General features: G+C 44.0%; 1 long non-coding RNA gene and 2 other non-coding genes across 3 annotated transcripts; 1 reads left to right on the top strand and 2 right to left on the bottom strand.

Annotated features, from left to right (window-relative positions):
- Window positions 1-15,562: 15,562 nt before the first annotated feature.
- Window positions 15,563-39,162, bottom strand: LOC114813718. Its single transcript, XR_003761447.2, has 2 exons — window positions 39,011-39,162; window positions 15,563-15,767 (listed from the first exon to the last, which is right to left on the bottom strand). It is a non-coding gene; the product is annotated as an uncharacterized LOC114813718 (long non-coding RNA).
- LOC114814030 lies at window positions 29,439-29,576 on the top strand. Its single transcript, XR_003761773.1, has one exon. It is a non-coding gene; the product is annotated as a small nucleolar RNA SNORA7 (small nucleolar RNA).
- A 4,029-nt stretch (window positions 39,163-43,191) lies between the features above and the next one.
- Window positions 43,192-43,329, bottom strand: LOC114813970. Its single transcript, XR_003761714.1, has one exon. It is a non-coding gene; the product is annotated as a small nucleolar RNA SNORA7 (small nucleolar RNA).
- Between the last annotated feature and the right edge of the window lie 28,760 nt (window positions 43,330-72,089).

The following is a 72,089-nucleotide window of genomic DNA, read 5'->3' as shown; positions in this document are numbered from 1 at the left end:
TGGGAATAAGAGTCACTGAAAAATGAATACCTTTCACTTAGGTTTGGGATGTGCAGGCTATGATTTTCTCCAAGGGGATAATGTATGGTAATGACTCATAGAAACCACTTTTGACATGTTTACTCGTAGCGTTAGAAAATGTTTGAGTAAAACTGCCCATAAAAATGATAATAATCTGTTTTTTTTTAGGGATTTTATTCAGATCAACCAAATCAGTGGTATTTATTGAACTCTTTTTCCAAAAAGAGAGCATCGTACCAAGTGTTTGGGAAAGTACAAAAGTCAACAGTGTTGGAAAACACGTTCCCAGCCCACAACGAGTTTACAATCTAGAGGACTACTCCACTCTCCCAATGTAGCAATTTCATTCATCTTGGAATTTAAACTATTCTCCTTCCCCATCTCCAAATCAAATCTTCAGGCAATTGATCTCAGAACTTCCTATCTGCCCTCAAGAATTTTAAAGTGGATGCAAGGGTAAGATTATGCACCCTAAAGCTATCTTGCCCATTTCAATGCCGTCCCCTCTGATGGGTAAGATTATACAACCTAAAGCGACCTTGCCTATTTCAACGCCACCTCCTCCGATGAATTGGAGGATCTAATTCAGGACATCTCTACTTGGACGGCCTTAGGTTTCCGGAGGCTGTGGTTCTAATCCTCTCTACCACTTGTCTGCTTTGTGACCTTGACAAGTCGCTGGACTTCTGCGACTCCGTTTCCTCAACTTTAAATATCTGTTCCCTCTCCTCTTTAGACTGCAAGCCTCATATGAGACAGGGACTATGTCTGATGTGATTATAGTGTATCTATTCCAGGGCTTGGCACCTGCTAAAGCTTTTAACAAGCACTACAATTAATAAGAGTAGAACAAAGGGACCCCATAGACTTTTTTTTTGTCAACATATTACTCAGATACTGCAGGGCAAACACAGGAGGTCTGAAGGTTGAGAAACAGGGTGCCATTTAAAGAGAGGGGTTTTTTTCCCCTTAACCTCATGGCAAAATTGAGATCATTAGGCAGAGAAAAGGGAAGTCAAATTATTTAATCATTAAATGGTGTAAAAATCCCCTGGGCCACTTGAAAGCAGGACAAATATACTGAAATTTCAATTAAACTCCTAGATTTATAGAACATCTAAGCTTATGTCAACGTTGATTCATTAACTCGCCCTGAAATGAGGGTAGTGCCTTTTATTGGGGACAAAAGAAGCACGTTGTGTTCTACTCATCGGAAACATGAAGCAATGCTAGAATTCACAGTTTTTAACAACGCTGGCTTGGGTGACACAGTAAGAAAAGTGCTGGGGCCGTGCTAGGAGGAAGGATTTGTAAAAATCTGAATTTAATCAACAGTATTGACTCACTGCTTGCTTTGTGCCCAACTCTAAACTTGCAGAAATACAATAGACAGGGTCCCTGACCTAAGGGTTTAACAATCCAGTTGAGGGAGAAGGATATAATGGGAAGTGAGATTATCTATAAGTGCCCAGGTGATGTGGAAGCGCTGAAGTGACGGTGGGAAAGCAGCATGGCCTAGTGGATAGATCATCAGCCTAGGAGTCGGAAGGACCTGGGTTCTAATACTGGCTCTGCCACTTATCTGCTGTGTGACCTTGAGCAAGGCACTTCACTTCTCTGTGCCTTCACTACCTTATCTGGAAAAGGGGATTTAGATTGTGAGCCCTGTGTGGGACAGGGACTGTGTCCAACCTGATTTACGTGTAATAATGTTGGTATTTGTTAAGCGCTTACTATGTGCAGAGCACTGTTCTAAGCGCTGGGGTAGACACAGGGGAATCAGGTTGTCCCACGTGGGGCTCACAGTCTCAATCCCCATTTTACAGATGAGGGAACTGAGGCACAGAGAAGTTAAGTGACTTGCCCACAGTCACACAGCTGACAAATGGCAGAGCTGGGATTCGAACTCATGAGCCCTGACTCCAAAGCCCGTTCTCTTTCCATTGTGGTATCCACCCCAGCACTTAATAGAGTGCCTGGCATGTAGTAAGGACTTAATAAATACCATGGAAAAAAAATAGAGAGGTGAAGATCAATCAGCCAATCGATGGCATTTATCGAGAACTTAGTGTGTGTAGAGCACTATACTTAAGTCCTTGTGAGAGTATAGTACAATGGGGACATATTCCCTGCCCAAAATGAAAGCGTAAACAGAGCAGACCGCCTGGAGGAGATTGCTAAGCACACAGTAAGAACTTAATAAATACAACAAAGACTATGATGGTATTTTTTAAGCACTTACTATGTGCCAAGCACTGTTCTAAGTGCTGAGGTAGATACAAGGTTATCAGGTTGTCCCATGTGGGGCTCACAGTCTTAGTCTCCATTTTACAGATGAGGTAACTGAGGCATAGAGAAGCCAAGTGACTTACCCAAAGTCACACAGCTGACAAGTGGTGGAGCCGGGATTCAAACCCATGACCTCTGACTCCCAAACCAGGCCTCTTCCCACCACTGAGGTTGATGATGTGATTACAGAAGAGCCTTAAAGATGGACGTCACGGGGCTGTGGAAGAGTTCCAGGCAGAAATCTCCTTGAGGGCAGGGACCGCGTCTAGTCAGTCAATTGTATTTATTGAGCTCTTACTGTGTGAAGAGCACTGTACTAAGTGCATGAGAAAGGAGAATATAACAATATAGCAGACACATACCCTGCGCATAGTGAGCTTACATTCTAGAGGAGGACACTCTACCATACTCTCCCAAGCACTTAGTTCAATTGTAGGGCTCAATAAATAACTCCGATTGAAAGTTGGACACAGCAATGAGGTCGTATACATAAGGGCCTGCCGCATGAATGAATTCGGACAGACACAGGTTCCCGAGGACAATAGACAAGCATTTCAATTCCACTTTCTTCGAGAGCTTTCCAAGTAAACCACCAAAAGGTCCCAGGAGTTGACACCTGCTTTAATGAATCACTTTCACACTCTCTGGCCGATGGCATGAGGTCTACATGTCCGCAATCTCTAAAATCAGGCACAGGGGAATAAGAGGAATTGGACTCGAGAGATGGGGGAGATGAAAATGCGGCACAATGAGTAAGTCGGCTTGCGAAGAAAGAAGCGTGCACACCGAGTAGCTGTGGGATGAGTGGATAAGTAGGAGGCAGAGAACTGATGGAGTTTCTTGAAGTAAATGATCAGGAGTTTCTGCTGTGATCTTCCTTTATGTGATTAAGTTTGAGAGAATTAATTCACCTCCTCATGTCACAAGTGTATCTTGGATTTGTAGAGGGATTTTTGTTCTTCCACCTGCTAAATTACTCATTCTCTCATGTAATAGACACCCCCAAACCACCTCACCTTCCTCCTAACAGTGGACTTATTCTCACAGAGACTTTCAGAGTAGTAGATCGTCAGCTCCTTGTGGGCAGGGACCATCAACCATATTTCCTGTTTACTGTGTGCGCTGTACTACCCATGTGGGAGAGTACAATAGAACGGAGTTGGTAGATACATTCCCTGCCCAAAACGAGTTTAAAGTCTAGAAAGGGAGACAGAAGTTAATATAGACCATCTCTACCAACTCTGTTGTATTATATTCTCCCAAAGGCTTAGTATAGCGTTCTGCACCCAGAGTTGCTCAGTAAATACCACTGGGATTTACAGCTTCAGTTGGACCATCAGAAACCACCCCCCAGAAGCCCCCTGGAACCAGGTTTTTTCTCCATCAAGGGAGATCAGGCATTGGGCTGGGGGCGAGACAATTTGGGAAGCACTGTGGTCTACAGGAAAGAACCTGGGCCTGGAAGTTAGAGGACCTGGGTTCTAATCTCAGCTCCACCACTTGCCTGCTCTGTGAGCTTGGACAAGTCATTTCACTTCTCTGGGCCTCAGTTTCTTCAACTGCAAAATGGGGGGATTCAATATCTGTTCTCCTTCTTACTAAGACTGTGAAGCCTCATTTGGGACAGAGACTGTGTCTGACCTGATTAACTTGTAATGATAATAATAACAATTTTGGTATTTGTTAGGTATTTACTATGTGTCAGGCACTGTACTATTGTGCTGGGGTGGATACAAGCGTAACGGGGTGGACACGGTCCCTGTCCCAAATAGAGCTCAGTCTTAATTCCTATTTTACAGATGAGGTAACTGAGCAGAGAAGTAAAGTGACTTACCCAAGGCCACACAGCAAAGTCGTACTGCAGGGCTCAGAACTCGTGACCTTCTGACTCCCAGGCCTATGTTCTATCCAATGTGCCATGCTGCTCTTGTAGCTACCCCAGTGCTTAGAACAGTACTTGCCACATAGTAAGTACTTAATAAATACTTAAAAATGACAAAAACAAAAATGTACTATAGCCAGCTCCTTGCACCCACCCAATCTGGTACAGAGCATGGCATCTAACAGGGAAAGCAGCATGGCCTAGTGGATGGAACGTGGGCCTGGGAGTCAGAAGGACCTGGGTTCCCATCTTGGCTTTGCCACTTGTCCGCTGCGTGACCTTGGGCAAGTCACTTCCCTTCTCTGGGCCTCATTTACCTCACCTGTAAAATGGGCATTAAGTCTGTGAGCCCCATGTGCGACAGGGAGTGTGTCCAACCTGATTAGCCTGTATCTATCCCAGTGCTTAGAACAGTGTTTGACTTATACTAAGTGTTGAACAAATGCCATCGTTATTATCATCACTATTATTATTACTGGAGCCCCAAAAGGAAAAGAGGGCTGGAGGCTCTAATTGCCCTCACTCTGAGGATTGCAGTGGAGTGAACTTGGAGTCGCCACCAAAGCCTGTGTACCCCCCCATCATGGTGTCATCTAGCTGTGGGTGCCAACGACTATTTCTGGGAGTATTGTTGGCATGGGAATCTCCTGCAGAGACTTCCCCCAGAGGTAAGTGTTCTCAGAACAATCAATGGAATTTATTGAGTGCTTAGTGTGTGTGGAGAACTGTACTAAGTGCTTGGGTAGATATGGTCCCTGCCCACAGAGTGCTTCCAGTCTAAAGGACAATGCCTGCTTCATACAGCCTTGGGGAGGCAGAAAAATTCATGAGACTTTGAGCAGACCCGTTTAAAGATGCTTCAATCAACTCTTTGGAGAAGGTTATGTTTTTCTTGCCAAACCTAATTACCTGAGTATGGTTTGGCTCAGGTAAAGACTTGAACATTTTACAACTACAAAAGAACATCATCAAACCCAATCTAGGGATTAAGCTTAGATCCCCATTAAGGATGATTCTCTTTGAATTGACTTCTGTCCTCTGTTCTCAGCTGAACAAAATTCCCTGCTCTTGAACAAAGACTAAACAATGCCTTTTAAAAAGGTTTTTGTTCTGTGAACAGTGGATTTCACTTTTCCAGGCCTCAGTGGAACATCCAGGCACTTTGAAAATGTCATCTCGCTGGAGACAGTATTAAGCCAATAAATGTGAGAAGTTCTTTATTTGTTGATTCTTTTTTCCCTTAGATTCAGGAATTCAGATCATTTAAATTCCTGTTTCAATAAAACAGAAGAACTTTGTCTGGTAGAGTCTGACCAAAGTTTATTTCTTACAGAAACATGTTTATATAGGTCTTGGGACAGCTGATTAATGATCCCTAAATATCTCTCAGTGATCATCACCATTTAAACCTAGTACTACATTTCTCCCTCCCTTCAGGGTTTAATGTTTATAATTAAAAGAGTGCATGCTTTTTTCCCCCCCTCCCCCCGATTTGTTTTTGAAACCTCCAATTCTAGGGCAGCAGCGAGGCCAGGTCGTTTTGTCCTAGTCCAGGGCAGGTTCCAGTCTTGGCTCCGTTCGGGGCTCTCTGTGTGGCCTCGAACGCAAAGGTCCAGGCCCAGTTCAAATTCCCTTAACGGTTTAGGAAGGAGGAAGAATTTCAACCCGGAGGTACTTTGTGGGTGGGGAAGAAGTGCTCAGGGAGGTAGTGTTACCAGGCAATTTATGCCCAGGATTTTTCTACTGTGGGCAGGGGAGTTAATCAATCAATAGTGCTTATTAAGCCCCACCTGCATGCACTGTATATGTACTGGATATTTGGGAGAGTACAGTAGAGTGTGTCGACCCAAGCTCAGCTTTCAAGGAATTTCAATCTAGTGGAGGAGGCTGAGACTAAGCATATTATTCATTCAATCGTATTGATTGAGCGTTTACTGTTTGCAGAGTGCTGTATATCTGTAGTGATGATGATGCTACTCTGTTAAGCATTTAGTACCTGCACTGTAGTAGATACTGGAGCAGATACAAGATAATTAGGATGGACACAGACCCTGTCCCAAATGGGGCTCAAAACCTAAGGGGGAAGAACTGGTTTTGAATTATCGTTTTATAGATGAGGAAACTGAGGCACAGAGCAATCAAGTGACGTGCTCAGCTGGCAAATGGCAAAGCCAGGATGAAATCCCAGGTATTCTGAGTCCCAGGAACAGGATTTTCCCAATAATATTAATAATAATACATGCCAAGGCACTGTAGAGAAGCAGCGTGGTTCAGTGGAAAGTGCCCGGGCTTGGGAGTCAGAGGTCATGGGTTCGAAACCCGGCTCTGCCACTTATCAGCTCTGTGACTCTGGGCAAGACACTTGACTTCTCTGTGCCTCAGTGACCTCATCTGTAAAATGGGGATTAACTGGGACCCTCACGTGGGACAACCTGATTACCCTGTATCTCCCCCAGTGCTTAGAACAGTGGTCTGCACACAGTAAGCGCATAACAAATATCAACATTATTACTATTATTACTAAGCACTGGGGTAGATAGAAGGTAATTGTAACACAGTTCCTGTCCCACGTAGGGCTCACAGTCTTAATTTCTATTTACAGATGAGGTAACTGAGGCCCAGAGAAGTTAAGTGACTTACCCAAGCAGATGTGACAGAGCCAGAATTAGAACCCAGGACTTTCTGATTCCCAGGCTTGTGCTTGATCCGTTAGGCCTCGTTGCTTCTGTAACATCTGTAACATCTGTAACACAATGGGGTGGTGGGGGTTGGTGGGGGTCGTTGTGCAAACTTAAGTGCTCAGGTGGTGCTAAGGGGCTGAAAGGGGAGGGTGAGATTGGGACCATTTGTCTCAAGCTCTGAGACCTTTTAGATTAATTCAATCATATTTACTGAGCATTTACTGGGTGCAGAACACTGTATTAACTTCTTGGGAAGTGCAATTCAGCAAAAAATAGAAACAATCCCTGCCCACAATGGGCAGATTTCGAGCTCCCCCCTGAGGGACAGGGACCATGTCTAATTCCTACCTGTGTAGTCTCTCCCAGCACTTAGTACTGTGCTCGCACACAATAAGTGCTGAACAACTACTTTGACTATTATTACTGAGGGTTCAGCTCTGGTATCCTGCCGCAGTGGTGATTTATAAGGCTCGGACTCTGCTAGGGTGTGCCCGGGGCACCCTGCGGACATAAAGGATGTTTTAACAATAATTGCAACCTGCTTCTACGTTATTCACCCCCAGACATTTGTGTGCAGCACCTCATGGTATCGTGGTGGGCTCTGAACAAAGCAAGTAAAAACAGACGCAGACCTCAGGCCTCAAACAATCCGAGGGCATGGACACAAATAAAGAAATCAAATACATAAGGGACTAAGGTGTTTCTGCGGGCAAATTACATATAGCAAAGGCTAAGGGTATTCTCAGAAGCAGCAGCACGGAGGAGTGGATAGGGCACGGGCCTGAGAATCAGAAAGTCTTGGGTTCTGGCTCTGCCACTTGTCTGCTGTGTGACCTTGGGCCAGTCACTTAATTAGGCCTCAGTTACCTCATCTGTAAAATGGGGATTGAGACTGTGAGCCTCATGTGGGACGGGGACTGTGTCCAACGTGATTAGCCTGTATCTACCCCAGCGCTGAGAACTGTTCTTGAGACATAGTAAGTGCTTAACAAACACCATCATTATTATTATTATTACTATTCAAAGAAGGATTCATGGAAGGTTGGTTGGTTGATGGGAGAAGAGTCCCTCTCACAGGTGGTCAGCATCACTACGAACATCTGAAAGAATAATTAGTAATAACTGTGGTACTTGTTAAGCATTTACTATTTGCCAGGCACTATACTAAGCTCCGAGGGAGCCACCAGATATGCAGATTCAATCTCATCCCTAGCCCATATAGGGCTCACAATCTAAGTAGGAGGAGAACGGATGTTCAATTCCCATTTTCCAAATGAGGAAACTGAGGCACAGAGAAGTTAACTGACTTGCCCAAGGTCACCTAGCAGTGGCTGAGCCTCTGACGCTCAGGCCTGAACTCTTTCCATTAGGCTATGCTGCTTCCCAAAAGACTTTTAGTCCCTTCATACCAGGAATCAATTCATCAATAAATCACTGCACTAAGTACTTGGAAGAGTACAATAAAACAGAATGAGTAGAGACATTCTCTGCCTACAGGAGCTTACAGTCTAGAACAAGAGTTTCATTTTTAAGATTTGCAAAAATGTTCCTCGGTTATCCAGAAAAAATACTTTAGGGGTTAAAGTTTCTTAACTGTGATTACCTACACACACACACATACTCAGACACTCTCTCTCACTCCTTCCTCTAATGCTATAAGCCACATTGGTAAGAATGGATTCCTACTCAGAAAAAACAAACAAACAGTTACTGCTGTTTCCTCTAGATGCCTATTTCACAAAGTAATTTACCTCCTCAGATAGTTTTTTGGTTTTTTTTTTTTTTCCTACTGACCAACTCATATTTCCATCGCCCAATTTCACTTGATTACTTTTGGTTTATCATCGCTTAGTCTGCTCAAAAATTTCCCCTTCTTCATAATGTTTACATTTTTTGATATTTGTAAGAGGATGTCATATCCTCCCTCAGTCTTCTTGGCCAGTGGATGCATGGTGAGGTCTCTTACCATTCCCATAACCATAAATCTTCCCTTAATTATTTTGATTGCCCTTTTCCAGATTCCCCTCATGTTCCTCATCTTTGAAACTCTAAAAAGCCAAAAACAGAAACTGGAATAGTGAAAGTAGCATTTTGGGAGCTGTTCCCTTCCCAGCGAAAGAATCACTCCCTGGAATCCAGTAAGAGCTTAGTGGGAGCTCCATTAACTCTTTCAAGATCCTACACTGTGATTCAACTCCCGCTGACAACGTCCACCGGATTCATCGAGAACAACTACAGTCTCTGGCTGCAGGTGAGAGTTAAGTGACTTCCCCAGGATCACACAGCAGATAGGTGGTGGAGCCGGGATTAGAACCCACCTCCTCTGATTCCCAGGCCTGGGCTCTATCCATTAGGAAACACTATTTTTGTGTTTATAGCATATTAACTTCCATTATGTGTCTATCCCCAATCCCCTCCCCTCCCTCTTTTTAGATTGTGAACTCCTGGAGGGGCAGGGACTGTGTCCAATTCTCACCTGTCTGCTTGTTTGGTTTCATTGTCTGTCTCCCCCCTTCTAGACTGTGACCCCGTGGTTGGGTAGGGATCGTCTCTATTTGTTGCCGAATTGTACTTTCCAAGTGCTTAGTACGGTGCTGTGCACACAGTAAGCACTCAATAAATACAACTGAATGAACGAACCTGTATATTTCTTCCTGGCCCTTAGACGTGTTCTGCACCTAAGCTCTCTGTGGGCTGGGAATGTGTCTAATAGCTCTGTTGTACTGTACTCTCCCAAGTGCTTAGTAGAGTGGTCTGCACATAGTAAGTTTTTAATACATGTCACTGATGATGATAAAGATTTAAATAGCTTCTACTTCTACAAGGCTCTAGTTCCAGACAATGGAGACTCAGCTTCAGAGTCCCATCTTCAGTCTCACTTCTGTGACCCAAACTCCTCTTCTTGAACTTCAGCCCATCCTCAGAAGCTCTCATCCACAATAAAACTAGATTCAGCTGAGAACATCTTTCCCAGACACAGAGCTCTTGCCCATTTCAAGAGGGAACATTTCTCTCCCACCACTCTGGGCACAGGCCGGACAGTCAGGACACCCAGGTTCTTATCCTGGCTCTACCGCTTGCCTGCTGGGTGTCCTGGGGTACGTCACTTAACTTCTCTTGACCTCCGTTTCTTCATTTATAGAATGGGGATTCAGTACCTGTTCTCCCTCCCTTTTAGGCTGTGAGCCACATGTTGGATATGGACTGATCCCAACCTGATTATCTGGCATCTACCCCAGCGCTTAGTATAATGCTTGTGGTATAGTAAGCACTTAGAGAATTCCACAATTAACTGGATTTGTTTAGGGGGTGATTATGATCTTAAAGCAGTTCTTTTTGGCAAGATAAATATGTTGACTAGATCCTGACAGAATCCTAAGTAGATGCGGGCTCAACTAGAACAAAGTCTTAGAGACGCATCGTGTGTTTTGAAAGCTCAGGAAGCAAGACATGGTTTTGGAAATAAGACAAGTCTCAGGTCTAGGAGCTTTCAAAGGTAATTGAATTAGTCTCTGGTCACACTCCGTACTGATGGACATTCTATTGAGTTCAGTGGGAGCAAAGGGAACAGACCATAATTATGGCTACTCATGCAACTAAAATAATTTATAGTTACGTCTCAAGTTTCAAAAGAAACGTACACTTGGTGGGATCCAGATTTATAGATCATCCTCTCTTACTCATTAGGAAATATGAGTTATTTTAATCTAATAAATTGAGATGAAGAGCAGTATCAGACACCCTTAAAAAAAACATTGTTCTGCAGGCACTGAAGTCTTCATCTGAGAAGAGAATGCTGGCCTTTCATTTCCAGATCTGTCCATTTTTTGCTGTTAGCTGAGCCATTCCCATTTGAAACTGTTTAGGACAGAATTTTTTTTTTTTTTGGTTCCTCAAAAAGACTCTTCATTGCCAAGTGTTGTGGTGAAAATGCAAAGAAAAAAGGGAAAGAGAAAGATCACATTGCAGCCCTGGAAGCCAGATGTCACAGCCTTGGCTCCAAGCTGGCCTGATATCCTGGAAACACAGTTAACATATTGTATGAGGTGAGAAATGAGACTGAGGAACTCATCTGAACCGAACAGTGAAAGCTGCTGCTGTGCTGAGCTCTGTGGTTTCCTTTTAGGCATTCCCCAAAATATCAAATGCCACTTCAGTGGGCCAAAGCCAATTGGTATTGACACTGGCCTTTGTATTTCTCAGTTCAAAGGACCATCCCAAGAAGGGGTTACAGAAGGAGCCTTGTAAGACTATCACAATGAGAGCATGTTCATTTCTTGTAAATAAGCTAAATATGTTTAATAAATTAAAAATGACAACGAATTCACACTCCCAAGGAACTGGATAACATTTTAATCAGTCAGGGCTGTGGCTATGTTCCTGCTATTTAGATGCTTTTGTTGCTGAATGCCGTACGTATTCCTAATTACGCAGTTTTCAAGTTGTTTCTTTGTAGGGGCAGATTGGCTCCTTCCCCATTTTCAAATAGATATTCATCACTACCTTTTGGTTCCGCAGTAGTAGACCATTGCAAGACATGTGGGTATGGTTGTGGGATTGTTTTCAAGAACATGTTGTCCCCAATAATATAAGAGATACCTCAAAACCGTGGTTAAGGTTGGAGGGAAAATGATAAAAGTAATAATTGTGATATTTGTTAAGTGCTTACTATGTGCCAAGCATTGTAGTAAGCGCTGGGGTAGATACAGGCTAATTAGGTTGGACACCATCCCTGTCCCACACAGGAATCACAGTTTAAATCAGAGGGAGAGCAGGTATTGAATCCACATTTTACAGACGATGAAACTGAGGCGCACAGAAGTCAAATGACTTGCCCAAGGTCGTACAATACTTAAGAGGTGGAGCAGGAATTAGAATCCAGCTCCTCTAGCTCTGGGCCCTGTGTTTTTTTCGCTAGGCCCCGCTGCTTCTCAAAATAAATTAGGGGAACCTTACTGTCATACGTGTTGACAGGATTTTCAAATTCATCTAATGAACTTTTTTTACCACCTGATGTGATGTCAAATTGTGTGAGTTTACCACAATTAATTGATTTCTCATTTCTAAACATTTGAAATGAAAATGCAAAAATTTCATCCATACTTATGACATGCTCTTTTCTCTCTCTTTGCACCTGGTGCTCTGAAAACTGAATGGTCATTTTCCATAGAGCTAGATTACCTTAATTTTAGGAAAGGAGTTTACAGTGAGATGATAGCCAAAGCCAAGGGATGGAACTCCCCAAAGAGTGGAAAATGGGGCTCACATTCGAAGGAGGCGGCAGACCAGGTATCGAATCCCCAGTATACAGATGAGGAAACTGACGTACAGGAGAGTTAAAATGTCTTGCCCGTGGTCACACAGTAGACAAGAGGTAGGGCAAAAATTAGAACCCAGGTCCTCTGACACACAGGCCTCTGCTCTTCCCACTCGGCTATGCTGCTTGTCTCAATACCATTTATTAATAGCTAATAATCTTGAATTTATATTGCTTTTACTTCTCTGGTGTGTTTCATATCATTTGTCTTGGCATTATCCTTGACTCCTCTCTCTCATTCAACCCATCACTAAATCCTGTCGTTTCGACCTTCATAGCACTGCTAATTCTGCCCATCCAAATAGTCACCTCATGAATCCGAGCACTTATCCCAACCCACCTCGACTACTGTATCGGCCTCCTCGCTGACCTCTCTACTTCCTTTCTGTCCCCACTCCAATCCATACTTCACTCTTCTGTCCCGATCATTTTTCTACAAAAACATTCAGGCCATGTTTCCCCACTCCTCCAAAATCTCCAAGGGTTGTATATCCACCTCTGCATCAAATAGAACCTCCTCACTATTAGCTTTAAAGCACTCGATCACCTTGCCCCCCTCCTACCTCAGCTTGGTTACTCTCCTACAACCCAGCCCACACACTTTGCTCCTCTAATGCCAATCTTCTCACTGTACCTCGATCTCATCTATCTAGCCTCTGATCTCTTGCCCTCTTCCTGCCTCTGGCCAGGAACATCTTCCCTCTTCATATCTGACAATTACTTTCCCCCGCTTCAAAGCCTTATTGAAGGCACATCTCCTCCAAGAGACCTTCCCTAACTAAGCCTTCTTTTCCTCTCTCACTCTCTTCTGTGTCACCCTGACTCGATCCCTGTATTCATCCCCTCTCTCAGCCCCACAGCACTTATGTACTCATCTGTAATTTTATTTATACCGTCTTTCTCCCCCTCTAGATTCTAAGCTCACTGTGGGCAGGGAACGTGTCTGTTATATTGTACTCTTCCAAGTGCTTAGTACAGTGCTCTGCACTCAGTAAGTGCTCAAATACAAATGTCTGACATCTCATTTTACCTTCACAACAGAACTGTGAGGTAGAGTTTTATTTTTATTTTTATTAGAGTTTTATTGCCATTGTTCTCGTCTGTCCGTCTCCCCCGATTAGACCGTAAGCCCGTCAAACGGCAGGGACTGTCTCTATCTGTTGCCGACTTGTTCATCCCAAGCGCTTAATACAGTGCTCTGCACATAGTAAGCTCTCAATCAATACTATTGAATGAATGAATAGAGGCAGGCATTTCACCATTTACTAGATGAGAAATAGGGGAACAGAGAGGGTAAATGACTTGCCTAGGTCACACAGCAGGTCAGGTGCAGAGCGGGGACTAGAAGCCAGGTCTATCAAATCCCAGACCCGTGTTCTTCCCACTAGACCACACTGTCACTCAGCTCACAGTGCATCCGCACTTCTCCGTGTTCCTTGGCAGGCGAATGAATGTGTAATGATTTGGGTGGTACCAGACTCTTCCCCTCATCATCCTTAATCTACCACCATCTTAATGGGCCTCTGTTTCCAGGAAGCAATATCCTCAAGTGCTTTATGGTTTCAATTTTCTCTGCAAATTCTCTGAAACACTGCCAAAAGAATACTTTCTCGCCAACTTTTGTCACAGATTCTGATGTCGGTTCAATAACTGGTTTTCCTGCCACTGCATTAAGTGAAGGAAACAGTTACATTAGGTAATAGACTGATGATGAAATCTTCTATCCGCATAATTGAAGAATCCGGCCTTCTCACCTTGTACCATATCAAGTAGAATTTTTGGAGACAATCTTCTACATCTATGTAGAAATTATGTGCTTCACTGATTTACCAAGCAATAGGCTCAGAATGCTAATGCCAATTAATCGATAGCCTTTATTGAGCATCTGTGCATACAGCGCAGTACTCTTATGAGAGGGCAACAAAATCAGTAAACAGATATGATCCCTGTCCCCAAGGAGTTTGTAACCTAGCGGGGAAAATGAAGAAATGAAGAAGAATCTATTGAGACCTAGATGTGGCATTGACTTTGGAGATGCATCACTCCTTGGTCCAAAAACTCCTAACCTACTGTGCAGGATTCTCTTCCAGGCACCGTATACTCTTGTCCAACACATTTACTTGACAATAATAATAATAATTATGGTATTTGTTAAGCACTTACTATGTGTCAAACACTGTTCTAAGCGCTGGGGGTAGATACAAGGTAGGCAGCTTGTCCCACTTCGGGCTCACAGCTTTATTCCTCATTTTACAGATAAGGCAACTGAGGCCCAGAAAAGTGGAAGCGACGTGCCCAAGGTCACACAGCAGACAAGTGGTAGACTCAGGATTAGAACCTACATCTTCTGACTCCCAAGCCCATCCTCTTTCCACTAAGCCACGCTGCTTCTCTTCTAAAGATCTCAGATTGGCTTGAAAATGGCTTCCAGTCGGGAATGATCTTTGGGGACTGAAATAATATTACCTCAGGCTTGGAGGTGTACAGACAGACACACCGACACACGACACTCTCAGTTCTGAGGCTGTGGAAAGAAGAGATTGATGACTGATTCTGGAGAGGTGAGCCTGGAGCTCAAAAAGTTGGTGTCTCTGTGCTTTCTCTCCGAAACCATTTCTGACAGAATGCTCCTCACAGTAGTTCCCCGACAATACTCCAGGCCTTAATCCCGAAAGATTCTAGCACATCCCACTTCTATATCCCTCTCTTCGAGGCTCTGGCCCGTCCCATAATTCACTGCAAAGTAATGGTGCTGGCGTCTTGACATTGAGAAGCAGCGTGGCTCAGTGGAAAGAGCGAGGGCTTGGGAGTCAGAGGTCATGGGTTCGAATCCCCGCTCTGCCACCTGTCAACTGTGTGACTGTGGGCAAATCACTTGATAATAATAATGATGTTGGTATTTGTTAAACGCTTACTATGTGCAGAGCACTGTTCTAAGCGCTGGGGTAGATACAGGGTCATCAGGTTGTCCCACGTGGGGCTCACAGTCCTCATCCCCATTTTACAGATGAGGTAACTGAGGCACAGAGAAGTGAAGTGACTTGCCCAGTCACACAGCTGACAACTGGCAGAGCCGGGATTTGAACCCATGACCTCTGACTCCCAAGCCCGTGCTCTTTCCACTGAGCCACGCTGCTTCTCTAACTTCTCTGGGCCTCAGTTCCCTCATCTGTAAAATGGGGATGAAGACTGTAAGCCTCACGAGGGACAATCTGATTACCCTGTATCTACCCCAGTGCTTAGAACAGTGCTCCGCACATAGTAAGCGCTTAACAAATACCAACATTATTATTCCCTTAAAATGCAAATGTGAAACATCTACAAGTTCACCCAAATACAATTAGCCTCGTAGCAGTTATAAAATCAGATCGCTTTCTCCTTGAAAGTTGCATTTAATGGTAATGTTTTGCCTTTACCGGTTCCAAAGCATCTCATCTGCTCATTATTGAAGCCAGGCCCTGCTGCATCATCTGAAGAAGATGGTCAGAGAATTGACACTGTTCTGACATCCCCTCTGGTTGAGTGATTCACGTTTCTTCCGGAAGCAACGGTTCAATCACAGCCTCTGACTGACATCCTGAGGACCGAAGGAAAATATTAGGCACTGCTCGTTACAGCAAGGTCCATGTGAGCCAGCGTGACTTAGAGGAAAGATCAAAGGCTTGGGAGTCAGAGGACTTGGGTTCTATCTAATTCCAGTTCCCCCTGCTGTGTGACCTGGGGCGCGTTGCTTCTCTTCTCTGTGCTTCAATTCCCTCATCTGCAAAACGGGGGTTCAATTTAAGAGTGTGGGACAGGGACCTTGTCTAACCTGATTAACTTGGACCTACCCCAGCACTTAGAACAGTGCTTGGCACGTAATAAGCAGTGAATGAGTACCACAGATATTATTTCCTGTTCTCCCTCCTACTTTAGACTGTGAGCCCCACGAAGGACCTGATTATCTCGTATCTACACCAGTGCTTAAGTTCTTAAGAAAAACCACAGAGTGAAGAATTCTCCCAAGGATCCCTCACACAGATTTGATTTTAAGACTATAACCTCCAGGATAATGCACAAGATGTGATCTTCAGTCCTCTTTTCCATGACTTTAATCTGCTGGATATAGTCTTTTCAATCTTTTAAACTGGACGCTTTGTAATTCTATCTAACTTTCTCAAAGATGGTTTAATTTGAATTCTAGTACTGTATATGCAGATCCTTCTGTTCTCAATAAAGTACATCCTACAACCAAATAGAAAACAGCTTCTCCTGATTCAGAGTAGATAGGAGAAAATAAGAAGTGCAAAGGCATAATATTAGGGCCACAAATCCAAGAAGCGGAGCTCAGTTAACACCATTTTTTGCTGATATCAATAGAGAAGGGAGGTCGTAGCACACAGCGTGTGTGTGTGTCCTGGTCTGGCCAAAGATTTCCCCAAATCCTAACAGATCTGGATATCGAGCCCAGCCACCATTTAAAAATCAGGTGGGCTGGATGTTGAAGAGCAACTATGGCTTGTCCTGGCACTGATCTCTGAGTACCGGCTGAAGTTGTCAATTTAGGAAAAAAAAAAGTGGGTAAGAAGAAAAAATTGCTTCTCTCCTCTCGACTCTCAACAGAGGGTGAGAGGGCTCCGTTTCATCCAGTGGAATCCCTTCAAGGGCTCTTTCATGTCCATAAGTGTAAGGCAATAGGCCAAGTGGGGTTTCTGACTACAATCGTGACTCTGGGATGTTAAGATCAACTTGAACTTGGAATAACATCCACCTACAACTACACTCACTCCCTCGGTGAACTCATTCGGTCTCACGGCTTCAACTATCATCTCTATGCAGATGACACACAGATCTACTTCTCTGCCCCTGTCCTCTCCCCCTCCCTTCAGGCTCGTATCTCCTCCTGCCTCCGGGACATCTCCACCTAGATGTCTGCCCGCCACCTAAAACTCAACATGTCCAAAACTGAGCTTCTCATCTTCCCACCCAAGGCCTGTCCTCTCCCTGACTTCCCTATCACTGTGGACGGTACGACCCTCCTTCCCGTCTCTCAGGCCCGCAACCTCGGTGTCGTCCTTGACTCGGCTCACTCGTTCACCCCACACATCCGATCCATCACCGAGACCTGCCGGTCTTACCTTTATAATATTGCCAAGATCCGCACTTTCCCCTCCACTCAAACGGCTAGCTGACTGGTACAGGCTCTCATAATATCCCAGCTGGATTATTGTGTCAGCCGTCTCTCTGATCTCCCTTCCTCCCGTCTCTCCCCGCTCCAGTCTATTCTTTATTCTGCTGCCCAGCTCATCTTCCTGCACAAAGCTCTGGGCATGTCACTCCCCTTCTTAAAAACCTCCAGTGGTTGCCTATCGACCTCCGCACGAAACAAAAACTTCTCACTCTAGGCTTTGAGGTTCTCCATCACCTTGGTCCCTCCTACCACTCCTTCCTTCTCTCTTTCTACTGCCCACCCCATAGGCTCCGCTCCTCTGCCGCCCACCTCCTCACCATCCCCCGTTCCCGCCTATCCCGCCGTCGACCCCTAGCCCACGTCCTCCCGCTGTCCTGGAATGCCCTCCCTCCTTACCTCCGCCAAACTCTCTTCCCCTCTTCAAAGCCCTACTGAGAGCTCACCTCCTCCAAGAGGCCTTCCCAGAATGAGTTTCCCCTTTTCCCTCTGCTCCCTCTCTGCCCCCAACTTGACCTCCCCTCAGCTAAGCCCCCTTCCCCCCTTTTTCCCTCTGCTCCTCCCCCTCTCCCTTCCCCTCCCCTCAGCACTGTGCTTATCAGCTCATTTGTATATATTTTTATTACCCTATTCATTTTGTTAATGAGATGTACTTCCCCTTGATTCTATTTATTGCTATTGCTTTTGTCTGTCTCCCCCGATTAGACTGTAAACCCATCAATGGGCAGGGATTGTCTCTATCTGTTGCCAAATTGTACATTCCAAGTACTTAGTACAGTGCGCTGTACAAAGTAAGCGCTCAATAAATACTATTGAATGAATGAATAACGTTGTGCGGATCTTCAATTTTACATTGCCCAGCTTCACCAGATGTGATAATTAATAATAATATTAAACTGCATCAGAACCTGGTATTTTTCTCAACCTGGGATTACTGCACGGGAGAGCTGCTGGTGTGAAGCCAATGTCTTTTTGGTCAACTTCTCGCACATTCCCTGGATGGCACGTTTAACAAGTCCTACTGCCTACTAATCCAACTTCCAGAACCCATTGCACAACGGGCAGATGAGCTGGAGTTCCAGGAACTGGCTACCTTTTCTTCCTAAATGGTGACTGCTAAGCACTTACTATATGTCACGTACTGTACTAAGCACTGGGGTAGATAAAAGGTTGGACACAGTCCATGTCCCATGTGAGGTTCACAGTTGTAATCTCCATTTTACAAAGAGGCAGTTGAGGCCCAGCAAAGTTTAGTGATTTGCCCACGGTCATACAGCAGACAAGGGGCAGAATTGGGATTAGAACCCAGGTCCTCTAACTTCTAAGGCCTATGTTTTTTCCACTAAGCCATGGTATTTCCTTAAAGTCAATCTTGGTGTGGACAAAAGAGTAAGAATTCAAGATACACTGACTAGGCCACTTGAAAATCCTTTGGACTGGTGAATTAAAATCAAACTATCCATCTCTATTTTGTTTCTATATCTAATGACCTCTGCATTTGAGGACAAGCATCCGTAAGTGTTATAAAGCTGAAAACTATTGAAGGAGATCATTCTGCCATTTGCAAATATGAGCTTCATAAAGTTTTTATTGCAAACTTATGCCCAAGATATTTAATTCAACCAGCCAAAAATAAGAGATTTCTGGTTTAGCAGAATGCAGTTTATTAAAAGATGCAACATCACAGCCTGTCCCTCATGGACATTCTGGAAAGACTAAGCCTCTTTGAAATGAATCAGAATCTTGAAATGGAGTTATTTTGCTCTGTTTCTAAATTAGCAATTGAAAGCTCACAGGCTTAAAAATACCATTCGATAATGAGAAACAGGGGGCCAAGATTCTGTTACCCACAATGGGTAAATTCCCAGAAAGTTAAACAGAATTGTATGCTAGTGACCTTTAAAGATATAACTAGTAAATAGTTTTGAAAGAACAAATATGTGGGATCTCACTTTTTTTTTTGCTTTGAATCGGTGAAGGGGAAGATCAACCCTGGTAAGCATTTTCAGTACGTTTGATTGCATAGGATTACAGCTGCCTGGACAGTCAAATCGGAAGCCAAAGTCCTCGGGAAAATCGGGACGTTAAAATCCACACTAAAGGGATTCCTACTCCTCTTTCTCTAAACCAGGCAAGTTTGAGATGAGAAATTACAATCCCTGTCCGAAGGAAGGGACTTTTACCTAGAACAGCCTCCCAGAGATCATCAGGAAGTTCTACCAACTGTTAGGAAATCAGAAGGGCTCTTTGCTCAAGCAATTCCACACCATCTCCACTAATGAGAAGCAGTGTGGCTCTATCCACTGGTCTAGGAGTGAGAAGGACATGGATTCTAATCCTGGCTCTGCCACTTGCCTGCTGTGTGGCCTTGGGAGAGTCACTTCACTTCCCTGGGCCTCAGTTACCTCATCTGCAAAATGGGGATTAAGACTGTGAGCCCCAGGTGGGACACGGACTGTGTTCAATCTGACTGCTCTGTATCTACCCCAGAGCTTAGAACGGTGCCTGTCACAAGTGCTTAACAAATCGATTATTGACTCTAGGTTTCCACCCAACCCCTGGAACTAGAGAGCTGGGAGAAAGGGCAATGACATTGGCTTTCAATCAGTGGAACTTATTGAGCATTTACTATGTGCAGAACCCTGTATTAAGCACTTGGAAGAGTACAATACAATAGAATGAGCAGATACGTCTCCTGACCATAACAAGTTTAGACTACAGCTGGGGATGGGGGGATGATCACCGAGATAGAAAAGTTAAACAGTTATTCAGACCTCTGTATTTTTGCCAGAACCCTGACCTCCAGAAGGACAGAGTTTGCAGCATGGTCTAGTGGACAGACCATGGGCCTGGGATTCAGAAGGTCCTGGGTTCTAATCCCGGCTCCACCACTTATAATAATAATATTGTTGGTATTTGTTTAGCACTATGTGCAGAGCACCGTTCTAAGCGCTGGGGTAGATACAGGGTAATCAAGTTGTCCCACGTGAGGCTCACAGTCTTAATCCCCATTTTACATATGAGGTAACTGAGGCAAAGAGAAGTGAAGTGACTTGCCCACAGTCACTCAGCTGACAAGTGCCGGAGCCGGGATTCAAACCCATGACCTTTGAGTCCCAAGCCCAGGTTCTTTCCACTGAGACACGCTGCTTATCTGCTATGTGACCTTGGGCAAGTCACTTTACTTCTCTGGGCCTCATTTCCCCCATCTGTAAAATGCGGATTAAGTCTGTGAGCCCTATGTGGGCCAGGGACCTGATTAGCTCATTTTTGCCCCAGCATTTAGAACATAGCTTGACACACAGTAAGTGCTTAACATAAACTATGATTATTAGTAATATCATTATTAATAAGGGGCAGGGTTCTGAAGGAGGCCAGGCCAAAGGCAGCCTAGGGGAGAAACCTTGGACTGAGAGTCAAGAGATCAGGGTTTTCATCCCAAACCCTGCCACTGGCCTACTGTGTCACCCACCTTGGGCAAGTCATTAAATTTATTTAACTGTGCCTCACTTCCCTTGACTGTAAAAGAGGGGAGATCACCTTCTCTCCCTACCTCTAGACGGCGAGCCCCAAATGGGACAGGGACTGTGTCCAATCTGATCATCATGCATCTAACCCCAGTGCTTAGCAACACAGTATGTGCTTAGGTGGCTCAGTGGAAAGAGCCCGGGCTTGGGAGTCAGAGGTCATGGGTTCAAATCCCAGCTCTGCCCCTTGTCAGCTGTGTGACTGTGGGCAAGTCACTTCACTTCTCTGTCCTCAGTGACCTCATCTGTCAAATCGGGATGAAGACTGTGAGCCTCACGTGGGACAACCTGATGACAGTGTATCTATCCCAGCACTTAGAACAGTGCTCTGCACGTAGTAAGCACTTAACAAATACCAACATTATTATTATTTAAAAATACCGCTGTAATTATCATCCCAGTTAAAAAAAAAAATACTGAAGACATTTTGAAATCTTATTCTCAGATGATTTCAATTTTCACACTTACATGCTGTGTCCACTAGAATTATCTCAGACAACAGTACTTTAAGGGTAGGTTGAACAGAAGTGTAAAGAACTCCCATTTTACTTAATATCCACTCGTTACCCAGAAAATAACAGATTGGACACCCCTTTAGAATGTAAACTTTCTGTGGGCAGGGAATGTGTCTACCAATTCTTATACTGTACTTTCCCAAGCACTTAGTACACCGTTCTGCACAGAGCAAACAATAAATACGATCAATCGATTGGTAGTATCTCTGTTGCAATACAGAGAGGTAGGCCTTAAGGATGTCGACTGGGGGCTGTGCACACAGGGTACCTATGCCATGATCTTTTATTCTCACGTGCTTAAGATGACCCAACCTTACCTAATTGTCAAATACCAACTTGACTATGAACTGCCTTTAACATCGTCGCCGTCCCCCGAAGGGCATCAACAGGGTGGAGGCTGGCAACGAGGATAGTAGTATAGCATTCATCTCCAAAAATGAACCTAAAATGCACAGCAACCTCCACTACCATCACTTGGAAATCAAATGTTATTTTGCCTCAGGTTGGAGCCAAGAAAAAAAAGTTATTTTCATACACTATGTCTGCCCTGCGCTGACTTGGCCGTTGAGTGAAAGGTACTTAATGCAGTAGCCGTTCCAAAGAAAATTGAAAACAGTCAGTTATGTTTACTGAGCGCTTACTGTGTGCAGAGCACTGTACTAAGTGCATAGGAGAGTACAATACAACAGTATAACAGAGATAATCCCTGCCCCCAAGAATTTATCATCTAGTAGGGATAATAGTGTTTACTAGTCACTTACCGTGTGCAGACCACTGTACTAAGCACTGGGAGAAAATGTGTAGCGTCTACTGGGAAAGACACCTATACAAATCCGGCAAAAAATTATAGCGATGTAGGTATGTGAGAAAATGACAATTTTTTTTTAAATGGCAACACTAACAAATTCTATATATCTAAGGAATAACATAAATAGTGTGGTTTGATGAAGGCATATAGTCCAGCATCATCCAAATAAATCTCTGGCTGAGATTTCAAATATTCTCCCTATATCTTAAGGGCAAACTGCATTTCGATTGTTATCATTCCCACACAAAATTAAAAGTTTTCAACAACAAGAAAAGACTATTCCTCCAAGGGAGCGATTGATTCTATTTAGTTGTCATTGTTTTTACGAGATGTTCTTCCCCTTGATTCTATTTATTGCCATCGTTCTCGTCTGTCCGTCTCCCCCGATTAGACGTAAGCCCGTCAAACGGCAGGGACTGTCTCTATCTGTTGCCGACTTGTTCATCCCAAGCGCTTAGTACAGTGCTCTGCACATAGTAAGCACTCAATAAATACTATTGAATGAATGAATGAATGGGAAGAGCCAGCTTCATAAGTAGATATCACAAGCACTTCTTGTTTTCTAGTCACATCATCAGGAAAGATAGAAAATGGGGCTTGCCTCAGAAGCTATTTGAAATGACACGTAGGCTGTGTCCAACCTGATCTGCTTGTATCTACCCCAGCATTTAGTCCAGTGCCTGAAACATAGTAGGCATTTAAATACCGCAATTATTATTATTACTGAAAAAGAATTCACAATGGTCCTGGAGATTTGATTGACCTCAAAGAGCAAATAAAGTTAGAATTTAACAGAGCTTTTAAGTGTCACAGATAAAGTTACTCTAGCATGGTTAATTCCCCAAAGGAGACATGTGAATATGCCTGAATCTAGAACCTATTTTTTCTCCATGTTTTTTCCCCTGCTCTCTGAAAATCCTTAAATGGAGCCACTTCCATTTTAAATTTGAAGATGTTGCCAAGAACTGATTGAAAAAGCTCGGTGCACTGAATAATACCTTTTAGTGTATTTTTAACAGGAGGCAAACTGCTTCAAAATATTTTTTATGGGTTTTTTTAGCTCTTAGTATGTGCTAAGAACACTGTACTAAACACTGGGGTAGATATAAGTCAATCAGCTTGGACATAGTCCATATCCCTTATGGGGGTTCAGAGTATTAATCCCCATTACTCCCTCCGATTTAGACTGTGGACCTTTTGTGGGACAGGGACTGTGTCCAACCTGATTATTTTGTGTCTTCCTCAGCACTTAGGACGTTACTTGGCATGTAGTGCTCCGCTCCTCTGGTACTAACCTTCTCTCTGTGCCTCGTTCTCATCTGTCCCGCCATCGACCTCTGGCCCAAGTCCCACCTCTGGCCTGGAATGCCCTCCCTTCTCAAATCCACCAAACAAAGCCTCCTCCAGGAGGCCTTCCCAGCCTAATCCCTCTTTTTCCTCTGCTCCCCCTCTCCTCCCCTTTGTCCCAACTTTCTCCCTTTGCTCAACCCCCCTCCCGGCCCCACAGCACCTGCATTTATATGTACATATTTATAATTATAATTTTTATTAACAATATGTATATATCTATAATTCTATTTATTTATAATGATGCTACTGTTTACTTGTTCAGATGACTGTCTCCCCCCTTCTAGACTGTGAGTCTGTTGTGGGCAGGGATTGTCTCTATTTGTGGCTGAACTGTACTTCCCAAGTGCTTAGTACAGTGCTCTGCACACATTAAGTGCTCGATAAATACGACTGAATGAATGCAGTAAGCGCTTAACAAATGCCATTAAAAACAAGTGCCATCTATTTTACTGCAAATTGCTTGAAAAAAAGCCATTCGTCTCTTTTAAGAATGAGGATTTCGTATCCATTACTAGAGCTTGAACTACCAACGAAAACAAAGCAGGAGCAATGAAAACAGGATTGGAATTCCTCCAAAAAATCTCAATGGTTGAGGGAAGATTTGACAAGCATGAAATCACTTTCAGTAGACAACAATTGAATGGAGTAACTTAATGCAGATGTACCTTAATAATAATGATGATATTTGTTAAGCGCTTACTACGTGCCAGACACTGTACTAAGTGCAGGACGGGATACAAGCAAGTCAAGTTGAAGGCAGTCCCTGCCCGTGGGGGGCTCACAGTCTCAATTTCCCTGGCACAGTAGATAGAGCGCAAGCCTAGGAGTCAGAAGGTCAGGGCTTCTATTCCCACATCTGCCACCTGCCTGCTGTGTGGCCCTGGGCAAGTCACTTCACTTCTCTGTGCCTCAGTTCCCTCATCTGTTAAATGAGGATGGAGATTGTGAGCCTCACATGAAGCAGGGATTGTCCAACTTGATTTGCTTGGGTACACTCCAGCACTTAGTAAAATGCCTGGTATTTAGTAAGCACTTAATATCATTATTGTTATTATTACAGATGAGGTAACTGAGGCACAGAGAAGTGAAGTGGCTTGCCCAAGATCACACTGAAGACAAGTGACAGAACCAGGATTAGAACCCATGACTTTCTGATTCCCAGGCCCGTCCTCTATCCACTATACCAAGATGGGGAGAATGAATGGACTATGATTTGGGCACAGATTTAAAATGATCAAAATGATTTGATCCCAAAGGGCATATGAACTGAAGGGACAGTCACCTCAAAATTACTGACAAAAAAACTTAGAATAGGCAGTGTAGCCTAATGGAAAGAGCTAGGGTCTGAGCGTCAGGGGACTTGGATTAGAATCCCAGTGCTGCGACTTGGGGGAAATCACTGGACCTCTCTGGGCCTCTTTTCTTTGATTGGACACTAAGTGTTTCTTCTATGGCATTGCTCTTTGGCCTGTTAATAATTTCTCTTCGCCAAACCTGATGTTTCCCATCTTACTGTGGCATGTCATTATAACAGTATTTAGTGCTTACAAGCACGTCTGTATTTTTCCCAGGAAAACTCTATGGATATATTACCAAAACAACTTCAGATAGAGGTGGGTCAATCTGGTAGAGATACGCCCGTGGAGTCGCTAAGGGTCGGAGACGACTTGACGGCATAAGACATGACAAGGGACTAAAGCAGGGCCTAAATACTGGGAGAGGTTACACTCAACCAATTGTATTTACTGAATGTTCACTGTGTGCACTATACTAACCGCTTGGGAGAGTACAATTCTAACAGAGTTGCTAGATATGTGCCCTGCCCAAGAGGATCTTACAGTCTAAAGGGGAGGTTTCAGTCTAGAGATATTCAAAGCAGGTACAGAGCCTGCACTAGGCAAGACTCTCGGTCTCAGAGAGAGGAGGTATTCATTCAATAGTATTTATTGAGCGCTTACTATGTGCAGAGCACTGTACTAAGCCCTTGGAATGTACAAATCGGCAACAGATCCCTGCCCACTGACGGGCTTACAGTCTACCCATTTCACCGATGAGGAAACTGAGGTGTAGTGATGTTAGGTGAGTTGTCCTAAATCACAGCAGGCTAGGGGCAGTGCTGGAATTTATACTATGTCAGATCCCATTTCCATCCCTTTTCTACTAGGCCATGCTATCTCCCAAATCTATGTGAAAATAGATTTCTATTTGTAAAAATCATAAGGCAAATCAACTCACTCCACAGCTAAATAGAAACTGCATCTTTGCTTCCACAGAAAAGGAACTTCTGTCAAATTACGATATTCACTTAGGAACAATGTATCTAGCATTTAAAATGTTGTTAGGAAGATTAATTCCACCCCAGTGCTACGCAACAGTCTCTCTTCTCCACTGGCATAAAGCCAGTGTTGTTTCTTCATAGATATGGGCTGCACTAAAATGTTCGACCATAATTTTACGTTGCAGTTGGGTGCTTCAGATGCTCAAGACTGACTATTTTCATCATCATCATCATCAGTGATATTTAATGAGCACTTACTTTGTCCAGAGCACTGTACTAAGCACTTGGGAGAGTACAATATGACAGAATTAGTAGTCATGTTCCCTGCCCGTAATGAGCTAGAGGGTGAAACAGACATTACATATGCAGAGGAACAGCAGTGAGCATCAGCCACATGATGTGGTTTGTTGCAAAACTATCAGATGTGGTCTGGTTTGGGGGAACAACTTCTGATTCCACTCTGGGCAAATGACTAAACTCTATGCAAACTCCCTCCAGTAAAAGAAGGAGCAGAAGCCCCTTTCTGACTCATGACCTAAGAACCAGGGCAGTCATGGTGCAGTGGCTAAAGCACGGGCCTGGATGTCAGAAGTTCAAGAGTTCTAATCCCAGCTCCGCCATTTAACAGCTGTGTGACCTTGGGCAGGTCACTTCACTGTCACCTCATCTGTAAAATGGGGATTGAGATGGTGAGCTCCACATGGGACAGGGACTGTGTCCAGCCTGATTTGTTTGTATCCACCCCAGAGCTTAGAAAAGTGCCTGTCACATAGTAAGCACTTAGAAACCACAGTAATTATTACTATTATTGTTACTGTCACCACACCATTTACGGCCCTAAGATAGTAGTTCAATATTAACTACTGAAGACTTACTCGGTGCAGAGCACTGAACTAAAGGATTGGGACGCGACAATAAAAAAACAAATTGGCAGACACATCCCCTACCCACCGGCAGCTTCCAGACTACAGTTTATCTTTATCCCCTGCTGATTCCCCTATCTTTAGATTTTAACATCTGCCCCCCCGATTAAATTGTAAGCCCCTCAATGCAGGGACTGGATCTACCATTTATTGCTGAATTGTACTTTCCAAATACTTAGTACAGTGCTCTGCACACAGTAAGTGCTCAATAATCACAACTGAATGAATACCAACTCTATTAAAATGTACTCTTCAAGCACACAGTCCTGGGAGTCAGAAGTACCTGGTTCTAATCCTGGCTCTGTCACTTGTCTGCTGTGTGACCTTGGGCAAGTCACTTCACTTCTCTGGGCCTCATTTCCCTCATCTGTAAAATGGGGATTAAGACTGCCTTCAAGCCGTTTACGGTCTAGACAGAGAGACATATTAAAATTACAGAGAGGAGACACGGTGTAGCGCATGGATATGTACTCAAGTTATATGAGGATGAGGGAACAAGTCTACCAACTCTGCTACTCTGTATTCTCCAGAGTGCTTAGTTCAGTGCTCTGCACATAGTAGGTAATAATAATAATAATGGTATTTGTTAAGTGTTTACTATGTGCCAAGCAGTGTTCTAAGCACTGGGATAGATACTACTTTACCAGGTAGCCCCAACGTGGGGCTCATAGTCTTAATCCCCACTTCACAGATGAGGTGACAGGCTCAGAGAAGTTAAGTGCCTTGCCCAAGGTCACGCAGCAGATAAGTGGTGGAGCTAGGACTAGAACCTACATTCTCTGGCTCCCAAGCCCGTGCTCTTTCCACTAAGCCAAGCTGCTTTTCTACTCAAACAATATCATTGATTGATCAATAGGTAAATTCTTGGATCAGCTTGCTAGCAGTTTGATATAAAGGAAAGGGTGGATTCTAGAGATGTTGTGAAGGTGGAACCACAACAGGATTTGGGGACAGATTGAACTGTGCTTGGCACTTAGTAAGCCCTCAACAAGTACCAGAATTATTATTATAGCTTGAATGAAAGAGAGGAGTCGAGGATAACGCCAAGGTCGTGGGCTTGTGAGAAAGGGGGGGCTGGTATTTCTTTAGTGATAGGAACAGGGTTTGGGTGGAAGATGAGTTCTTTCTTGGGCATGTTAATGATGATAATAATAATAGTACTTGTTAAGCACTTACTATGTGTCAAGTATTATTCTAAGCACTGGGGTGGATACAAGTTCACGAGGTCAGACATAGTCCCTGATCCTCAAGCTAAGTAGCTCGTTAAGTCTGAGGTGACGGCAGAACATCTGAGTAGAGATGCTCCGAAGGCAGGAGAAAACGCAAGACTGTAGAGAAGGAGAGGGGTCAGGTCTGGAGATGTATATTTGGAGATCATCCGCATAGAGCTGGCAGCCGAAGCATGGGAGTGAATGAATTCTCCAAGGGTGTGAGTGTAGGTGGAGAATTGAATGGGACCCAGACTGAGACTTGTGAGACTTCCACTTTTAGAGGCTGGGAAGCCGAAGAGGAGCCCACAAAGAAGACTGAGAATAAGTGGTCAGAGAGAAGAGGACTATGTCAGCAAAGCTAAGGATATATGTTTCCAGGAGAAGACGGTGGTCGACAGTGTCAGAGGCAACAGAGAAATCGAGGGGGCTTAGGATGGAGTAGAGACATTGGATTTAGCAAGAAGGAGGTCACTGAGGCCTTAGAAAGGGTCGTTTCTGTGGAGTAAAAAGGGCGGAAGACAGATTGGAGGGTGTCGAGGAGAGAATTGGATGAGAGGAAATGGAGGTAGCTTGTGTAGACAACTCACTTGAGGTGTTTGGAAAGGAGTGGAAGGAGGGGGACGAGGAGTCAAGGGAGGGTTTCTTTTTTCCATTGTGCTTTTTGGGTTTGTTTGTTTTTTTTAGGATAGGGAAAACATGGGCATTTTTGAAAGTACATACATAATGATTTATCTACTTGTTCTTTTTTGCATTTACTTTTCATTCGCTCTCTCCTGACAAAATGTAAGCGTTTTCCTTCTTGTTTCCACATTTGGATTGTAAGCTCCTTAAAGGCAAGGATCTACTTTATTATACTCTGCCAAGAGAGTGTAGCACCTAATAAATATCAATAACTGATCAATTATTAGGCTCCCAAGCATCTAGTACTGGGCTCTGCACACAGTAGACCCTCAAATATGAATGAATGAATAAAACTGAAGCAAAATTCAAGAACCATACCTTAGGTACCTCTTTGGAATTAAAAAAATGTCATGCAAGGAAGTGGCACTTTAATTGGAAATTGAATCTGGCCATCTTCAAGCAGTCCATCTCATGGACTGACATTCAATATTACAGGCAGAGTCATGAGCCAAAAAACGTCTTCTGCTATGCACTGACATCTCCGCTCAAAGAAAGCATTGTTACTGGCCATTTCTTTTGATTCCAAGGAGCTATACTGTTAGAGTTTTTCTTCTATTTTTCTGAAGCAGAGACAGAGTCCTGGAAGCTGATGTTCAAATACCCGTTCTCAGTCCTCACCCCTGACTTGGCTGGTGGGGCTGAAGTGTGCTCAGCAGAGTAGACTGCAGACACATTATCCCACTAGCATTCTTAAATCCACCTTCAAAGTTGGTCACGAACGCTCTCTTGATCCAGTAGATGATAATAATAATTAGTGGTATTTGTTAAGTGCTTACTATGTGCCAAGCCCCCTCCCAGAATCACACCTGGAGAGTTTCCAGTCCTCTACCAGTCTTGGCTATGGGAGGAAGAGTCAAGCAGAGGCCTGTCTATTCCATTCCTAGCTTGGCCAGTGGCTAGTGAGTGGAAGGCCACCTACTTCAAGTCAAAACTCCCCTGTGCTGGGCAGCAAGGGCACGGGAGAGAGTAGAGGGTGAAGACAGCTTGTGCGCAGATGGAGGCAATGGCAAACCACGTCTGTATTTTTACCAAGAAAACTCGATGGCTACACTACCAGAACGACCACAGATGGAGATGGGGACTTCCGGGAGACGTGTCCTTGGAGTCGCTATGGGATGGAAATGACTAGATGCACAGGACAAGACATGTGCCAAGCACTGTTCTAAAAAGTGGGGAAGATACAAGATAATCACTTTGGACCCAGGCCCTGTCACACATGGGGTTCACAGTCTTAATCCCCATGTTACAGATGAGGGAACTGAGGCCCAGATAAGTGATTTACCTAAGGTCACACAGTAAACACATGGCAGACCCAGGATTAGATCCCATATCCTCTGACTCCCAGGCCCGAGCTCTTTCCACTAGGCCACCCAAGTGTCTAATTTTCATCCTAACCCTGACTTTCTGCCTGACCGGAGGCTTCCCCTCACTTGATCTCTCCGTAACACAGTGATAAACAATCCCCCAAGGGTTAGGAAACGCAAACCTGATGAATGATTCTGAATGACTTGGATGACACCAATGGAGAGATAAAGTTCCCCCACAGAAGTGCTGTAACTTTTACATTTTTGGCCAATTTGGACTGGCATTTCGACATCAGCCATTTAGTCATCCATTATGTACATTTTTTTATCTGGCCTAAAACAAAAGATTAACATCCCAGCAATGAATCTTTCAAATTCACCCTTCATTTACTCAGCATCTTAGCCATGATGTCAGCAGAGTTTCTAAATACAGCTTAGAAGAGGCTGTCAACATGATGTATTCTTTTTTTTTTCCATCAGGAAATGCTTTGTTAATTAATGTTATAGTTGAAGTCCAGTGACTCAGTCCTGCTGAATCTTTCATAACTATAATGTTTTGTAATTCTGGTTTCATGGAAAACCTCAGCACTCTCTTTGGAAAAGGTGAAGTCTCTTAAAAATTTAAAGATTTAAATTTAAAATTTAAAAAGTTCAGGTGGGAGGGGGAGGGGGGAATCAACCTTTCTTGCTCTGTTTCTGTATGAGGACCTGGACCCAACCTGGTCCTGAACTGAGTTGAGAAGATGGTGGTGACGAATCCTCCTCCTCTCCTTTCCTCTGTCCTCAACTCCTCCCAAACCACCTCGCTCTTTTCCCTTGGTCTTGGGATTGAAACCTGAGTCCGCAGTCTGGACTGGGAAGGAAGCCCTCCTGGCTTCTCTTCTCTCCCACTCTTGTTCTTTGTGCTGCTAATTTGGCTAGGGAGGACAGGTAGAGGAAGGGCCAGGAGCTGCCTTCTTCCTCAACCATTCTATCAGATTTACTGAGCACTTACTATTTGCAGAGCACTGTGCTAAGCACTTGGGAGACTTCCTCCTCCCCGCCTCGCCTCACCTTTCGGGAACAGACTCTGGGATCACATAAAGTGGCTGAAAAGGAGCAGATTGATGGAGTCTCTGCATACATTCCCTCCCCTAAATTCCTGGTTTAGATATAGATCCTGATGTTGCTGGACATAATGGATACATGGTGACACTAGTTTCTTCCAGATTTGGGTTTAAGAGTTGGGGAGTTTGCTAACTCCATTCATTCAATAGTATTTATTGAGCACTTATGTGCAGAGCACTGTAGTAAGTGCTTGAAATGTAGAAATCAGCAACAGATAGAGACAGTCCCTGCCCATTGACGGGCTTACAGTCTAATCGGGGCAGACAGACAAAAACAAGAGCAATAAATCGAATCAAAGGATGTACATCTCATTAACAAAATAAATAGGGTAATAAAAATATATACAAATGAGCGGATGAGCACAGTGCTGAGGGGAGGGGAAGGGAGAAGGGGAGGAGCAATGGGAAAGGGGAGGAAAAAGGGAGCTTAGCTGAGGGGAGGTGAAGGAGGGTAGGGAGGCAGCAGAGAGAGCAGAGGGAGAAGGGGAAGTTCAGTCTGGGAAGGCCTCTTGGAGGAGGTGAGCTCTCAGTAGGGCTATGAAGAGGGGAAGAGAATTAGTTTGGTGGAGGTGAGGAGGGAACTCCTTATGAGCAGGGACTGGGTCTGTTATTTCTGGTTTACTGTACTCTCCCAAGAGCTAAGTACAGAACTCTGTACCCAATAAGAGCTCAATAAATACCATCGATGGATTGATTAATAAGCCAATCAATGTGTGACCTTCAAGAAGGGGAATAAGTTACTCTTTAGTTCCCCTTGCTCTTCCAGGGAGGGAATCTAATGGATGGGAAAGCTCCAGTGGCTCAACCAACACATCAAAGCCTTACTGAAGACACATCTCCCAGAGGCCTTCTCTGAATAAGCCCTCATTTCCTCTTCTCTTCCTCTTCCCTTCTGTGTTGTTCTGACTTGCTCCCTTTATTCACCTCCCCCACCCCCTGGCTCCACAGAGCTTACATACATTACTGCAATTTATTTATATTAATGTCTGTCTCCCCGTCTAGCCTGTAAGCTCACTGTGGGCAGGGAATGTGTCTATTGCTTTGTGTTGTACTCTTCCAAGTGCTTAACACAGTGCCCCGCACACAGTAAATGCTCAATATGATTGACTGATCTGATTGGAGAAAAGTGGAGATGTTGAAGAATCCATAATATGACAGACCACCACTCCCTCCACCTTCAAAACATTCCTAGAGACTCATCTCCTCCAAGGGGCTTGCCCTGATTAAGCCCCTCGTTCCCCCAGCTCGCTCTCCCTTCTGCATCATCTGTGCACTTGGATATGTGTGTGACTTTTGGATATTTGATATTCACCCCACCCCCAACCCCGTGGCCCTTAGGGACATGTCTTTAAATTATATATTATAAATTATTTATATTAATGCCTGTCTCCCCTTTAGACTGCGAGCTCATTATGGGTAGGAAATGTGTGTGCTAATTCTGTCATACTCTCCCAAGTAGTTAGTTCAGTGCTCTGCAAATAGTAAGCATTCAAATTCCAGTGATTGATTGAATTACTCATCAGAATGGATTATGCTCTGCTGCAGGCCCGTCCATGCTGCTCGTAGACGGTTTGGAACTCCAGACTTCTTCTGCCCAGGAACTTCTCATTCAAATCAACACAGTCATTACGACACGAGAAGCAGTGTGATTTAGTGAAAAGAGCCCGGGCTTGGGAGTGAGAGGTTGTGGGTTTTAATCCCAGTTCCTCCATTTATCAGCTGTGTGACTTTGGGCAAGTCACTTAACTTCTCTGTGCTTCAATTACCTCATCTGTAAAATGGGGATTAAGTCTGTGAGCCCCACATGGGACAACCTGATTACCTTGGATCTACCTCAGTGCTTAGAACAGTGCTTGGCACATAGTAAGCTCTTAATAAATACCATCATTATTATTACTGTCGGTCAATCGCATTTATAAAGTGCTTACTGTGTGCAGAGCCAGTACTAAGTGCTTGGGAGAGTACGACAGACCAATTCTCTGCCCCAAACTAGCTCACAGTGGCATTATCAAGTATTTAGTAAGTCTTGTCTTATGCCGTCAAGTCGTCTTCGACCCGTAGTCGTCTTCGCCATGGACGCATCTCTCCCAGAAGGTCCCTCCCTCCATTTATATTCGTTCTGGTACTGGATCCAGAGAGTTTTCTTGGTAAAATTAGGAAGAAGTTTACCACTGTCTCCTTCCGCACAGTAAACTTGAGTCTTCGCCCTTGATTCTCTCCCATGCCACTGCTGCCCAGCATAGGGGAGTTTTGACTTGTAGCAGATTGCCTTCCACTCGCTTGCCACTGCCCAAGCTAGGAATGGACTGGAAATAATAATGATGGTATTTGTTAAGCGCTTACTAGGTGGCAAGCGCTGGATATGCCTCTGCCCGACTCCCCCTCCCTTGTCGAGACTTGTAGAGTACTGGGAACTCTCCAGATGTGACCCTGAGAGGGTATTTAGTAAGTGCAGAACTTGAAACTAGGCTCTTGAGGAGTAGACAAAAATAATGGAGTTTCTATCCTCTATGACATCTTATATTCCTCGTCTTCCACTGTCCTCTTCCCAGTGTTCAGAAGGGTGCTCTGTACATATAGTAGGCACTAAAACACTTGAATGATAGTTTCCAAGGCCCCCTGAAAAAGCCCCTCAAAGAGGAGGACCGACTGCATTTAATTAGTTCAGGATTATAACAACGCAAGCTAGGTAGACGGAACATTAACTTCATTGACTGCAAAGATCCAAGACCCGTTAGCCCGCAGGCCCGGGCTGCTTTCCATCTGAGTGGGGGGCTCACCGACTTGTCTGCAGGTAGCAATCACGACTGGGTAAATCTGTCAAGGCCAACAAAAGTATAACTACACTAAACCGAGGGAACAAGCCAGCACCGAGTGTGATCTCTGAAACATCAGTGGAATAGAAGCAGCACGGCCTAGTGGATAAAGCACATAGAAGGCAGTGTGGTCTCATGGATAGAGCACGGGCCTGTGAGTCAGAGGCCCTGGTGCCTAATCCTAGCTCCACCACTTGCTTGCTGGGTGACCCTAAGCAAGTCTCAATCTCTCTGGGCCTCGGTTTCCTCCTCCGTAAACTAGAGATTCAAAACCTCTCCCTCCTACTTAGACTGTGAACCGCCCATGGGACAGGAATTGTGATTGACCTGATCAACTTGTTATCTACCCCAGGCTAGATTATAAATTTGTTGTGGGCAGAGAGCATTTCCACCATCTCTTCTGTCTTGGGATCTGCACACACTAAGTGTTTGAGAAGCAGTGTGGAAAGAACAAGGGCCTGGGAGTCAGAGGACCTGGGTTTTAAACCTGGCTCCGCCACTTGTCTGCTGTTTGACCTTGGCAATACATTTCACTTCTCAAAGCCTCAGTTTCCTCATCTGTAAAATGGGGATTAAGACTGTGAGACCCCCCTGGCTACAGGGGCTATATCTAATCTCATTAGCTTGTATCTACCCTAGTGCTTAGTACAGTTGACTATGCTATCATTAAAGAATTTAAAAATAAATGATTTTGATTGATTACCTGACACATAATAAAATGTAGACTAGGCAAGCCCTAGGTTGTAAACTCTTCACTAGGCTGTAAGAACATGGAGGAAAGGGGGTCGGGACTAAAAACTCAATCCTACTATACTCTCCCAAACAATTAGTCAAGTGCCCTGGGTACAATAAGAACTCAATAAATTCCTTTCTTTGATCGATTGGAAAGAGCACAGGGTTGGATCACGAGAGAGCTGGATTCTAATTCTGACTATGCCCTGGAGGTAAACTTGAAGTCATTTCAATTTCTCTGTGCCTCAATATTCTCATCTGTAAAATGGGCATTAGATGTCAGAGAAGCAGCGTGGCTTAGTGGAAAGACCACAGGTGCGGGAGTCAGAGGTCATGGGTTAGAATTCCAGCTCTGACACTTAGCTGTGTGACTGTGGGCAAGTTACTTAACTTCTCTGTGCCTCAGTTACCTCATCTGTAAAATGGGGATTAAGACTGTGAGCCTCATGTGGGACAACCTGATGACCCTGTATCTCCCCCAGCGCTTAGAACAGTGCTCTGCACATAGTAAGTGCTTAACAAATACCAACAGTAGTAGTATTATTATTATTGTCAGTTCTCCCTCCCATTAAGATTGTGGGCACCAGAGAGGATAAGGAGCTGTGATCTGATTATCTTGTTTCTGCCCCATCACGTAGCCACTGTTTGACACAGATTAAGTGCTTAGGAAATACTACTACTACTACTACTAACAACAACAATGGTACTTAAGCATTTCCTCTGTGCCAAGCACTGAGCTTGCTACAATATAAGCAGATGGGACACAGTTCCTGTTTCACATGGGGCTCACAGTCTATTAGATGTTTTATCCCCATCTTACAGAAGAAGTAGCTGAGGCACAGAGAAGTGAAGTGCCTGGCCCAAGGTCATAAAACGGGCACGTGGTAGAGCTGAGATTAGAACTCATATCCTTCGCTCCCCAGGCCCATGTTCATAACGTAAATATGATTATTATTAAATCCCAGGGAAATCTCTCTCGATAGGATTCTTTTCCTTTAACACATCCCTGCACCCCAGAGAGTAGAGTCTGTTCATCTACTGCCAAACGGCTTAAATTAGGGAAGCAGGCCGCAGACTAAGATAGTTCAACTTGACTTTGGGGTAGAGGACATTAGTTTCAAAGCTGCATGACCTTGGTGTTGCTTTCCACAGATTTCTGCAGCAAATATTGCACCAAAAGCAGTGGGCTAGCTCATGAGCCTCTAGCAGTTGCCATTTTTATCTCACCACACCTCTAAAGAATGCCTTGATCTGAAAGTTTTAAAGTTCCTTAAAGAAATCCTTAAATTACTTATAACGTTCCTGGGAAGTGGTTAAAGGATAAAATATTGTCCTCATTTTCGAAATGAAGAAACCGTCAGGAAAAGGCCCTATGAAGTGTCCAAGCTCACATCAAAGAGAAGCAATGTGGCCTAGTGGAAGGAGAATGGGCTTTGGAGTCAGAGGACCTGGGTTCTAATTCTGGCTCCACACTTGTCTATGTGTCCTTGGGCAAGTCACTTTACTTCTCTGTGTCTCAGGCCTCATTTGTAACATGAGGATTTTTAAAAATCATAGTTATTAAGCGCCTACTGTGTGACAGGCACTGCACGAAACGCTGAGTAAATACAAGGTAATTAGGTTGGACATAGTCTCTGTCCCACGAGGGTCTCTCAGTCTTAATCTTCATTTTACAGACAGGATAACTGAGGCTCAGTGTGCCTAAGATCACACTGACAAGTGTTTCTGCCTCCCAGGGCTGTGGCCTATTCCACCCAGTCTCACGCTCTATCCACTAGGCCATGCAGTTTAAGACGGTGAGGACTATGTGGGGCAGGGGCTGTATCCAAGCCGATTATTTTATATTTATCCAAATGTTTAGTACACTCCCTGGTGCATTTTAAGCGCTGAGCAAATATCACATAAAAATGGTGGCTGGGATGGAAAGGGGATCCTGCTAGTCTCTGAATCCATCTTTCAGCCTGTTTGGAACCTTTACAATGCACAGCCTGCTTGGGATTTTCCTCACTCCAGCAGGGATGAGTTAGAGCCTGAAAAATGAGATATTTTCCTTTCGGCTCCCTCTGCCACCAAAACTTGTGTCAAAATTGCTAATGCACTACACAATTGACTGTGATTCTCCTTCTCTCCCTGAATCTGGTGGAATTGAAATGGGGAAAATGCAAATATCAAGGGGCTGGAAAATGCAAAGATTATTCAATCCCTGAATATTCCAGAGTTGACTTTTTTGATCACTATCTACCCAACCTTGTTTTAAAGTTTCCCAAACCCTGGGTAGTTTCCCAAACCTTGGGTGATATCTCTAGTTCGTCAGGAGTAGCCTGTACTTCTGTATTTCTGTATTCTCCACTAGCCCACCATGGACTAGCTTTCAGAAACCATCACATCTTCAGAGAGTTACTTAAAGCCCAAAACGTTTTTAAAAGAAAGCTGATTAATCCAGGATTATCCCCAAACCCAGTCTCCAACACCCACCTCTTATAAAATCATCTTCTCTTCCTTGGCATGTAGACCCATCCCCCCACCACCCCGGCAAAAAAAATCTCAATTTTGTGTCTCAGCCAAGATGTACATAAATTAGAACGTTTAATCTTTGTGCACATTTACATGCATAATTTATTTTTTAATCAAGCCCTTAATATATTCCACAATATAAGCCATTAACTCATAAAGTCCAGCCTGGCTGCTTTGTTTTTCTGTTGATAGTTTCCAAAGCCCTTCATCTCCTTCCAGTAAGAAAGCTTTTAACTCTCTACCAAGTTCGAGCCACCAAATCTGTTCCTTAGACTGTTATCCCAGAGAAGCCCAAAGTTTATATATATTATAAAGCAGGGGCTGGCAGCTTCACAATTATGTAAATACTGAGAGAACACAACTCCTTGCCAAAGTGCAAAACCATAGATGCATAGTGCTTATTAACAGAAATAGATTTAGGGAGTGTTCACAGATGTTTGGGCCCAAACTTCATCCAAAAACTTGTCATCTCCCAAAACAAAAGCTGATAGAAGATTTTTAAAGGGATGAAAAAAAAAAAGGAAAACGTAATTGCATTTAGGAAAGTAAGGCATGTTTTCAGTTTGCTCAGTCAAATTGACACCTTCCTCAATCTTTCAAGTAGACATACTTGAAAAGCATGCCACAAGTTTTATAACTAGCTTTGGTTTCAGTGAGTACAGAAGCACATCCACATAGAGGCTATAAATGTATAGACTATTAATATATACTAAATATGTATTCCCCCATTAATAAATGCCTGAAGACAATGTCATACTTGATCCTTATTAAATATAGGGTATGGAATGACAATAACTTGGCCTTCATTATCCGAGAGCATCTATCATTCATTGCAGATAAAGGTTTTGCATGGATATGTTAAATGGAGACAGTTATGAAGGCTAATTTAAGAAGCGCATAATATGAAAAATAGCTAATTGACTCCCCCCCACCCAGAATGTTCAAAAACGTTCTCTGAAATCCGACAGCGAGGTTCACTTCTTTCTCCACTCAGGCCTTTATAAAGAAGTCCTATATCCTGTTCTGGTGTCGGCTCTTTAAAGAAGACGAAAAAGAAATGGTAAAAGGGTAGAGAAGAGTGGAAAAGACCTGATTGATAATGACACCACAATGTTCATCTTCAACTTCCACTCAATTACAATTTCCAGGTCATTTTCTGCTACAGGATCGTTAAGTGACCACATGAGTATGCTAGCGATCTGAAGGAGTTAAAACTAACCTTTCATCGGCACTACAGGCCTTACAGCATATATTCCTTACTTCACTGGGAGAGAACTATGGGAGTAAAGTCACATGGCAGATTATAAGAAGTTCATAGTTTTTAAGAGATCAGCATTCATTTCTTACAAGTCCCTAATGAAGGCCACCATCTCAACTTGTGCAATAAACAGCCTATTGAAGTGTTGGACAGTATAGCTCTTCCTGCTGTTTTAAAGCACTTGCAAAATGCTTTCCATCTCAGGTTCATAAGCATTCCAAAGTATGACCGTCACACAGCGCAATCAAAAACAAACCAAAAAAGTCATCTCCACAGCTTCCCAAATAGGAGGAAATGCAACATTAAGGTGGCTTTTTTTTCCTTGAGTCACGGTTCCTAAACATCAGTGGATAAAAATGTACTAATTGGATAAACTATTCCTTGATATTTGACAGATCAGGCTTACAAGGAATTTTGGCTGAACAGAAATATTCAATATCCCCAGTTTACCCATACTGACTGAGCCCTATGATTCACACAGGATACAGTGTGAAATTCACTTTTTCCCTGAGAACTCACAAAACTTACACACTTGAAGCATTTAAAAATCAGTTTTCTGAGCTGGAGAATCTAGTTCAGACTGATAGTATGCCTTCAAAAATTCAAAATATCCTAATGAAGCTTTCTTACCTTTGACCTCTCAAATTTCTGCCCTCTTCTCTCCAGGCTTCCTCCATCTTCTCCTGTGTGGTTCTGGAAAGCATTTGGTTTCTTCCTTGTGGATTGTTTTCTACTTTCATGGTTGTTGCATTTGAGGGAGAGAGAGAGTTTACAAACCAGTCAGATAGATTAAAGTAGGAATCTGAGTGAAAGCAGCCCAGGAAGCACCAACTAGTGGGAACAGGTGTTGATTAGATTAACCTAATTTGGAGGAGACACCTGAGAAGAGTTTTCACCCATGGGCAAACACTCTTTCAATTGATTTGACTTCCAACACAATCTGTCCTCAATAGACCACTCCAGCAAAACTCCAGTTTTTCTATTTCAAACATAAACCATTTCTCTGGAAAGAAAGTCCACAGTTGAAAAACATTTTAATGAGAAAATACCCTTTTAGGAGGGAATATTAAATCCAGGGCAGGTTCATGAGTCAATTGTTTTTTTCAGGGTCATTTATGCTTGAGGCTCAGCAAAAGTCAGAACGACTCTTGTGAAAGGCCTGTTCTGTATCTGGACCCTTAAGGGAAAAAGAACAATACTAGAGGCAGAAAGATTCTGGGGGATTTTTTTTTTTTTTTTTTTTACTTTCATCTCACATTCATTCCACAGGGTTCGGGTGGTTCTGACTAGAGCTACCTCTGGAAAAGATCAACATGAAATTTCAGGAAAAGCGCCTTAAGATTCAGAGAAACAAACCAATTGACAAAGAGAGGATGGAATTGTTATTTCCCCCTCCAGTCTCTGGGCTTGTTCAAAGTGCTTTGGTTTTTTTGTTCATCGGGTAAGACTTTGAACTTATAAGGTATTGGTCAGGTTTCGGGTGGTATATTACGTGAAATAATCAGGGTTCTCAAATGGCCACAGATGGGTAATCGCAGCTTCAAGTGATTTCCAGGCTTCAAGCATGCAGATAGCTGAGAATCTCTTTTGTGTATCTTTTTTTATGGTATTTGCTAAGCTCTTACCATGTACCAGGCACTGTATTAAGTGTTGGATGCATGGTGAGTCAGAGGTATCAAAGACAGAAATCTCAGTGTCCACAGCAAACAAGTGAAATGTCCATAAGCGTGTATAAGTGAAAGAACAAATATTTCCAAATTAGCCTCCTTAGAAGCAATGCGACCTAGTGGACCCAGGACAGACCTGGGAGTCAGAGGACCTGGGTTCGAATCCCAGCTCTCCTATTTGCCTGCTGTGTAGCCCTGAGCTAGTCACTTCACTTCTCTGGGCCTCAGTTTCCTCATCTATAAAATAGGGATAAAATACCTGTTCTTCCTCTTACTTAGACTGTGAGCCACATGTGGGACAGGGACTGTGTCCAACCTGATTATCTTATATCTACCCCAGGATTTAGTTCAGGGCTTGGTGCTTGATAAATATGACCGTTATTATTAATAGTCAAGTAACAGGCACAAGTTAGAAGGGATACACTGATTTACCTCATTTCTCTATTCATTTTATTGGTAGCAAAGTCATTTAGTAATAAATGTTAATAACAAACAGAATGTTAGTAACTAGCAAACTAACAAATGTTAGTAACAAAGTTAATAACAATAACTGTGGTATTTGTTAAGTGCTTATTAACAAATAATACCAGGCACCACCCACCCCCAGACTGTAAGCTCATTTGGGGCAGGAATGTGCAGTTTGCTCAAGTGGAAAATGGGGGTTCAATAAATGTTCTCCCTCCTACTTAGAGTGTGAGCCTCATGTGGGACAGTGACTGAACCAACCCTGATTAAGTGGCATCAGTTTAGCTCTTAGAACAGCACTTGACACGTAGAAAACACTTAAAGATACTATAAAAATTCTCATTATTACTAAACAGTGCTCTGCCCAAAGTGAATGCTCAGTAGATACCCTTGATCGATTGGTTATTGTGCTCTCCCAGGTGCTAGTACAAAGGAAGCACTTGAAAGCCCTATTAGGAGGCAGAAGGATCTGGGTTCCAATTCTACCTCTGCCACCTATGTGCCGTGTGATCTTGGGCAAGTCACTTCACTTATCTGAGCCTCTGTTACCTCATCTGTAAAACAGGGATTAAGCCTGCAAACCAAATGTGGGAGCTGGGCTGCGTCCAACCTGATTGATTTATATCAGTCCCAGAGCTTAGTACAATGTCTGGCACATAGTGAGCTTGCTTAATAAATATCATAAAAAAAGACTCTCAGGCCCACTCTCTTTGACTAGCCCATGCTGCTTCTCTTCCCTAGGCACACACTGGAAGTGACAGGAACTAGACTCATCTGTCCTATTCAGAAAAATACCTGTTGCCGACTTGTTCATCCCAAGCGCTTAGTACAGTGCTCTGCACATAGTAAGCGCTCAATAAATACTATTGAATGAATGAATGAATGAATGAATGAATGAAAAATCATTTCATCCGGGTTTCCTTTAGATTCCAGTTCAGTTCCACACATGAACTTTAGCTAATTGCTCTGGAGTATGATATGACTTTGTTCTATTTCTGTTTACATCCAGGTGCAGCATATACGTTCCATTTTGATCTGGTTTCAGAGGATTTAGAGGCCACTGGTGAGAACAGAACATGTCTATCCATTCTGTTGTATCGTACTCTTCCTAGTGCTTAGTACAGTCCCATACATTCAGTAAGGACTCAATAAATGCTATTAATTGCAAGCTCATTATGGACAGGGAACGTCTGTTAATTCTATTGTATTGTACTCTTCCAAGTGCTTAGTATAGTGCTCTACACGTAGTAAACGTTTAATAAATACCACTGATTGCTTGACTGAACAGGAAAATTGAAGAAAGGCAGTTAGTCCCACGGTTACCACATAATCTGAAGGCAGAATGGTTACTAAGATCTAAGATAGTGAGTCCCAAGTGGGACAGGGACTTGTCCAACCAGATTAGCTTGTATCCACCCCAGTGCTTAGTACAGTGCCTGGTTCATGGTAAGCACTTAACAAATACTACAATTATCACTATTATTATTATTTCTTGTAAGTGAGTGGGCACTGAACTGACATTCCACAGGTAGATGATGATCTGGACCAGGCACGAATGAATTTCGATACCCAGTTCTCTTCCATCACCAGTGCAAATTAGTCCCTGGAATAATTCCCAGAATGCTATTTGGTGGGCCCAGCAACATTGCTAATTGAAATAGAATCAAGTAAAATGCATAGACTGTGTCTTCAAAAAGACAGAACAGAGTGGAGTCCAGCAGGAAAGCCCATCGCCTCTCCTAAAATAAATTCAGGAGTTCTTGTTGAACAGTCTTTTTCCTTCTGAGTGGATAATTTATTCTAACATGTTAGTGCATTCCTGGCCTTCTCAAGGAACTATGAATTTCTGTCTCAGCTAGTTCCATATAGTCGCTGAAGCCATTCAAATCCCACTGTAAAAATCCAGATGTCAGGCACTTTGCCACACTAGCTAAGATGGCAGCTGATTGCATTTATAGATTTCCATTCAACTGCTTGCCTATAATGCATTATTCTTGTTCCTATTCATGAAACCAGAAGTAATCTTCTTTAATCCAGATCCAGAGAAGATGCAAATCTATTATTTAATTCTCCAGTTCATGAATTTCCAGTGATTCACTGATCCCTTTTATTCTTTTCCTTCTTCTTACCAATTCTACTCTTTCATGGACTCTTTCTTTATGATAAGCACTTTATTAAGGGCTAGGGAATAGTATACCCAGTGGCCCACTTAGAACATGAGGGTAACCTTATGTCCTCTGACATAGTAAGTGCTCAATAAGTACCACTGATTGATGGAAAATCCCTCTTCTGGTACTGTTCTGTTTCTGTGTGCATGTACACTGATTCACACACATCTATACGTGAACTGTTTCTCCCCCCCCCAATAATCATTAAACAGCAAGTATAAACAAACTCCTGTTTTCAGAAGAAAGTCCTCTAATGGACTTATGGCAGAACTTGGTGTCCTGTCTTGTCTAGCCTATGCTGACGAGTCGTCTCTGACCCATAGCGATTCCATGGACAGGTCTCTCCCAGAACGCCCCACCTCCATCTGCAATCCTTCTGGTAGTGCATCCATAGAGTTTTTTTGGTCAAAATCTAGAAGTGGTTTTCCACCTCCTCCTTCCGCACAGTAAATTTGAGTCTCTGCCCTCGGCTCTCTCCCGTGGCATTGCTGCCCCGCACTGGTGAGTTTTGACTTGTAGCAGATGGCCTTCCACTCACTAGCCACTACCCAAGCTAGGAATGGAATGGGTGGGCTTCTGCTTGACTCTTCCTCCCATAGACAAGACTGACAGAGTACTGGAAACTCTTCACGTGTGATCCTGAGAGGGGGAACTTGCGTACACAGATAATAATTCATCTACTGTTTCTGACTTACAAGGGGCTTCCAATCTAAAAGTAGTGTGGCCTACTGGAAAGAGCACAGACCTGAGAATCAGAGGAGCTGGATTCTAATTCTGGCTCTGCCACTTGCCTTTTGTGTGACTTTGGGCAAGTCACTTAATGTCTCTGTACCTCAGTTTTCTACCTGTAAAATGGGGATTCAGTACCTGTTCTCCCTCCTACTTAGACTGTGAGGCCCATGTAGGACAGGAACTGAGTTCTACCTGATTATCTTCAATCTACCAGTGCTTAGTTCAGCGCATGGACCATAGCAAGTGCTTAACAAATGCCATACTATTATCATTATTATGATTATAATTATTCCTATTATTATTATAAGGGGTAGGAGGATATGCACACTAGAAAAGAAATGACTGGGAAAATTCAGTAGAATATAGCAACGCTACAGTGAAAAAGCAACAAATAACCTGTAACAGCAATAACACCACTTGAGTGATTGGTCAATCAATTAAACAATCAGTGGTATTTAGTAAGAGTTTACTGTGTGCAGAGTACTGTACTTGGGAAAGTACACTATAACAGAGTCGGTAGATGTATTCCCTGTCCACAACAAGCTTACAATCTTTGGAATTCTCACTGCTTTAGCTTGGGCCAGTCTCTCCCTGTACAATTGCAATTTCCCAGTGATGGGATGTCCGGGATGACACACTCCTGTATATCTTGCAGCTGAGGGCCAGGGATTTTTTCTGGAAGCAGGACAGTTTTTCACAGTTGATGCTATCAGTGGAGGGAAATTATTGTCTTAGAGATGGGGTAAACTCTGGACAGAGTCCATGGCAATTTTTCCCTTGAAGGAAAAAGTGGTCAATCTGTCAGAAAAAAAGCAGTCTTTATGTAGTACTTTAATGTTTTTCAATCATTTGAAAAAGATACAATGAAACTGTTTCATGAATTTGAAACCATTTTTTATGGTATTTGTTAAGTGCTTACCATGCTAATTACTGGGGTAGATACATGATAATCAGGTTGGAGTTGGATACATGATAATCAGGTTGAACACAGTCTATGTCCTACAGATGGCTCATATTTTACAGATGAGGTAACTGGGGCACAAGGAAGTTAAGGGACATGCCCAAGGGCACACATCAGACAAAGTGTGGAGCTGGGATTAGAGCCCAAGACCTCCAAACCCTAGGCCCAAACTCCATCCATTTTTCCTTGAGGCAGGTAATCTCTAAATCCTAGTTTATCTTTACAGTCTTTTAGTTTCCAGGAGGATTTCATTAAAGTTGGGAGGCATACTGAGATATGTGGAGACTTGCCCAAGTCATTTTTATACCTGTGGTCTTGCAGTCTGGACTCTAATAGCTACCACAATACGACTGAACATCTTTAGCTTTCCCTTTCGGAGGCCCTTTTGAAACTTGCAGAGCTATTTATGCTTGCAAACTGCTAGTGTTCACGCAGACTTTATTTGTGAATTTATGTATTATCTTTGAATTTGGGCCTATCAGCAAGTATGCTATTTCACAGTTTGGTAAAAAGAAAGAAGAATGTGATTCAACCAAACAGCTGAATTTACTGAGTGCTTACTGTGTGCAGTACACTGTACTAAATGCTTGGGAGAGAACAATATAACAGAGGTGGTAGATAGGTTCCCTGTCCACAACGAGCTTACGGTGTCATCAGTTTTCTTTGTCATGCAACCCAATGGAGATGTTACCTCGTTCGTGAAAATCTTCAAAATTGGCTGACCATGAATCAGTCAATGGTATTTACTGAGCGCTTATTGCAGGCAAATTACTGTAGTAAGCACTTGGGAGAGTACAATACAACAGAGTTGGCAGACACATGCATGCATTCATTCAATCGTATTTATTGAGCGCTCACTATGTGCAGAGCACTGTACTAGCACTTAGAAAGTACAATTCAGCAACAAATAGAGACAATCCCTACCCACCAACGGGCTTATTCCTTGTCCAAAATGAGTTTACAGTCTAGAGGGAGAGACATTAATGAGGCTTTAAAGGTGGGGAGAGCGGTGATCTGGTGAATATGAAGGGGGAGAGGATTCCATGCCAGAAGGACTGAAGGAGGCCAGGAAACAGGGTCAGTGAGGAGAAAGGTAAGAGCGGAGTCCCAAAGTATTTATGGCCTACTGTCCTGGCTCAATCTCCAGGCTGAGCAAACACATGTATTGGTTTTTCTTCCTTTTATGCTTTGCCATTTCTTTTTCCTACCATTTGTGCGTTACTGCCCAGACAACCACAGAAAACTCAAAATACATTAGCTCACCAGAAAATTGAAAGAAAAATACATTCTAAATATGTTATTGCCAATCGATTTAAATTGAATGGGTACCTTCCCTGAAGAGACTGGTCAATGAAGCAGCATGGCCTACTGGAAAGAGCACAGACCTGGCAGTCGGAGGAAGTGAGTTCTACTCCTGGCTTTGACACTTGTTTGCTATGTGACCTTGGGCAAGTCACTTATTTCTCTGTGTCTCAGTTACTTCATCTATGAAATGAGAATTAAGATTGTGAGCCCCACTTGGGGCATAGACTGCGTCCAACCTGATTCCCTAGAATCTAGCCAGTGCTTTGTTCTAGACTGTAAGTCTGTTGTGGGCAGGGAACGTCTCTCTTTATCACTGAATTGTACTTCCCAAGTGTGTAGTACAGTGTTCTGCGCACAGTAACCATTCAATAAATATAATAAAATGAATGAATGTACAGTGTCTGGCACTTAAATGCCATTTAAAATTAAATGAGGAAGTAAATCAAATATACAACTTCAGATTTTTTAGTTAATGACAGTACTTGTAACATCATAGAGTATTCAAAGCAGGCTGTAGTCAGGACTTTTCTGGGAAGACGTGGTGAAATGTTGGCAGTGAAACACTTAAAATCCCAGTGCTTATTCCTGGATCCTACACTTCCTCTTTTTTGTTTTCATGGGATTTGTTAAATGCTTACTATGTGGCAGCCATTGTTTTTTGCCCGACGGGGGAAGCCGGGAACGACTCTTCATTTGACGGAGACTCCGATGGCTCCCCTGAGCAGCGTGGCATAATGGCTAGAGCACGGGCCTGGGAGTCAGAAGGTCATTGGTTCTAACCTCAGCTCTGCCCCCTGTCTGCTGTGTGACCTTGGGGAAGTCACTTCATTTCTCTGGGTCTCAGTTCCCTCATCTGTAAAATGGGGATTGAGACTGTAAGCCCCACATGGGACAGAGACTGTGTCCAACTCGATTTGCCTGGATCCACCCCAGTGCTTAGTATAGTACCTGGCACATAGTAAGTGCTTAACAAATACCATCATTATTACTGGCTCCTCTGAGTGGTAAAGATTCCAAGTGCTTCCCTGTTTGGTTGCTTTATACGGTAAAGCTATCCTATGCTCTTGGATCTGTATCCTCTAAGTGCTTGATATTCACCCACCCTCAGACCCACAGCACTTATGTTCATATCCATAATCTGTTTCAAAGTCTGTCTGCCCCTCTAGATTGTAAGCTCCTGGTGGGCAGGAAGTATGTCGTCGATCCCTGGGCCACGTCCTCCCCCGGTCCTGGAATGCCCTCCCTCCTCACCTCTGACAATCTAATTCTCTTCCCCTCTTCAAATCCCTACTTAAAGCTCACCTCCTCCAAGAGGCCTTCCCAGACTGAGCTCCCACCTTTTTCCCTCTGCTCCCTCTACCCCCCCCTTCACCTCTCCGCAGCTAAACCCTCTTCTCCCCCCTTTCCCTCTCCTCCTCCCCCTCTCCCGTCCCAACCCCTCAGCACTGTACTTGTCCGCTCAACTGTATATATCTTCATCACCCTATTTATTTTGTTTATTTTGTTTAATGAGATGTACATCACCCTGATTCTATTTATTTGCCATTGTTTTTATGAGATGTTCTTCCCCTTGACTCTATTTATTGCCATTGTTCTCGTCTGCCCGTCTCCCCCGATTAGACCGTAAGCCCGTCAAAGGGCAGGGACTGTCTCTATCTGTTGCCGACTTGTACATTCCAAGCGCTTAGTACAGTGCTCTGCACATAGTAAGTGCTCAATAAATACTATTGAATGAATGAATGAATGAATTTCTACCATCTCCATTGCTTTGTACTCTCCCATGTGCTTAGTATATAGTGTTAGGTACACAGTAAGTACTCGGTAAATACAACCGATTGAGTGATTGATCGATGGTGGTCTCATTATGTGTGACCACACCTTAGTTTGCGCATCTTATCTCCCTTTTTCTCTCCTGTGTGGAGGTCTTCTAGCTCACGCCGCCGCCTTTGCTGTTGGACACTGTACCTGTTTAGCAGGTAGGGCCTTCTGCAAAGCTCTGAGACCCTGAATCTTCTTCCAATTGAATGTAACCAGAGGGGATGAGGTCTAGGGGAGGAAACACAGGGCTGGGAGTCAGAAGGACCTGCGTATTATTCCCAGATCTGCCACGTGTCAGGTGTGTGACCTTAGGCAAGTCTCTTCACTTCTCTGTGCCTCAGCAACTTCATCCATAAAATGGGGATTAAGACTGAGCCCCCTATGTGACAGAGATTGTGTCCAACCTGATTACCTTATATCTGCCCCAGTGCCTGGCACATAGTAAGCTCTTAACAAATACCACTTATGATGATGATGATGATGATGGTTATTGTGGTATTTGTTAAGTACCTACTATGTGTTTGAAAAGCAGCATGGCCTCGTGGAAAGAGCACAGATCTGGGAGTCAGAAGATCTGGGTTCTAATGGCGTCTTTGCCACTTACCTGCTGTGTGACCTTGGACATGTCCCTTAACTTCTCTGTGCTTCAGTTCCCTTATCTGCAAAATGGGGATTTCGCTCACCACGTGCTCGCAGATTTGCAGTGTGATTTTAGACCACAGTGGGAACCAGCAGAAGGATCTTCACTATCAGGCAGACACAGCACTGTTGGACCGTTGCATTGGAATGGGAGTCAGAAGGACCTGGGTTCTAATTCTGCCTCTACAATGTGTCTTCTGTGTGACCTTGGGCAAGTCACTTAACTTCTCTGTACCTCAGTTACCGCATCTACAAAATGTGAGCTCCATACAGGATATGGATTGGGTCAAACTTAATTCGCTTGTATCTACCCCAGTGCTTAGTTCAGTGTCTGGCACAAAGTAAGTGTTTAACGAATACCATTTTAAAAAGTGTCTTTTCACTGGAACACTTCCATTGTCCATGTGAATAGAAAATATATGACAACAGTCTAAACGGAAGTAATTCTAGTGTACTCTGAGGTATTGATAAGTACCCAGAGACCCAGTACCCATCCATTTTTAATCAAAAAATTGTTGCTTTTATGGCAAATTCTTCTTAATACACATCACATGAACATTTTCTCTCAAGCCAAATGAAAGCCCATGGAGTGACTTATTTTAACTGTAAGAAAATATTTACAGCTGTTGTTGGTAACAACTTGATCTGGATCTAACCTACCTTACTTGATTTAAAAAAAACAATAACTAAAACACAAATTTTTCAGGAAAAGCTTGAAGTTTTCTGAAAAGCTCAAAAAGAAGGGGTGGATGCTTTAACTGATTCTGTAAAGCCTTAAGAGAAGCAGACATCAGTACAGCTCTGCTCTTTCCCCTCTCTGTAATTTATTATATTGTCCATCTCCCCGACTAGAGTGTAAACTCATCGAGGATCATGTCTAACAACTCTATTGTATTTTAGCCTCCCAAGCATTGTGTAGGGAGCTCTGCATATAGTACGATTCAGTAAATACCAATGATTTGATTGACTGACATTTTAAAAAAAAGGGAAATCTCCAGCTGAAGAAGCTGGCAGAGTTACTGAACCGCTTTCCATGTTGAAATTCCCGTAGCAAGAATGCAGTTCTGTGTTTCCAGCTACTCACAGGACATTGTCATGCCTTCTGATTTATACTCCGTGGGATGGGGATTGTAAAAAGTTACTAATATTTATGGCAAGGCTTTAAGGCCATTTAACATTTTTAGGCCTTTGTTGATCTGCCCGCACATACCAGTTGTCAGTCAGTCGGATTTATTGAGCATTTACTGTCTGCAGAGCATTCATTCATTCATTCAACCGTGTTTATTGAGCACTTACTGTGTGCAAAGCACTGTACTAGGCTCTTGGAAAGAATAATTCAGCAATAGATAGAGACAATCCCTACTCAACAACAGGCTCACAGTCTAGAAGCACTGTACTAACTGCTGGGGACAGTACAATATAACAGACACATTCCCTGTCCACAGTGAGCTTCAGGTCTAGAGGGGGAGACAGACATTAATAGATATAAATGAAATTACAGCTGCCTAGACTTATTAGTCAGAATCAGGAATACCTATTGTGAAGAACCAAGAGTCATCTGAGTTCTCATGTTCAACTGGACCCTATATCTTGATCTACAGAAGGTGTAAGGTAGACCTTCCTCGTCAGTGAAACTGCAGGAGACTCCTCCTTCCAACACCTACTTACCCAGAGTTGCTGTTGAGAGCACAATTCAGATAATCAAAGGGTTAAAGGGATTTTAAGAGATTATTTCATCCAATCCTTTGATCTTGCATTTTGCCTGAACTGCCTAGACCACTGGATTGTCCAAAGATTGGATAGGAAAGACTTGATTCTGATTTTACACTCTCCAAAAGAGAAATCATAAGTATTTTATTTCTCTTTATATTCTCACTGTACAGCGGTTCAGCTTTCTCTAGAGTAAGACCAAGGGAAGGGTTTTATGAATATTTAGGAACAATTGTACGAATAGGTTTCCTACTAAACTAATCCAAGATGATACTTTTACTGTTGTTTTGGAGCATTCATTTCATTTAGTCAGAGAAACAGTGAGCCAATAGTAATTCTTGAGCCCCTCTGTGTTCAGCCTGACCTAGGAGCTGAGGGGAGTTATATAGCAATAACAAAGTGTGGCTCAGTGGTAAGAGCACAGGCTTGGGAGACAGAGGTCGTGGGGTCTAATCAGGTGGCTCTGCCACCTGTCATCTCTGTGACTTTGGGCAAGTCACTTAACTTCTCTATGCCTCAGTTACCACATCTGACCCACATGGGACAACCTAATAATAATAATAATGTTGGTATTTGTTAAGCGCTTACTATGTGCCGAGCACTGTTCTAAGCGCTGGGGTAGACACAGGGGAAGCAGGTTGTCCCACGTGGGGCTCACACTCTTAATCCCCATTTTACAGATGAGGGAACTGAGGCACAGAGAAGTTAAGTGACTTGCCCACAGTCACACAGCTGACAGGTGGCAGAGCTGGGATTCGAACTCATGAGCCCTGACTCCAAAGCCCGTGCTCTTTCCACTGCGCCACGCTGCTTCTCTACCTGATTACCTTGTATCTCCCCCATGGCTTAGAACAGTGCATGGCAAATAGTAAGCTCTTAACAATTACCATCATCACCAACAAAGTCAAAGTCCATATCTAGGTGCAAATTCTCACTTACACAAGAATCAGAATGAGTAGATTTCAAGGTATAGCTGTATAGCTCAAAAAAGGTACTTTGGCGAGAGTGTAGTTTACAGGTTGTCGTGATTAGGATGGAAAGTGGGCATGTGCAGGAGAATCAATGGGTGTCTTGAGGACAGGCCCTGAGACCAAGGCCGGGATTATCGATTGGATGCAAGGAAAGAAGCAGTGTGGCCTAGGGGAAAGAGCAAAAAGTCTGGGAGTCAGGGGAGTCCGGGACCTGAGTTCTACTCCTGCCTCTGCCGCTTCCCTGCTATGTGACCTTGGGCAAGTCACTTAATTTTTCCATGCCTCAGTTACCACATCTGTAAAATGGAGATAAGTATCTGTTCTCCCTCCCTCTTAGACTGTGGGACCAGGACTGCGTCTAACCTGGTTAACTTTTATCCACCTCGAGAAATGCGTGGCACATGGTAAGGACAGAACAAATATTCTAATTATTGTCGTGCAAGTAACTAAGAGCCACAGTGGCAAAATGCAACTTTCATTCTTTTGCCACTTTTCCCTTTTTCCTCCTATTTTAAATGTTAATGCACTCTACCTAAATATAATACACATATAAATAAGTATTTCTTTGAATTTGTTTTCTCCAAAAACAGTCTTTCACCACAACCGTTTCTTTTCATGCACTAGTATTGGCATGCTCAAGAAAAGACATACAGAGGCTTATAGCTATTCCAAAATAAAATGCAGTGGCATCTGTCAGGTTTCAGAATTTTCCATTCCTTTTTGGGGCATGGACCTTATTTAGATTTCTGTTTTAGGCGCATGCATAAATGTGGATACCTTTCCAAAATGATCAGTCTATTTTGTTCAGGGGGAGCAAATCTGCTTGAGTTCCAGCTCCCAAAACCTCAACCTGAGAGGAGGAAGACACTTCACCCCTCCGGGCCTCAGCTGTCTCCGTCTGTATAATGGGCAGAGCATTCGTAACGCATAGTGATTCATTCAATAGTATTTATTGAGCGCTTACTATGTGCGGAGCACTGTACTAAGTGCTTGGAATGTACAATTCGGCAACAGATAGAGACAATCCCCGCCCATTGACGCTATTAGAAGATGAAAGAGTTTCTCTCTGTTCAGAGTGAAATTGATTGACTGACATAAATGTACTTGAGGAGGGCTCCGTGTTCCCTCCCAAATCCAACCAACAGGGACAGGGCTGTGCATTTTTGCCATGTAGGCCATATACTCTCCCTTACATTTTTGCCATGTGGGACAGGCACTCGGCCATGTATTTTGACCTAATAACAATGATGGCATTTGTTGAGCGCTTGCTATGTGCAAAGCACTGTTCTAAGTGTTGGGTGGGATACAAAGTAATCAGGCTGTCCCACGTGGGGCTCACAGACTTTATCTCCATTTTATAGATGAGGTAACTGAGGCACAGAGAAGTGACTTGCCCAAAGTCAAACAGCTGACAAGCGGCAGAGCCGGGATTTGAACCCATGAACTCTGACTCCCAAGCCCGTGTTTTTTTCCACTGAGCCATGCGCTGCTAGTTCTCTTTTACGGGGAAAGGGGAGAACTGAGCCAACACTAATAATGATGATGGCATTTATTAAGCACCAATTATGTACTAAGCATCAGGGTAGCTACAAGATAAGCAGATTAGGCACAGTACCTGTCCCGCTTGAGGCTCGCAGTCTAAGAGGGAGGGAGAACAGGCAGATGAGGAAACCAAGGCCCAGAGAAGTTGAGTGATTTTCCCAAGGTCCCTCAGCAGGCAAGTGGTGGAGTCAGTATTAGAACCTTCAACCCTTTGCTTTTTCCACTAGGCCATTCAGTCTCCCACACCAGAAAAACAGCCCCAAGAATTTCAGAAGAAAGACAATATACATATACCAGTCAATTCCTTGAGGGCAGGGCCTTTGCATTTCACTAGTATTGTTTTGTTCTCGAAGTCCTAGAAAGGGGCTCTGCACCCAGGTGATCTCTAGAAGCCTTAATGATGATGATGATGATGAAATAAAGATCCTGTCTTAAGCAATGGAAAGATGAGTTGGCCGAAAAGATAAATTTGCTTCAATGCACTGCCATGGATTTAATGTGCTTTGTTGGAGAGAATAAGAAAAGATCTTTAAGACAGGAAAGATCTTTGGGTGGTACACATTATAAAGGATGAAAAAAGTTCAGAGAGAGGGAAACAAAAGGAGGTTGAGAAGAGAGAGATGCCATGAAAATTATTAACAGGAAATGGTCATCTTCTGCTTTCGACCTGACTCTGGGCTAATACTGCTTGCCTGCCTCTCTTTGTCTAATAAGAAAAGGCTGGAACAATAAGCATATGGAATATTGGTTCCACCATATATGGACAAGTGGATGGAAAAATCCCATCAGAGTTGCAACGTTCCAACCAGCAAAGCCTCCAAAATGCGTACATTCCATATTTCAGCAACTTTCACAGTAATGGAAAGAGGAGGGGGGAAGAAAATGAGGATTTCATTATTTTGTGGGTTGACCGACTTCCAACAGCTTGTACCTCTCCTCTTAGAAAAAGATGCCTTCCTGGTGATATCATCGATTATCACATTCAGGATACAAAAGAAGAAATGAAGATTAACTAGAGATGGCTTGTAAAACACGGGGGCTGCTTCCTGTTCCTTTTGCTTATTGTTGGCTTCTTGAGTAGCTCAAATGATAGATGCCACGGCTCACAGCCTGGACTTCAAAACCCAAACTTATGCATCCTGTCAAAGTAGAAATGGTAAAATACACACACACAAACTAGTAAAAAGTTCTAGCAGTCCATATCAATAGGCAGGTCGAGGATTACCCAATCAGATTGAGGATTATTTTCTTCTCTCTGGCCACTCTATCCTTCCAGCCTAGGCAGAACCTGTGGGATGGGATTGGCAGGAAAAGGAAATCAGAGCCTAGAGAGGTTAAAAGCCATCTTAATGACATCTCAGTTGTTATCAACAGGAAACTGCATCATCATCATCGTCGTCATCAGCTCCGAGTGTGTAGGAAATTAACTGTGCAAGTTTGGATTATCTGGTCTTCCAACTATTCATCCTCTCCATCAGCACAGCTAAAAAAAGAGTGAGCTCATATCTAAAAATGAAAGAATTGTGATAAGATGGCAATAATTTTTTTGTTTTCCAAATGAGATTTAACAATCCAGATGGGAGACACACATGTAGTTTCTGAGAAATCGTCATTTTGCTCTGAGATTTATAGGGTGATTTCCCCGCCACACACATGTCCAGGGCAAATGTGGAAAAATCCCATCTTGATCCTCCCTTCCAGGCAGATGTACACCAGGATGGAGGGAAGAATAGCCTAGAGCAGCGACAATCAGCTAGAGCCTGGGCTGGAAAGCCACCAGGATAGGCGACAAGCTGAGCGGTCCATGAGGTGTAACTTCAGCGGTGGAAATCAGGCAGGCAAGAGAGGCTTCTCATTCAGTTTGTGCTGCTAATAAAAATTTTGGTATTTGTTAAGCACCTACTTGTGCCAGGCACTGTTCTAAGTGCTGTGGTAAATACAAGCAAATCGGGCTGGACACAGTCCCTATCCCACACAGGGCTCCCAGTCTTAATCCCCATTTTACACATGTGGTAAACTGAGGTACAGAGAAGTGAAGTGACTTCCCCAAGGTCACACAGCAGACAAGTGGTGGAGCTGGCACTAGAACCTAAGTCCTCTGATTCCCATGCCCATGCTCCATCCTCCAGACCATCTCTACGTATTAGATCAATATGTAATCAGTAGTATTCATTGAAAATTTATTCTGTGCAGAGCACTGTGCTAATGTAAAGCAAAAACTGGCACTGTAAGTTCAGCCTTCTGTGAATGTCACAGATTCCAACAGGAAATCATCACTTGGATTGCCCGTATAGAAATCTGGTGTGACATTGGGGAAAATAAATAAAAAACTGGAAAATAAATAAGCAGTAATTAGGCACTACATATTTTGAGTGCACAAAGGCTGAAGGTCATAACATCCTGAGCATTCTGTTCCTCAGTCCTCACTGTCTGCAAAACGTTGGTGCTCAGATGCCATCAATTAATTGATTCCCTTGTTTTTCTCTTCTTTGCCCCACAGCTCCACATCTATATGTCCGAGAAACACTTTGTTTTGTTAGAAAGAAAATATGAATCAGGCTGGAGGTCATTCTCTTTGGTTTTAGTATGAATGGCTATCAAGAGGCCCAGAAACTTGGTAATGTGACTGTGAGCCGGTAGTGGGCAGGGATCATCTGTCTTAATTGCTTTATTGTACTTTCCAAGCACTTAGAACAGTGTTCTGCACACAGTAAGCGCTCAATAAATACGATCACTGGGCATGTGTCTTCTAATTCTTTTGCATTGTTCTCTCCCAAGTGCTTAGATCAGTGCTCTGCACATATTAACCACTCCATTTATTGATTGATAGATCGGTGTCCCCCCCGACTCCTCAGATTCTATTGATTTCTAAATCCTGCTGGTTCTTCCTCTGAAACATTTCCAGAACCAATCCTCCCTCTCCACCCAAATGGTAGTCGAACAACCAATCAGTGTTATATTTATTGAGCCCTTACTGTGTGCAGAGCACTGTACTAAGCACTTGGGAGAGAACAGTATAAAAGAGTTGGTAGACACGTTCTCGGCCCGCAACAAGCTCACAATCTTTAAGGGACGACACACATTAATATAAAGTATAGATATATACATAAATGCTATGGGGATGATGGAGGGGTGAATAAAGGGTGGAGATCCCAGTAAAAGGGTAACACAGAAGGGAATGGGGAAAGAGGAAATGAGAGCTTAGTCAGAGAAAGCCTCTGGGAGGAGATGTGTCTTCAATAAGGCTTTTAATACTTAGCACAGTGCTCTGCACCTAGTATAAGCACTCAATAAGCACCATTAATTGATTGATTTAAGGTGAGGAGTCAGTTAGTTAATGAATCATATCTATTGATCACTTACTATACTAAGAGCTTGGGAGAATAAAATATAACAATATAACAGACACCTTTCCTGCCCACAACGATATTCCCTGCCCACAGTCTAGAGGGGGAGACAGACATTGATATAAATAAATAAAATTACAGATATGTGCATTAGTGCTGCGAGACTGGGAAGGGGGAAAAATGAAGGGAGCTTGCTAAGGCAATGCAGAAGGGAGTGGGAGAAGAGGGCAAGAGGGCTTAGTCAGGGAAGACCTTTTGGAAGAGATGTGCCTTCATTAAGGCTTTGAAGGAGGGGAGAGTCATTGTCAGATATAAAGAAGGAGGGCGTTTCCGGCCAGAGTCAGGATGTGGGCGAGAGATAGGCAGAGAGATGGACGAGACTGAGGTACAGTGAGAAGGTTGGCATTAGAGGAGACAAGTGTGCAGGCTGGGTTACGGTAGGAGAGTGGCGAGGTGAAGTAAGAAGGGAGAAAGGTGATTGAGTGCTTTAAAGTCAGTGGTGAGGAGTTTCTGTTTGATATGGAGGTGGATGGGCAACCACTGGAGTTTCTTGAGGAGTGGGGAAACGTGGCCTGAGCCCATCTCTGCCACTTGTCAGCTGTGTGACTGTGGGCACTTAACTTCTCTGTGCCTCAGTTACCTCATCTGTAAAATGGGGATTAAGATTGTGAGCCTCACGTGGGACAACCTAATTACCCTGTATCTACCCCAGCGCTTAGATCAGTGCTCTGCATATAGTAAGCGCTTAACGAATACCAACATTATTAAAATAATGTGGGTAAATAAATAAAATGAAATGGTAGCATTAGTTAAGCGCTTACTATGTGCAAAGCACTGTTCTAAGCGCTGGGGGATACAAGGTGATCAGGTTGTCCCACGTGGGGCTCACGGTCTTAATCCCCATTTTACAGATGAGGTAACGGGGGCACAGAGAAGTTAAGTGACCTGCCTAAAGTGACACAGCTGGCAAGCGGCGGAGGCGGGATTAGAACCCACGACCTCTGACTCCCCGGCCCGGACTCTTTCCATTGATCCGCGCTGTTAGTGAGGTATGAATTGGAGTGGGGAGAGACAGGAGGTAGGGAGATCAGCAAGGAGGTTGTTACAGTAAACGAAGTGAGGGGATAAGTGCTTGGATCAGTGTGTTAGCAGTTTGGATGGAGAGGAAGGGCAGATTTTAGCGACGTGGTGAAGGTGGGACTGACAGGATTTGGGGATGGATTGAATACGTGATCTGAACGAGAGAGAGGAGTCGAGGATAACACCGAGGTTAGGGGCTAGTGAGACGGGAAGGACGGTGGGGCCGTCTACAGTGAAGGGAGAGTCAGGGGGAGGACAGGGGCTGGGCTAGAAGAGAAGGAGTTCTGCTTTAGACATGTCGAGTCTGAGGTGACGACAGAATACCCGAGTCAAGTCGTCTTGAAGGCAGAAGGAAATGCGAGACTGCAAAGAGGGAGAGAGATCGGGACCGGAGCCGAAGATTTGGGAATCATCCACATGGAGGTGGTAGTTGAATTGTCTGCCGCCTATGAAGAGGGATGGTATTCCAGGCCAGAGTCAGGACCTGGGCGGTGAGATAGATGAGGTGGAGGTACAGTGAGTAGGTTGGCATTAGAGGAGTGCAGTATGGGAAGAGCAGTCATGCCCATCTAAAGGTCTTAGTTTAGCTTGGTTAGAATATGGCATCAGCCTCCTTGTTCTCTCCCCACTACAGTTTACCACACACTACTTACAGCCAGATTGTCTTCCTGCAATTTCCTTCAGCCCAGGGTTAGGCCCACCTCCTCATCCTTACCTCAGGATCCTCATCCTTGCAGCAGCCTTCCTCATCTTACGCCTCAGCGCCGATAACCTGCCGTTCCTCGCTCGAACACTCAAGATATCCTTCTCATCGTGCCCTACGCTCTTGAGTCTCCCGCCTCCTACCGTTCCCCCAGCCCGGATCTCCCTCCCCACCTAAATCCGCCAGTCCACTTCCCCATCTTCAAAGCCCATGGGAGTCGGAAAGTCATGGGTTCCAATCCCAGCTCCGCCACTTGTCTGCTCTGTGACCTTAGGCGAGTCACTTTACTTCTCTGGGCCTCAGTTCCTTAATCTGTAAAATGGGATCGAGACTACGAGCCCCACGACCGACTGGCACCGTGCCCGACCCAACTAGCTTGTAACCACCCCGGCACTTAGTACAGGGCCTGGCACATAGTAAGCACTTAATAAATACCGTTATTATTATTATTATTCCCATCTCCTCCAGGAAGTTTTCCATCAGTTCCCAACATCCCAAGTTCTATCAACCCAACAACCACCTTAGCACTGCTTATACCTATTCTCGGCCTTATATTTTTTCAATTGCATTAATCACTATTCATTCTGATGTTTCATCTTGACATATTAGCACTACGCCCAAGTCTGCCGTAACACTTTGTTTTCCCTCTGCATTTTGGGTAGTGCACTGGTTGGGAATTGGGGAACGTCGTCTAAACTGCCAAACTCGTTGTGGCCGGGGAACTTGTCTGCCAGTTAAGTTTATCGTTCTCTTCCAAGCAGTTGGTGCAATGCTCTACACACAGAAAGCACTTAATAAATACCACTGACTGATTGATTTTTCTGAAAATGTGAACCTGTTTGGCTGTGGTGTCCTGCGGTGGGAGAAGAAACACTTTCTGACATCAAAACTGCAGCACTGATTTTCCGTAACCCCGGCTTCGGAAGAACATAACATATAACATATAAAAGGATTGGGCGTATTACCTAATTTTTTTTTCTTCCCTCGTCCTCCCGCTTCCACTATTTGCTTTTGATTTTAGTATGTCTGACTCCCTCTTGAGATTGTAAGCTTTTTGAGGGCGGGGAATTTGTGTTCTTCTGGGGCTCTCTTCCAAAGGTTTAGTACTGTGTTCTCCTCAGAGAAAGTGTTCAAATTATACCTTGCTTAACTGAGGAAAAGCTGTGTGGCCTAAGGAAAGAGCACAGGCCTAAGGGTCAGAAGACCTAGGTTCTAGACTGTGAGCTCCTTGTGGGCGGGGAATAAGTCAACCAACTCTGTTATATTGTCCTCTGAGAAGCACTTAGTACAGTGCTCTGCAAAGATTAAGTGCTCAATAAATAATAACAATAATGATAATGTAGGTATTTGTCAAGCGCTTACTACGTGCAGAGCACTGTTCTAAGCGCTGGGGTAGATACAGGGGAATGAGGTTGTCCCAGGTGAGGCTCACAGTCTTCATCCCCATTTTACAGATGACGGAACTGAGACACAGAGAAGTGAAGTGACTTGCCCACAGTCACACAACTGACAAGGGGCAGAGTCGGGATACGAACCCATGACCTCTGACTCCCAAGCCCGGGCTCTTTCCACTGAGCCACGCTGCTTCTCTAAAATAAATAATATTGATTGATGATCAGTTGATTGATTCCAATTCCAATTCTGCCACTTGCCTGCCATTCGACCACATCCACGTCTCCCAATTTTTTGAGCCTCGAAATTTCCTCATCTGCAAAATGGGGGTTAAATATCTGTCTCCCTCCAACTTCGACTGTGAGCCCCAAATGGGGCAGGGACTGTGTTTGATTTGATTATCTTGAATCTACCCCAGCGCTTTCTCAGTACAGTGCCTGGCAGTGCTGAGCAAGTACCACAATTCATATAAATTGATGCTCTGAACAACAAATCTGTGACCAAAAGAAAAACTATTGTGAGATGAGAGAGTACCTGCAGTTCTTTCCCCACCCAACTCACATCTCCTCCACCCCAGACCCTCTGCCCAACAAAAAGAATGCACCAGTATAGAGAAGCAGCGTGGCTCAGTGGAAAGAGTCTGGGCTTGGGAGTCAGAGATTGTGGGTTCTAATCCCAGCTCCGCCACTTGTCAGCTGTGTGACTTTGGGCAAGTCACTTCACGTCTCTGGGCCTCAATCCCCATCTGTAAAATGGGGATTAAGACTGTGAGCTCCACATGGGACAACCTGATTACCTTGTAGCTCCTCCAGTGCTTAGAACAGTGCTTGGCACATATTAAGTGCTTAACAAATACCATCATTATTATTATTAACAGTCCATGGTAGGGACACACAATAGGCTTGCGGCTTATTAATGTACGGCCCCTCTCAATAAACAAAAGGTCTTCCGGGAAGCCTTTGTTACGTGGATTCCTCCAATTAAAACACTGGTTTACAATCCACCTCTCCCATCCAGCATAGCGTGGTGGATAGAGAATGGGCCTGGGAGTCAGAAGGTCATGGGTTCTATTTCCGACTCTGCTATTTGTCTGCTGTGTGATCTTGGGCAAGTCACTTCACTTCTCTGTAACTCGCCTCACTCATCTGTAAAATGGGGATTGAGACTGTGAGCCCCACGTGGGACAGGGACTGTGTCCAACCCAATTTGCTTGCATTCATCCCAGAACTTAGTACAGTGCTTGGCGCAGATTAAGCACTTAATAAATACCATAATTATCATTATATATTATTATCCAGGGACAGCCTAGGAAAACCTTCCTGGCAGCTTTTATCTTACTTCACTGTGAATCCCCTTGAAAACAAGTGGGCAGAATCTTGATCCACCCTGTTTTCATTCCCAGCCTGCCCTCGTCTTCGCTAGCAGGGCCAAAAGCGAGTGTCCGGAGAATTGAGAGAGAGAAAATAGCTGTCTCGAAAATGGTCGATCTTTGGGGGGAAATTCACCAGACTTGAGGATCCCTGCCCCTAAAGTTGGATTAGCTTCATTAGGAACCTGGAAATTCTTGCTCAAACCGAGGTCTTGGCTCCGGGAGTGCAGAAGGAGATCTGCAGTTTAATGCTTTCTAAGAAGAGAATGGGGGCAGGAGTAGGACTGGAGAAATTCAGGGCGCTATATTCATTCATTCATTCCTTCAATTGTATTTATTGAGCACTTACTGTGTGCACTGTACTAAGCACTTGGGAGAGTACAATACAACAATAAACAGACACATTCCCTGCCCACAATGAGCCTACAATCTGGTCAGGGGGAGTTATGAAAATGGGCTCCTTCCCTCTCCTTTGTCTTGGTCTAGTCCTCCGCCATGAGGACCTCAGGGCTGAAGCTGCTCCACTTGTGAGCAACGATGAACGACCTAATAATAATAAATCTGGTATTTGTTAAGCGCTTATTGCGTGCCAAATACAAGCAAATCAGGTTGGACACAGCCCCTGTCCCACCCAGCGCTCAGAGTTTCATTCCAAATTCCACAGACAAGGAAACTGAGGCACAGAGAAGCACAATGACCCACCCAAGGTCACGCAGCAGACAAGCGGCGGAGCCGGGGCCAGAACCCACAACCTTCTGACTACCGGGCTCATACCCTATCCTCGATGCCATGCTGCTTCCCATAAAGTTTGTATTTGTCTTGCTTATCTACCTCTTTTACCAATTTAGCAATATCTTTTGCAATAAAATTTCAGAAACAGTGATTACATCACCACCTCATAGGCATTTCTGCCAATGTACGCATGTGAACCCCAGCCCTGGACAGAGTCTACCGCGTCCAAAAATGTCCCATTTTCGGGAGCAAAATGGTAATGTCCCTCCAGCATAGATAGATAACATGCAACAGTGAAAGGATACCAGCTGCTTGGGGCAGTGAGGGAGAAAACCACATTCACTGCCATTTCCCTGAATTTTCGTGCTTCCTCATGTAAGGGAGGGACTCTTCTGGTTTTCTGGTCTTCCCTCCCCATGGTCCTCGTAATGGAAAAAGAAAGCTCCACGTCCACCGTAAATAATCTGTGGTTAGAGGCTGCACGCTTGAGGGCCTAATTGCTGTCTATAGGCTTAGTCTTAAGCAGTATGCGTGGCTTGGGTTACTCTGGTCTCTGTTTGAAAAGACCCGGCCTACCCTAACTGGTATGTTCTCGTGTACCCACACATTAGGGCTAAGCCCCAGTTGTCATTTTGAGGAGAAGTGGAAAGACCCAGGGGAGTCCAGAAAACTGCTCTGATGACCGCCTCTGCTTATCTTGGGCTGAGGACCCTGGAGACTGCTTGGTTTGAAAGTTTTAGAATCACTGAGCTCTATTCTGCCCTCCCCCATCCAGGCCACCTCGGACTCTGAGGGCAGAAGGAATCTGAGGATGATGATGACGATGATGATGATATTTGTTAAACACTTACTCTGTGTTAAGCACTGCTTTGGGCGCAGGGGTAAACACAAGCTAATCGGGTTGGATACGTATGAGGCTCGCAGTCTTAATCCCCATTTTACAGATGAGTACCTGAGGCACAGAGAAGTGAAGTGACTTGCCCATGGTACGCCCATGGTCCTCTGGTCTGATCTCTGGGGATCCCAAATTATTTGAGAGGAAATTGTACAGCCTATCAATCAATCAATTTATCAATAAGTGCTCTTTATTGAGTGCTTAATGTGTGCAGAGCACTGTACTAAGTGCTTTGGAGAGTATAATAGAGTTGGTACCCATTCCCTGCTCACAGTGAGCTTACAGTCCTGAGAACAAGAGCATATGGGGCAAGACCAACTCCCAGGATTTTTCTCAAGATGCTGGGGAGAAAGGAAAGAAAAACAAGCAGTCAACTAAATGTGCCTCTCGGGGTGATAGTTCATCTTCCCTCCCAACACACACAAATTTCCTCTGAACTCTTAGAGTGAGAAATCAAGCTTTACAGCCAGAGGTTATCTAGGCCCCAACAAAATATTAATCATTCAGTAATTCTGTGGTATATATTGAGAACTTACTGATTACAGAGCACTGTACCAAGTACTTGGGAGACTAGAATACACCAGAGATGGTAGACACATTCTCTGCCCACAAGGCATTTACAACCTACAGGGAGAGGCAGACATAAATAAATAAATAACAGATATGTATGTAAATGTTGTGAGCTAACAGTGGAGAGAATACCAAATGTCTAAAGGGTAGAGAAGCAGCGTGGCTCAGTGGAAAGAGCCGGGGCTTGGGAGTCAGAGGTAATGGGTTCGAATACAGGCTCTGCCACTTGTCAGCGGCGTGACTGTGGGCAAGTCACTTCACTTCTCTGGGCCTCAGTTACCTCATCTGTAAAATGGGGATTAACTGTGAACCTCACGTGGGACCACCTGATTACCCTGTATCTACCCCAGCACTTAGAACAGTGCTCTGCACATAGTAAGTGCTTAACAAATGCCAACATTATTATTATTATTACAGATCCAAGAGCTAAAGATAAAAGATATATCTCATTAACAGTAGCCCAAATGCACATATATACATCTCTGCCCTCTCAGGGTTGCACCTGGAGAGTTTCCAGTTCTCTACCAGTCTTGACTAAGGAAAGGAGAGTGAAGCAGAGGCATTTCCATTCCTAGATTGGGCAGCGGCTAGCAAGCGGAAGGCCATCTGCTACAAGTCAAAACTCACCTGTGCTGGGCAGCAGCGGCCTTGGAGAGAGTTGAGGGTGGAAACTAAAGTTTGCTGCGCGGAAGGAGGCAGCGGTAAACCACTTTCGTATTTTTACCAAGAAAAACCTATGGATCCGCTACCAGAACAATTGCAGATGAAGGTGGAGCAATCTGGAAGAGGAGTATCCATGGCATCGCTATGGGTCAGAGACGACCCGACGGCATAAGACATCTCTAACTCTATAACTTACCTGTTTCGGCATTTTTTCCATCTGCCTAGATTCAACCTTATAAATAACTCATTTAAAAGTATCGACCTCTCACTCCTTGAGTTCCTCAAGAAAGGTACCCAGTTGCCAACTGTACCTCGATCCCATGTCTCACCACCGATCCCTCATCCAGGTCGTGCCTCTGGCCTGGAGCATCCTTCCTCTTCATATCCAAAAGACTCTCCCCACTTTCAAAACCTTATTGAAGACATATTTCCTCCAAGAGGCCTTCCCTGACAAAGTCCTCATTTCCTCTTCTGCCACTCCCCTCTGAGTGGCCCTTATACTTGGATTTGCTCCCCTTATTCACCCCTCCCTCAGCTCCACAGAACTTAAATCCATAACCACGATTTATTTATTTATTTTAGAGTCTGTCTCCACCTCTAGACTTTAAGCTTGTTGTGGGCAGGGAATGTGTCTACCAATTCTGTAATATTGTACTCTCCCAAGCATTTAGTACAGTGCTCTGCACTCAGTATGCACTTAATAAATCCAGTTGATCGATTGCACATAATAAGCTCTCAATAAATACCACAGATTGATTGATTGATACCAGAACCCAGATCCCTTGAATAACAGACCTAGTCTCTTTCCATTAGGTCATGCTGCCTTTCCATTTGCTTCTCAACTTTTATCTTTTCATTTACTTTATCTTTTCTATGTAAATTGCGGGTTGCTAGGCATTGCATCCAGTTTGATTAATTCAGTTGTTTTGCTAAAGAAAGTCCAACCAGTTTGATCTTAACTGAAGCTGTTTTCCTTCCAAAATAAATAAACTCTACTTTACTGTTGCATGCCTTATGATATGGCTCCAAGCAGTCACAGAACTCAAAGCAATCACTAAACATTGGCACATCCAGCATGAACAACAATGGCTAAGCCAACTAACCTTAACTCACCTGCAGAGGCAGAGGAACAAGCTGAAAATCAGAAACGGACTTCACAGAAGTGGACTTTCCTATGTAGCGTAGAGCCTCGCTGTAAGGAAAGCATTCCATCTACTCCACACCAGCTTGCCGTCCTACCAGAGGTAGGATACCTGTGTCCTCTGAGAATAATCCCCCTGAGACTTGACAAGAATGAACCGAAATCCTAAATAAAAATGGAAGAGTGTGAATTGACTTTATATGTTTACACGAATGGCTGTTTCCCTTTCTAAACTGGAAGTTCCTTGGGAGCAGGGAATTATTATTATCATTGTTGTTATTATTGTTTATGTTGCATTTGTTAAACACTTATTATGTGCCAGGCACTGTACTAAGCACTGGGGTGGCTACAAGCTAATCAGCTTGGACACAGTTTCTGTCCCACATGGGGGTGACAGTAGTAATCCACATTTTACAGATGAGGTAATTGAGGCACAGAAGAGTGAAGTGACTTTCCCAAGGTCACGTAGCCGACAAATGGTCGAGCTGGGATTAGAACCTAGGTAAATCTGACTCCCAGGCTGTGGTGTATGTGTTTACCTTTTCTTTTGCATAGTATCTTCTGGAGAGTGCTCTACATCAATAAATCACATTGATTGATCGATTACTACTGATAAGGATACTGATAATGAGCTCTACTGGTACAACTCTTTAGAGATGTTACTCCAGAGCTGTATCTTGAATAGGCAGTTCTATGACATTAAACTAGATTTAGTTAAACCAAACGGATCCCATTACATTTGTATTTAGAGGGTCTCATAAATTAAATATCATTAGAACTCTAAGTAAGCATTAGAGCCTAGAACATTTTACCCCTATTTTACAGTTGCAAAAACAAACACGGAAAGGGTCAGGAATCTCCGGGCACCCATTTTTGCACTATCAGCCGATCATATTTATCGAGCACTTACCGTGTGCAAAGCACTGTACTAAGAGCTTGGGAAAGTTGAATACAACAGAGTCAGCAGACACATTCCCTGGCCACAGTGAGCTTTCGAAAGGCGGCAGCTGCAAGAACCATACTAAATTTTGTTTTTATGGAGCTGGGATGGGGGAAACAAATCAGATTAAAATGACTAGGGCCTCAGTCTCCACAGTATGGCTTTTTTTTAGTTAAAGCCGTGCAATCCAATAAACAGCATTTAAGGAAAGAGGCTGGTATGCCTTACAGAAGAGTTTTGGAGTTATTTTTAATAAACAATGAGGCTTTGTCGGGAGTAATAGGTTTTCAAATGTGCCTTCTGCGGATATTTTAGGCGCTGCCAATATGTGGTACTGAGATATGCACAATGTCTCTGAAATGAATGGTCATTGTATTTTTGACAAACCCAAGGCAGATCGGGGGGGTGGAAGTTGAATTCGGATTCAAGTCCCACATCTGAATGACTTTTCCTGAGATCAAAGTGGGACTGGCGGACTGAATTCTAGAATACTCATTTTTAAAATGGTGGCTCTGATTCAATGTGGCCATCATTTGACATGCAATATGGCAGCAGCAGTAAGGAATTCACCTCAGTGGCCAGATACCACCCTGCTCTCTGTTCTAAGTCCAGTTTCACTTCTCCTAAAAGATGTGAAACCCTTCATTAAACACGGTCCAAAGTGGGGCGATGTATCACAGTTCTCCACAGGATTAGTAGGAGAAAGGTCAAAGCCCATGAGACCAAATTGTTCGCATATTGCTTCTGGCATGACCGAGGGTAGAAAATGTTAGAAATCTTAGCCTGAAGCCTGTTCTCACAAAATTCGGAGCCAAGTGCTAGCATGCCAAAGAAAAACAGCAGAACATTTGGAACTCGACTTCAATTTTTTGACATTAATTAATTTCCAGTTGTTCTGAAATGCTCCGATCCCTCATCAACGCCTCCTGCACGCTGGCGATACCCTCGGAATTTATCGGTGGCAAAATGGCAAATGTGGCAAGGCCCCCATGTGTTATGGTGAAAAGAGGGTACCTGGGCAGGATCCATAAGTCATGGAGACCGTCTCCCACAGGACGCCACTGAGGCTTTTTAACAAGCAGGTATAGGATGACATTTGACAAAAACAACGCATGCTGATGCCAAAGAGCCCAGAGTTGAGATAGGGGACAGATCTGGGATTGCAGAAACCATGGCTGGGGCAGAGTTCTCCATCCTGGTACTGTTGGGTTTCCGAGGCAGCCATGCTGTCCAAGGCAGGCCTCTGACTTTCCATCTCCACGTGAGAGCATGGGCTGCTTTTGCAGAGCGCGGATGATTTTCCGGGGTGCTCAAAGTTCCACCTGTTTGTGGAAAGATTGTATTGGCTCTCTCTTCATATCCAAGAGAAAATGACTCTCCTCATCTTTCTAGTCTTACTGAAGGCACATCTTCTCCAAGATGCTGTCCCTGACTAAGCCCTCATTTCCTCGTTCCCAACTCCCTTCTGCGTCACCCTCATTTGCTCCCTTTATTTTCCACCAGCCCCGCCTCAGCCCCACAAAATATATGTCCCTATCCGTAATTTATTTATATTAATGTCTGTCTCCCCCTCTAGACTGCAAGATCCAACTGCCAAACTACCAACTCTCTCGCGTCGTTATGTTGTCTTCTCCCTAAGCACTTAGTACAGTGCTCTGTACACAGTGAATAGTCAACAAATATGATTGATGGATTATCTGCTAAACAGCTCTTCTGGCTTCTTTTTGTAAGTTACACGTCACACACATTCTAACCACTTCGGGACGTAAATGGAGATTTTTTTTTTTAAATAGTGTCAAGTGCTTACCATGTGCCAGGTACTATACTAAATGCTGGGGTAGATGCAAGGTCATCAGATTGGACACAGTCCATGTCTCTTGTGGGGTTCACAATCTTAATCCAAGCACCCAGTACAGTGCTCTGTACTCAGCAAACATTCAAGAAATATGAGTGAATTGATTAATCCCCGTTTTTCAGACGAGATAACTGAGGCACAGAGAAGTGAAGTGACTTGTCCAAGGTCATACAGAAGACATGAGTAGGAACAGGGATTACTCCCCATGTCCTCTGACTCCCAGGCTTGTTTTCCTTCCACTAAGCCACTCTGCCTCTGGTCCAATAAGACCAGGAAATGATTTATGAATATAAGAAAGTCAGATTCCCGGCAAAAATCGAGATCATAAATGTAACACAAACCTAATCATTCCAAATCAACAATTTTTTCTTTCTCAATAAAAAATGGAAAACATCCTCTTGTGGTGGAACATCAAGACTTTTGCAACTCTATCGCTTTCCCTCAGCGATCAAAAATGATCCCTGGTTATTACTTTAGAAAGAAAAGGAAGTTAAAGCTCCCGGGGTGAATAATTGCCTCACCTCTCTCAGGGTGGGTAACATCTCTTTGTTCAACTTTGCCACATTGAATCAATCGGCTGTCATTTGGGCCCCGCAGGAGAAGGAATGTTTCTGGCGGGCTCATAAGGAAGAGGTGGAGGTCTAGCCTGGGCAATATGTGCAATGGGAACAAGCACGAGGCATGCACAGAGAGGCCTGGCTCCTGGCTCAGCTCAAGCAAAGAAGGCAAATGGAATGCGTGGAAGCTCCAACGATTCGGAGTTCGGGTTCTAATCCCAGCTTTGCCAGTTGCTTGCTGTGTGACCTTGGGAGAGTCACTTAACTTCTCTGTGCCTCAGTATCCTGTTTTCCCTCCTACTTAGACTATCAGCCCCATGCACAAGAGGGACTGTGTGTTAAACCTAATTAACCCATATTCATCCCAGCAGTTAGAGTAATGGTTGACACATATTAACGACTTAAAGATCATTTTAAAAAAAATAAGAAAAAAATTTCAGAGCTGGGGCTATAACCCAAGTCCTTTGACTCCCAGATCTTTGCTATTTCCACTAGGCCATGCTGTTCTTCAAAGAGGTAATATAATGGAACAAACGACCTCGATCCCAATCAGAGAGTCTACTCAAGCAAGCAGCCCAGCCTAAATCTGCATGTAATGTGAGAGACAGACTGGCCTAGTGGATCAGGCCCAGGACCTGCAAGCCGGATACCTGAATTCTGGTATTGGCTCTTTCACCAGCCTGTTGTGTGACTTTGGGCCAATCACAATATCTCTGGTCCTCAGTTCCTCATCTACTCTGCCTGCTTCTTATGAGACCCGTATGAAAGAAGGTATTTCTCCAGGCGAATTATCTCGTTTCTAGCCCAAGTGCTTCAGCTGGTGCATTAGTAAATAATCCAGTGATTAATAAATAGTATTTATTGAGCACCTGTGGTGTGCAGAGTGCTTGGAAGGTGTTACGGATTTTTGTCAGAGAAACGACTCTGATCTCGCAATCGCATGAGAGGGTTTCGTGACCTTGGTGTAGAAATGAACAGACTCAAGAGAGCGAGCGGAGAGAGCAGGAAAGGGAGGAAAGTGGCTGCCGCCCGTTCACCCCAAGGGGTACGTGTGACGAACAGCCACGAGCCCCGTCCCCAACTCGGTACCTTTATCTGCAAGCATTTCCGCATTCTACTCCATCGCAACTCTTGCAGTGCGCACCCCAAAACCCACCCAACCCCCTTGCATTGGCCGGAACTCCACCCTCCATTCAGAACGAGTTCTTCGTAGTGGTAATGTAATTGACACATCGTTACCCAAATTCAACAGATTGATCTTCCATAGGAAGGTGATTAAATGGGGACAGGATGTCTAGCACAATATTGGAAGGAGATAGAATGGAGACAGGATGGACACTTGCCTAGTACAATATGGGAAGGAGACAGAACAGAGACAGGATGGTAAGTCGTCCAGTACAAAGGGCACCACAGAATGAGGAGCGGGAGAGGTGTTCCCAAGTGATTGGGTGATATGGATTTTCATTTTTTTGAATGGTATTTGTGAAGTGCTTATTATGTGCCAGGCACTCTTCTAAGCATTGAGGAAGATACAGGCCAATCAGGATGGATACCGTCCCTGGCTCACGTGGGGCTCACAGTCTCGAACCCCATTTTACAGTTGAGGGAACTGAGGCACAGAGAAGTGAAGTGACTTGCCCAACGTCACACGGTAGACGAGCGGCAGAGCCCAGGTCTTCTGATTCCCAGGCCCCTGCTGTACGTACTACACCATCTGCGGGAAGACAGGCAGGAGTTGCGATCACCAGCCAGATTCCCTTTCTACAAAGGATGAAGCTATGAGGTTCCAAGCCATTCCAAAAATAATAGGAGAATAAGAACTAATTGAAAATCCCCTTTTCGAGTGATTGAAAATGAGGCTGGAAATGTTTGTCCCGATAAGAATCCTGAGAGGTTCAGATCACTGTTATGGAAATGAGCGTTAATGATGACCCTTTGCAGATGTTGTCCCTGGGTAGAGAGTACTGAGTGATGCGCTATAGAGGTTCAGAGGGAAGATGAGACTTAGGCCCTACTCGAATTCAGGCTGTAAAGGCAGCAAGTTCCAGAACATTTTTTATTATTTAGAATGTATTTTCTGGCATCTTTGAGAAGGTGAAGGAACCATTTATCTCAAGAGCCTGGGCACTTGTTTCTCATTTCCAACTAGCAGAGACAGCCAGAGGGCTTTCCCCCAAACGTTTCAGGACCTCAAAAGAAAGATCTGATTGAGGTTCAAATCTGGGGCCAAGTTGTGGGCAGAATGGAATTCTTACTTTGCGTAATCAGCGGGCCCATCCCCGATCTGCGGTTTCTGATTCACTATGTGATGTTGACTAATGTATGTTCAGTGTAATTAGAGGCCTATCCATTTAGCATTGCAAAGTCACATTGCTCATTGTTGGAAAAATTAGCCATGAATTGTCTGTCCTTTCATGATTTCAAAATGGTTCAAAGATGTGGAGGTAGACCATCTGGGTTACTGATGCGTGTCTCCTTGAAAGAAGCAGCGGGGAGCTTTCAAGCAAGTAGGCTACAGCCGGTGAAAACACCTCCACAGGCAGAAGCAACTCATGATTTTGTTTATGTGCACAAATTCCTTGGGGAGTAAATGAAGGTACCCGATTGCTAATACAGTGCTCCTCACACAGTAAGTGCTCAATAAACATCACTGATTGATTGAAAGTCTGCATTTCCAATGAAATGACTCATTTTCAAATGAAAGGTTTGTTGTCAAAATAATAATGATAGTATTTATTATGCATTTCTGATGTGACAAGCCCTGTAAGAAACACTGGGGTAGATGTAACAAAGTCTGATCCAACACGGTCCCTGTCCCACCTCGGGCGCATGGTCTAGAGGGAAGGAAAAACAGATATTTCATCCCCATTTGACAGATGAGGAAACTGTGGCACAGAGAAGTTCACTGATTTGTCCAAAGTTACCCAGCAGGAAAATAGTCCTCTGATTCTCAAATCCCCTTACACCTTGGCCCATGCTCTTTGCACGAGGCCATGTTGCTGGCTTTGTTTGGCTAGACTTTCATCCCTTCTCTCATGGTTCCAATTCTCCATAGAGAATTAGCCTGTTTGCTCTAATATTCCTTCCCTCTTCCTCTTCTCGCCCCTCTGCATCTTTCCATCTCCTCTCCCAGAACCTCCCTCTCCTACCATTTTCTATTCCATTGGCTATTAGTGGTCACAAGGAGTGAATGTTTGAGGGTTGATGAAAACTCTCCACACAGCGTAGACACTGATGGGTCAACAGTGGATGGACCTCCAGCTGTGGAGACAAAGCTTCCTCGGTCTTGACCTTAGACCGTTTGGGTGAGGTCAAGTATACTGTGGTATTTGTTCAGAGCGAACCATTTGCCAGCCACTACACTAAGCCCTGGGGTTAGATTCATGATAATCAGGTTGGATACAGTCCCTGTCCCACACAGGGCTCAATGGACTTAATCCCCATTTTGCAGATTGAGGTAGCTGAGGCACAAGGAAGTGAAATGACTTGCCCAAGGCCACACAGCGGGCAAGTGGCAGAGCCAGGACTAGAGCCCAGGTTCTTCTGACTCTCAGGCCCGTGCTCTATCCACTAGACCCTGCTGCTCCTCAAGTACCTGCACTTCAGTATTTTATTAGCCCTCACTGCTGCTTTAAGACTATTAAGGGTCTAATGTTGGTTGCTTCCCAGATATAATCTGTGCCAAAATGAATCATTCTGAGACTTGACCCCAAATCTTACTGGGGAATCTTTAGCATCCAAGATCTCAGAAAGCCAACAAAATAAACCACCGGGAGACCTTAGGGACTGAGCTTATAAAGCAATAGAAATGCTATAGAGAAGCAGCGTGGCTCAGTGGAAAGAGCACGGGATTTGAAGTCAGGGGACATGAGTTCGAATCTCAGCTCCGCCACGTGTCAGCTGTGTGACTGTGGGCAAGTCACTTCACTTCTCTGTGCCTCAGTTCCCTCATCTGTAAAATGGGGATGAAGACTGTGAGCCCCACGTGGGACAACCTGATTCCCCTGTGTCTACCCCAGCGGTTAGAACAGTGTGCTCTGCACATAGTAAGCGCTTAACAAATACCAACATTATTATTAAATGCCTCTAAATCCGACTATATGGCTTGAGATGACATCGAAGCAGCCAAACAATCTGAAGCAAGAGCACCTGCTCCTGAGTGTGAGGGACAGTGATTGATCAGGTTTAGAGCAGGCATCTTTGGAAGTTGGGTCCATCTCCCTCAGTGTCTCGAAACAAGTAAGAGTTGACTGAAGACAACGCTAGAGTAGCAGTGTGGCCTAATCATTCAATCAGTCATCCTCACTGAGCGCTTACTAGGTGCGGAAACAGCGTGGCCTAAATGGAAAGAGAATGAGTGTGGGAGTCAGAGGACTGGGTCCTAATCTCAGCTCTGCCAATTGCGTGCTGTGTTTCCTTGGGCAAATCACTTAACTTTTCCGCACCTCAGTTACTTCATCTGTAAAAAATGGGGATGAAGATCGTGA

This window comes from Ornithorhynchus anatinus, chromosome 8 (assembly GCF_004115215.2).
Source record: "Ornithorhynchus anatinus isolate Pmale09 chromosome 8, mOrnAna1.pri.v4, whole genome shotgun sequence".
NCBI lineage: Eukaryota > Metazoa > Chordata > Mammalia > Monotremata > Ornithorhynchidae > Ornithorhynchus > Ornithorhynchus anatinus.
The sequence above is the reverse complement of the archived record's forward strand: the minus strand, read 5'-3'. Positions and strand labels throughout refer to the sequence as shown.